This window comes from Symphalangus syndactylus, chromosome 8 (assembly GCF_028878055.3).
Source record: "Symphalangus syndactylus isolate Jambi chromosome 8, NHGRI_mSymSyn1-v2.1_pri, whole genome shotgun sequence".
NCBI classification, from domain to species: Eukaryota; Metazoa; Chordata; class Mammalia; order Primates; family Hylobatidae; genus Symphalangus; species Symphalangus syndactylus.
This window is the reverse complement of record NC_072430.2, coordinates 98,916,626-98,988,714: the sequence shown is the minus strand read 5'-3', so window position 1 is coordinate 98,988,714 and position 72,089 is coordinate 98,916,626.

The following is a 72,089-nucleotide window of genomic DNA, read 5'->3' as shown; positions in this document are numbered from 1 at the left end:
AAGCAATGATCTTTTCTTGACTTTCATAATACATATGACTAAAAAAATTCAGCAAGAAGGTTTTTTGATTTAAAATAGATATAGGGCTGCCTTCAGGTACAGCTTTGAATATAAACATTGATTCAGACTAGGTACACGGTGTGATTTGAGAACTGAAAGCCTCATTCAGCATTTGTCAAATATTATTGGAGAGCATATTGGAGATGCTAGAATATGAATGTAGCAAAAATATCAGCATAATTGAGGAACAGAGAAAATTAAAAATAAAAGTAAAATTTGAAATGTCAAATGATGAGATAATAAATCATGAAAAAAAAATCCAGAGAGGGGGCAGAGAGTGCAGAGGTGGTAGTTGAATTTCTCAGTGTTTTGGTAAAGGGAGACTTCAGAGAAAGCCTCTTGAAGATCTGAAGGAGGTGAGAACATGAGCCTTACGTACATCTGAAGAAAGAGCATTCACTCAAGGCAGAGTATTGGAGGCAGAACTGTTCCCTCATACGTTCATAGGACATCACTAAGGCCAGTATAGATGGCATGGAGTAATGGGAGGGAGGTGATAGAAACAAAGATTAAGTCAGAGTGGTTATATATGAACCTTCGTTTGCCACTATAAGCAACTGGGTTTCTGCTGCAATGTGAAGAGAAGCCACTGGAGGATTTTGCAGAAAGAAGTGGCATGATTTGACTTAAGTGTTTCTCTCGTTGACTCTATGAGAGTAAGAGTGGTATCATGGAGACCAACTGAAAAGTTACAATAATTCAGAATTATAACAGAGTGCTACCAGGGAAGGTAAAGTGAAATGGTTGACATATGTATGCATTTAGAAGATTAAGCTGTGCCAATGTTGAGGAGTATTGAGGGTAAGAGAAGTAAAGCACAACTCTAAACTTCTTGGCCTGGGCAACTGCAAGAGTAAAGTTCATATTCCTGAAATGGGGGTGGGGAGCTGATAGTGTGGGGAAGGTGAATGTAGTTTTGGAAGATGTTTAAAAATTTATTTTTGAGGTATTAAATGTGAAATATATATTAACCATTAAAGTGAAGGTGTTAGTCTTGAATTAAGAGGAAAGAACTGGGCCAGAGATACACATTTTGAAGTGGTCAGCATATAGAGTATATTCAAATTCATGAAACGACGAAACGACTAGAAGACTGAAATCCAGAAGAGATCCAAGGACTGAGATGGGAAAACTCCAAAATTTTGAGACTGGAGAGAGGCAAAGGGGACTGAGAATAAATTGCCATGGAGGTGAGAGGCAAAGTGGAGGCACATTATGTTCTGGATAGGTGAAGGAAGTGTTTTATCTTTCCTTAAATATCTCTTCCACTGGCTCTGAGATAAACTGCTGTGTCCATCAAGGTAAACTGAGATTCTTCTTTCAGAAACATTAGGAAAATGCACAAGACTGAGTAGAGAAGAATAGGTTTCACAAAGTTTCTATCAGATAATTTTTTTCTTTTTTTGTATGATAACCTTAAGCACTTTACCTGAAATACTAGGAACAGTAATGCCACAAATGACAGATTGATTGACTTTGGGGGCTACACCGTGAGAAGTAAACTGATATGATTGGGACTGTGGCACTTATGAATCTTTACTGTCATAAAATCTGTACTGCTGGGAGGATTAGATTAGCAAGGTTATATTCTTTACTCTCAAGTAACTTCCAAGAAAATACAATAAATAAATTAGAGAAACTTTTGAATTATACATATATAGCTTCTTGTCTTTTGGCTGAAACCAAGTGTACTGAACACCCTCATTAGCAATTAAATGTGAACACATAAAGGTGCTTTTCTTGGTATTGGAGAGATTCAGATAAGATACCTACTGGGTTCTAGTTCTGCAATATAGGTCTGTTTTAAATTAGAACAAAATACTAAATCAGAAGTTAAAAGAGTGTATTACATCAATAAAATTGATGTGGGTATGTACAGGAAGGCTAGATACTCACCTAAGAGGAGTTTCACTCAGACCATAGGAGGGATAGAGGAGAGAGACAATCAAGGAAGTCTTTCTGTAAGAGGTGACATATTACGTGTTAGTCTTATAGACAGAATCAAAGTTATTGGAAAAGGGAGAAAGCATATTTCTGACAAAAATAAATTTAAAAATTAAAACGAACAGCATATATAGCAAAGAGCAAAACATTCGTGGTCTTCCCTGAGGACCACTTTTGTGCATCTCCTTTCTCCTTGGTACCATTATGGATGTCTAATGTGTTCAGGCCTCTCATAACACAAAACACAAAACCCAGTTTTCAGGTAATTACTTTTTTTTTTTTTTTTTTTTTTTTTTTTTTTTTGAGACGGAGTCTCGCTCTGTCACCCAGGCTGGAGTGCAGTGGTGCGATCTCGGCTCACTGCGAGCTCCGCCTCCCGGGTTCACGCCATTCTCCTGCCTCAGCCTCTCCGAGTAGCTGGGACTACAGGCGCCCGTCACCACGCCCGGCTAATTTTTTTTTTTGTATTTTTAGTAGAGACGGGGTTTCACCGTGGTCTCGATCTCCTGACCTCGTGATCCGCCCGCCTCGGCCTCCCAAAGTGCTGGGATTACAAGCGTGAGCCACCGCGCCCGGCCTAGGTGATTACTTTTTATGTCTTGCCTGATAGACTAGGTTTCTTGACACCGAGGAACCAAGAACTAAATCTTAAACATCTATGTCCTTGATGCTTATATTTGCTGACACCATTAAACTTTTTGTAACATCTATAATTTGAATAACAGTAAGTCCCATTTGGTTAGGAAAGATGAAGTTTATGCTTGTTTTTCTGGTGTAATTCTTAATTGTGCTTATTTTCCATTTCAAAGGTGTTCTGGTTTAGATAATCAATTGTCATGATATCTACGGAAAAATAGATTATGATTTATATAAACACATTTGAAACAGCAGCGAATTTGACTGATGGATGCCAAGTGGAATTTTCAGGAAAATAAAAATGTAAAAAAGTGATCACTGTTTATCTAAAATTATTATGAAAAGCCTAGACTTTACAAAGGGCAAGGCAATGTAAGAGATGTCGGTTTATCTCTGATCATGAACAGCCAGAAGTTGAGCAAAGGAGATTGCAAAGAAAAAAAAAATCCCATCTTTTTCTCACTCATGAGTATTTGTTTGACTTGGAATTTTCTTGTACAGCCTTTGAACAGCATTACCTTCAAAATTTAAAACAAGCTGTTACTAAAGTTTATTCAAATAAAATTCTTACACACAGAGACAAGTTTTTTAAGCATAAAGCATATTTCATTATATTAATTTAACATGTATATATAATAAAGAATATTCAAAGATAATAAAATGGAAAAATATTTCTAACGTATGTTACAAAGTCTTATTAGTCATGCTCCATAAAGGGCTGTTTTGAATTACCTATTAAAATTTAGCAAACATGGTCAAAGAACATACAGTAAATTCAGGATAAAAGAAATATAAATATTTAATAAACATGAGAAAACTCAATGTTTTCAGCAACTCATGATTGAAAATTAAAGTATATGATACATCATTTTTTGGCACAGCACTTTGGAAAATTTTATCAAAATGCCAATTTGTGTTCTTGTTAACTCAATAATTTCGCTTGCATAAATTTATAGAGAAAACATAGATTTAAATACAGAGTGTATATACATTCATCATACTCCTATTGATAATAGGAGAGACTTCAATCAAAATACCTAACTAAAGTTAATTGCCTAATCTATATAATTGAATATTTAGCAGTAAAAATATATGTAAAAGGTTATCTTGTGAAATATTATTTAACAAAATGTGGACATGCTCGTGATATATTATACCCCAATTATCCACCTTACTGTCTTCCCATCAATATTTATTTTCCTTTAGATATGCTGGGAAAGTGGAGTTTCTATCTGTCAGTTGCTCTTCCCCCTAACTACTACTTAGTATTTTCCTCCTGATGCCCAAACATCTGATAGAGTCATTCAGGTTGTCACTAAAAAGGAACCATGGAAATTCTCTATAGAAACTTCTCTTACTACTTTGTATCCTGTGATAGGGAGATTGGTTTTATTCTTCCTATCACATTCAATTCTTCCAATTACACGATCTTGTGAAAAATGTTGGGTATAAAATTTCTTAAAATTCTTATAAACAAGTGAAGCCTAAGAAATACATCTAAATATGCTAGGAATGCAGATTTTTTATGCATGCTTTTTAAAGAAGCATGTATCTCTAAAAAATATTTTTGAAAATAAAAAGCAAACTCAATGAAATAATCATGTATTCAATCTTGGACTAGAATAGATACATTAAATGTGAATATATATATTAAACATATAATTATATGTAGTTTGATTGTTTTTGGCTATAAAGGTCACTATTTGGACAATTAATGAAATGTGAATGTCTTTAAGGTCAATAATACCATTGTATTAATAAAAATTTCCTAATATTGATAATAATACTCAGGTTATATAGAATATTCTTGCTTTTACAAAATCGACATTTCAGCATTTAGAGATAAAGGGATATCATGTCTACAACTTAATCTCACATTATAAAGAAGAAAGTCATAGATCGATGAATAGAACTGTCTGTCCATCTATCCAGCTATCTATCAGTTACTGAGAGAGACGGTAAAACCTAAGTACTGTTTTAAAACCTGGATTTTTTTTTACTGTTTGATAACTTTTCTAAAATTACTTCAAAAATTAAAAAAGTTTGAAAAATACAGCAAACATATTTTACAAAGAACAAGAAATACACAGGCATACACGTGAACACTTACACAGGATTTGAATCCAGGATAGATGTGCAGGATATGCAGATTGGTTCATCTTGCACAAGTATCCTGGAACTTAAAATAAAATAAAATGAAAATAAAACAAATGAACCCAAGTGTCAACAACAGAGAATGGATAAAAAATGTGGTGTCTATATGCTATGGAATACTATTCAGCTCTAAAAAGATTGAAATCCTGTCATTTATAGCAACATGGATGGAACCGAAGGTTACCATGTTAAGTAAAACAAACCAGAAAGAGAAAGTTAAACACCACTCGTTCTCATACATATGCAGAAACCTTAAAAAGTTGTTCTCATAGAAGTAAAAAGTAGAACAGAGGATACTAGACATTGGGAAAGTCAGTGGGGATGGACGGATAGAAAGATTTGTTAAAGGATACAAAAGTATATTGTCTTGAAATCAACTAGTGAGTCCTCCAAAATGTTTTTTTTGTAAAATTGCTTTGGGTATACCAAGTCATTTGCATTTCCCTACAAATTTTACAATAATCTGTCCATTTCTATAGGGATTTTGATTTTGATTGCATTAAATCTATAGATGGATTTAATTTGAGGGAGGTTGGAATATTAACAATATTGAGTCTTCTAATGTAACTCCCCAAACAAAAACCAAAAAAAGTGTTCTATATCGTATTGTCATAAATCTTTTATTATTATTTATATTGACTTTATTATATAGCTTCCCTTTTTAGAAAGTGGATTATAAAGCGAATATACTTGAATATCTTTTATATATGCATATATAATGTGTATATATGTGTGTATGCATATACACACTATACACACATATTCTCTTGTAACATTCTTCAAAATGTTTAAGCAGGTCACTTGGGCTCAGTGGACATTTTGAGGACCAAGCAGATTTAAGTATTTTAGAACAAATATCATATTAAGCCTAATGTGGTGAAAACATACATGCTTTATTAATATAAGAACACTTTCTGAAAGGTTGATGGGAAAAATAGAATTAAAATATAAAAAAAAATAAACTATTTTTTAACATAAGCTCCATCAAATTCAAGACACTTTCCTAAATGATGGTACCAGCCATTTAGTCCATTCCTCAAGAACTAAAGGTCTTGGGGATTTAGCAATGTCAATGCAGTCTTTTTTACACTATTAACTGAAGACAAATTGGTGCCCTTTTAAAGATTAGGAAACAAAAAGAAGCCAAAAGAAGCCAAATCAGGACTATAAGGTGGATGCCGTTGCCCCATCATTTCCCATCTAGAAACCCACAAAATTTCTTGTGTTTGATCAGAGGAATGAGCAGGACCATTTTCAAGGTGGAAGACTCTTTGGTGAAGCTTTCCAGGGCATTTTTCTGCTAAAGCTTTGGCTAAGTTCATGAAAACACTTTCATAATAAAAAAGATGTTATCATTCTTTGGCCCTCCAGAAAGGCAACATGCAAAATGCCTTAAGTATCACAAAAAACTGTGGCCATGAACTTTGCTCTTGACTGGTGTACTTTTCCTTTGATTGGACCACTTCTACTTCTTGGTAGCCATTGCTTTGATTGTGCTTTCTCTTCAGAATCATACTAGTAGAGCCATCTTTCATCTCCTGTTACAAGTCTTTGAAGAAATGCTTCAGAATCTTGATTCCACTTGTTTAAAATTTCATAGAAAGCTTTGATCTTGTCTGCAGGTGATCTGAGTGCAACAATTTTGACACCCATTGCGTGAGTGAAGAGGTTGCTTAGCTTTAGTTTTTAAGTAAGAATTCAGAATTGTGTAAGCTGAATGGATTGAGATGTTTATGGTATTGGCTATTGTTTCTACTACTAATCATGGGTCCTTCATTTAGGGCATGGGCAATAATTTTTTTCTCGTAAATTGTTGTGAATGGTCTGCTGCTGCGAACTTCATCCTCAACATTCTCTCGTTCCTTTTTAAAGTGACTTATTTATTTGTAAACTACTGATTTCTTTAGGGTGTTGGTCTCATAAACCTTTCATAAAGCAACAGTGATTTTTCTATTCTTCTCACCCTAGCTTCACCATAAATATGATGTTTGTTCTTCAATGTTGTCAGAATTTCTGTTGTTCTTTTCAAACGGATTGCTCATCATTTTTAGTGCCTTAAACTACATTGTGTTCAGACATGTTATAACAATTTAGAAGGAGTTTATTTTCATGGCCAAAATTTTAAAATCCATGCACTTTTTATGATAAGCATTTTTCATAAACTTTGAAGACCCTTTGTATATTATGATGCTTTAGAATTATGCAATCTAATAAAACTAGTATAATCCTTCTACTAATGGCATCACTTTCTCTCATGAAACACTTAAATTCTATGTTATTAGGAAATGCTATAACTTTGGGAGAATTAGGTCATGTAAGAGAGTTGCATCTTAATATACTATAATTTGCAACCAATTTAGAATGTGTCAGGAGTCATACACTTCTCTGAAACCATTCTGTCACATAGTATCCTTTTTTTTCTTTTTAAATAGTCACACAGTATATGGTCCCATGAATCTAATAAAAATGCTATCAAGAGTAGTCTTGAAGAAAGCTAATTCTTTCAATTTTACTAGATGAAATAATAAAGACAGTGATTTATAATGTAAAAATAATTTGCAACTTCAATATATTAATTTTCTTTTAATTTTATACTTAAAAATGTGTGTGGTTATTAAAATTAGAACATATTTTAATAGAATCTATACTAAATAATCTAGTCTAGTTTCACATATTAAATATAATGCATGAATCTTTACTCTTTAATCATTCCTTTAATATTTAACTTTTACAGATATTTATAGCAAAAATAAAATATCTCCTGCTTATTTTAATATTTTACATTTTAAGTTAAATCTCTTAAAATTAATTATAAGATAGAATCTTGTGTTTAGAGTATGAAATTTGCAAATTTATCCAAAGGAAATCTGTTTAGTAAAATTTCTGCTTCACCAGTTATGACTTACCTTGATAAAATAAACCTGTTTACTAGAAAATGTTGGTTTGAATCAAAAACATTTTTGGTTTTGCAAAATCACTTCTGGCAGTGTGCAAGTAATGATATATGTGGGTAAAAGACTCTGAGAGGCTTGGCTTTTCTAATTCTTTATTATTCATTAACTGGCCAGCAGAATGGGCTCTAGAAATGTGAAAATGTTATTACCTGGTACACAATGAATATTCAGTAAATATTTGTAGGATACATAAATGAAGACATAACTGAGTATAAGGAAAATCATCTCTAGAAGACCCAGTGCAATCATTATTATAAAGTCTTTTTTAAAGGAAAACAGATTGGGCATAATACAAGTATTACAAACAGAGTAATGTTATCTTATTTTTACATATTAATAGATACTTCAAAAAAAATCTGAAGCTGTACTACTGACTTCAAACACCTATTACCTATTCTTTTCACTTATTTTCCTAGAACATCTGCTCTCTCTTTACTCTGTCTAGTTTCATCACCTCTATGCATCATTTTAAGGCTTTGATCTTAAATGGAATTAGAAATTCTTGTAACTTTACTCTTCCTTAAAATACAGTATTGTACCTTTAAAAGTTACTTAACACTCTGGCTAAATTCTTAGAATACAAATAGCACTTTCTTATATTTTGAAAAAGAATATTCAAGGCCGTTTTAGACCTCCAAAAGTGACAAGAGCTTGTAGAAAGAAGAAAGTACTACATTTCAATAGTTGTGATTAAACCAAGCATGTTTGCCCTGATGCTTTTGTTCTGGATTATGGCATAAATAAATCTTAGAGAAAGAAAAAAGAAAAAAATCCCATTAAATAAAAATAAGTAATAATTATAAATTTTATGGAGAAGACAGGCAGGCCTCCTTAAGCTGAAGTGGGCTTTACCCAGTTTGAGCTTCCCGGCTGCTTTGTTTACCTACTCAAGCCTCAGCAATGGTGGATGCCACCTCCCCAGCCTGGCTGCCGCCTTGCAGCTCAATCTCAGACTGCTGTGCTAGCAATGAGGGAGGCTCTGTGGGGGTGGGACCCTCCGAGCCAGGTGCAGGATATAATCTCCTGGTGTGCCATTTGCTAAGACTGTTGGAAAAGCGCAGTATTAGGGTGGGAGTGTCCCGATTTTCCAGGTACCATCTATCACGGCTTCCCTTGTCTAGGAAAGACAATTCCCCGACCCCTTGCGCTTCCCAGGTGAGGCGATGCCTCGCTCTGCTTTGGCTCACGCTCCGTGGGCTCCACCCACTGTCTGACAAGCCCCAGTGAGATGAACCTGGTACATCAGTTGGAAATGCAGATATCGCCCGTCTTCTGCATCACTCGCACTGGGAGCTGTAGACTGGAGCTGTTCCTATTTGGCCATCTTGGACAGGAACCATTTTTAAAAATCATTTACAGACAAGCAAATGCTGAGAGATTTTGTCACCACCAGGCCTGCCTCACAAGAGCTCCTGAAGGAAGCACTAAACATGGAAAGGAACAAATGGTACCAGCCACTGCAAAAACATGCCAAATTGTGAAGACCATGAATGCTAGGAAGAAACTGCATCAACTAATGAGCAAAATAACCAGCTAACATCATAATGACAGGATCAAATTCACACATAACGATATTAACCTTAAAGGTAAATGAGCTAAATGTGCCAATTAAAAGACACAGACTGGCAAACTGGATAAAGAGTCAAGACTTATCAGTGTGCTGTATTCAGGAGGCCCATCTCACATGCAGAGACACACACAGGCTCAAAATAAAGGTATGGAGGAAGTTCTACCAAGGAAATGGAAAACAAAAAAAAAGCATGGGTTGCAATCCTAGTCTCTGATAAAACAGACTTTAAACCAACAAAGATCAAAAGAGACAAAGAAGGCTACTACGTAATGGTAAAGGGATCAATTCAACAAGAAGAGCTAACTATCCTAAATAGATATGCACCCAATACAGGAGCATCCAGATTCATAAAGCAAGTCCTTAGAGACCTACAAAGAGACTTAGATTTGCACACTATAATAATGGGAGACTTTAACACCCCACTGTCAACATTAGACAGATCAATGAAACAGAAAGTTAACAAGGATATCCAGAAATTGAACTCAGCTCTGCACCAAGCAGACCTAATAAACATCTACAGAATTCTCCACCCCAAATAAACAGAATATACATTCTTCTCAGCACCACATCGCATTTATTCCAAAGTTGACCACATAGTTTGAAGTAAAGCATTCCTCAGTAAATGTAAAAGAACAGAAATCACAACAAAACTGTCTCTCAGACCACAGTGCAATCAAACTAGAACTCAGGATTAAGAAACTCACTCAAAACCGCCCAACTACATGGCAACTGAACAACCTGCTCCTGAATAACTACTGGGTACATAACGAAATGAAGGCAGAAGTAAAGATGTTCTTTGAAACTGATGAGGACAAAGACACAACATAACAGAATCTCTGGGACACATTTAAAGCAGTGTGTAGAGGGAAATTTATAGCCCTAAATGCCCACAAGAGAAAGCAGAAAAGATCTAAAATTGACACCCTAACATCACAATTAAAAGAACTAGAGAAGCAAGAGCAAACACATTCGAAAGCTAGCAGAAGGCAAGAATTAACTAAGATCAGAGCAGAACTGAAGGAGATAGAGACAAAAAAAAACCCAAAAAACTCTTCAAAAAATCAATGATTCCAAAAGTTGGTTTTTCGAAAAGATCAATAAAATTGATAGACCGCTAGCAAGACTAATAAGAGAAGAGAGAAGAATCAAATAGACGCAATAAAAAATGATAAAGGGGATATCATCACCAATCCCACAGAAATACAAACTACCATCAGAGAATACTATAAACACCTCTATGCAAATAAACTAGAAAATCTAGAAGAAATGGGTAAATTCCTGGACACATACAGTCTTCCAAGACTAAACTAGGAAGAAGTTGAATCCCCGATAGACCAATAACAGGCTTTGAAATTGAGGCAATAATTAATAGCCTACCAACCAAAAAAAGTCCAGGACAAGATGGATTCAAAGCCGAATTCTACCAGAGGTGCAAATAGGAGCTGGTACCATTCCTTCTGAAACTATTGCAATCAATGGAAAAAGATGGAATGCTCCCTAACTCATTTTATAAGGCCAGCATCATCCTGAAACCAAAGCCTGGCAGAGACACAACAAAAAAAGAAAATTTCAGGCCAGTATCCCTGATGAACATTGACATGAAAATCCTCAGTAAAATACTGGCAAACCGAATCCAGCAGCACATCAAAAAGCTTATCCACCATGATCAAGTTGGCTTCATCCCTGGGATGCAAGGCTAGTTCAAATATGCAAATCAATAAAAGTAATCCATCATATAAACAGAACCAAAGACAAAAACCACATGATTATTTCAATAGATGCATAAAAGGCCTTTGATAAAATTCAACAGCCCTGTTGAATTGCCAAAACTCTCAATAAACCAGATATTGTTGGGAAGTATCTCAAAATAGTAAGAGCTATTTATGACAAACCCACAGCCAATATCATACTGAATGGGCAAAAACTGGAAGCATTCCCTTTGAAAACTGGCACAAGAGAAAGACGCCCTCTCTCACCACTCCCATTCAACATAGTGTTGGAACTTCTGACTAGGGCAATGAGACAGGAGAAAGAAATAAAGTTTATTCAATTAGGAAAAGAAGTCCTCAAATTGTTCCTGTTTGCAGATGACATGATTGTATATTTAGAAAACCCCATCATCTCAGCCCCTTATCCTTAAGCTGATAAGCAACTTCAGCAAATTATCAGGATACAAAGTCAATGTGCAAAAATCATAAGCAATCCTATATACTAATAACAGACCAACAGAAAGCCAAATCATGAGTGAACTCCCATCAAATTGCTTCAAAGGGAATAAAATACCTAGGAATCCAACTTACATGGGATGTGAAGGACCTCTTCAAGGAGAACTACAAACCACTGCTCAATGAAATAAAAGAGGACACAAACAAGTGGAAGAACATTCTATGCTCAGGGATAGGAAGAATCAATATCATGAAAATGGCCATACTGCCCAAGGTAATTTATAGAATCAATGCTGTCCCAATCAAGCTACCAATGACTTTCTTCACAGAACTGGAAAATAATTACTTTAAAGTTCATATGGAAACAAAAAAGAGCCCACATTGCCAAGACAATCCTAAGCCAAAAGAACAAAGCTGGAGGCATCATGCTCCCCAACTTCAATCTATACTACAAGCCTACAGTAACCAAAACAGCATGGTACTGGTACCAAAACAGAGATATAGACCAATGGAATAGAACAGAGCCCTCAGAAATAATACCACACATCTACAGCCATTTGATCTTCGAAAAATCTGACAAAAACAAGAAATGGGGAAAGGATTCCCTATTTAATAAATGGTGCTGGGAAAACAGGCTAGCCATATGTAGAAAGCTGAAACTGGATCCCTTCCTTACCCCTTATACAAAAATTAATTCAAGATGGATTAAAGACTTAAATGTAAAACCTAAAACCATAAAATCCCTAGAAGAAAACCTAGGCAATACCATTCAGGACGTAGGCATACGCAAGGATTTCATGACTAAAACACCAAAAGCAATGGCAACAAAAACCAAAATTGACAAATGGGATCTAATTAAACTAAAGACCTTCTGCACAGCAAAAGAAATTACCATCAGAATGAACAGGCAGCCTACAGAATGGGAGAAAATTTTTATAATCTACCCATCTGACAAAGGGCTAATATTCAGAATCTACAAAGAACTTAAACAGATTTACAAGAAAAAAAATCCAACAACCCCATCAAAAAGTGGGCAAAGGATATGAACAGACACTTTTCAAGAGAAGACATTTATGCAGCCAACAGACACAAGAAAAAATGCTCATCATCACTGTTCATTAGATAAATGCAAATCAAAACCACGATGAGATACCATCTCACACCAGTTAGAATGGCAATCATTAAAAAGTCAAGAAACGACAGGTGCTGGAGAGGATGTGGAGAAATAGGAACACTTTTACACTGTTGGTGGGAGTGTAAACTAGTTCAACCATTGTGGAAGACAGTGTGGCAATTCCTCAAGGATCTAGAACTAGAAATACCATTTGACCCAGCCATCCCATTACTGGGTATATGCCCAAAGGATTATAAATCATGCTGCTGTAAAGACACATGCACACGTATGTTTATTGCAACACTATTCACAATAGCAAAGACTCGGAACCAACCCAAATGTCCATCAATGATAGACTGGATTAAGAAAATGTGGTACATATACACCATAGAATATTATGCAGCCATAAAAAAGGATGAGTTCATGTCCTTGGTAGGGACATGGATGAGGCTGGAATCCATCATTCTGAGCAAAGTATCACAAGGACAGGAAACCAAACACCGCATGTTCTCACTCATAGGTGGGATTTGAACAATGAGAACACTTGGACACAGGAAGGGGAACATCACACACTGTGGCCTGTTGTGCAGTAGGGGGAGGGGGAAGGCATGGCATTAGGAGATATACCTAATGTAAATGAGTTAATGGGTGCAGCACACCAACATGGCACATGTAGACATAGGTAACCTGCATGTTGTGCACATGTACCCTAGAATTTAAAGTATAATAATAAAAAAAATTAAAAAAATTTATAGAGAAGACTAAATGTTTAAGAGAATAAAAAAGGTAGTCAAAAGGATTAATAGTTTGTATGTCAGATGAGAACTGTTTAAGGAGATGATATATGAGCAGATAACTGAATGATGAGGACTAAGCCATGAGAAAGCCCAAGGGAAAAAACTCCACATGAAAAGTCAGTAAGGATAATGACCCTCAAATATGGGGAAGGTTGATGTGTTTTAACAACTCTCCTGAGGCTGGGAGTCTTGATGCAGTTAGGGTTCCTTAAATTACATACACTTAATGCTGGGAAGATAGAAATGATCTGGAGACCATGCTTCTTGTCCTCTGCTAGAAGACAAGATTATAGAACCTTAGGTGTTCAGCAGCAGTGGGATTAGATGTACTTACCATCCTAGAGAACCAGCAGCTTTTTGAAGGGAAGAGGCCATTTTAAGGGAGACATGATGACTGTGGTAATAGCTTTCTGACCTCCATGTATCAGGTACAGCAGAAATGTTCTTAAATTTAAGAGATATAACATCTTTCTCGAGCTCTCCAATGATTTCATGAGCATCTAATTTCTTCTGTTAAAGCTCTTCCTGCTTGAATTGATCAAATCATTATTCTCACTAGCCTTTGAACTGAAGTTAATTATTTTAATCTATTTCAGCTCAGGTAGTGAGTAGAAAGAACTAAGAACTGACTCAGATATGGTAACTTATGATGAAGTGATCTTTAATAGTATTGAACATGGTAAGTCCTTACAGAAAACCAACTTTCACTATCTTACTATCTATTCTAATGTTAAGACAAAGTTCTCTTATGGTAATTCACTTTACACCCAGATTTCCTTAATGAAATCTTTGGATCACTTCAGTTTTGTTCAGAGTTGTAGAAATGATGATTTAAAATTATCAGTAGAGAAAAACATAAACCAGAAAAAAGGCTTGTATTTAATTCACACTATTTCTTCAAATAAAAGTAACATATTTTATTAGAAAACTCAAACTGCCAGGCCAGGCACGGTGGCTCACACCTGTAATCCCAGCACTCTGGGAGGCCGAGGTGGGCAGATCACCTGAGGTCGGGAGTTTGAGATCAGCCTGATCAAAATGGAGAAAGCTTGTCTCTACTAAAAAAAAAATACAAAAAAAAATTAGACAGGCATGGTGGCACATGCCTGTAATCCCAGCTACAAGAGAGGCTGAGGCAGGAGAATTGCTTGAATCCCAGAGGTGGAGGTTGCGGTGAGCCAACATCATGCCATTGCACCCTAGCCTGGGCAGCAAGAGTGAAAACCCATCTCAGAATTAAAAAAAAAAAATTCAAACTGCCAAACATAAAATGAAAAACGAGACTCTTCCTTATCTCTGACCATGTTCTTCTGTCCAAAAATAAATTCTATTAGCTGTTTTGTTTACGCACCCTTACAAAAACTGGGATCATACTATATACAGTATTTTCAACTTGCTTCAATCGCTTTGCATCTCTGAGAATAGTTCATGTCAGTACACACAGATCCAGCTCCTTATTTTTAAATGAATACCTAGACATTCATAGTTTATTTAGTTGATCAAGCCTCTATTGATTGGCATTTAATCGGTTTCCAATTGTTTCCTCAGGCAAACAAAGTTGCCATATATTTGTATATTTATTTTTGGATACATAAGACAATTGCTAGCCAAAAGTGACCAACCAGCCAAATAGCGCCAAGTATAAAAGTACAAGGCTGAAAGATAAAGATCCACCTTCTCCAAAATGAAAGCATCAAATTTGACTACCATAAACATTAAATCAGATTGTCTATTTCTAGACATTCACACAGGAGCTATTATGCAATTTTTTAATCTTAATTTTTTGGCCGGGTATGATGGTTCATGCCTGTAATCCCAGCACTCTGGGAGGCCGAGGCCAGTGGATCTCTTGAGGCCAGAAGTTTGAGACCAGGCTGACCAACATGGCGAAACCGCGTCTCTACTAAAAATACAAAAATTAGCTGGATGGCCCACACCTGTGACCCCAGCTACTCAAGAGGCCGAGGCATGAGAGTGCTTCGAACCCAGAAGGTGGGGATTGCAGAGAGCCGAGATCGCACCACTGCACTCCAACCTAAGTGACACAGCAAGACCCTGCCTCAAAAATAACAATAACATAATAATAAAAAAATCTTAATTTTTTAAAAAAGATGAGTCTATTAGGAATAAATCTGCATATTTTAGATTTTGTTTGCTCATTTGGGTTTCTTAATGTTAATTTATTCATATTCAGTGACAACGGTTTATTTTACATTACTTGCTTTTTCTTCTTATAGTTTTACATGCTTGTGAATTAAGATTCTGAACCATTTTCTTTTCATATATGTTGCAATCATTTTCCTCTTTTTTTTTCTGGTATGTTCTGACATTGAGTTACTTAGGCATTGATGCTTCCTCTCTTTATTGTTTTCTTGAGGGGGAAGTGTGCAATAAAGTACACAGTAAAGTATACACACACACACACAAACTTAAGTGCAGAGTTTGGTAAATTTTTACACTTGTGTGTCTCTATATAAACACCATCCAGGTTGCGATATATAATATTTCTAGCACTCCAAAATGTTTCCTCTTGCTCTCCCTCCCACTGCCATCACAAGTCAGTAATTACCCAAAGGTAACTACTCTATGACTTCCATAGCCATAGACTTTTGGCTTATTTTGAATTTTACATAAATGGAATAATAAGTATATGCTCCTCTCTGTCTGAATTCTTTCACCCAAATGTGGTTGTGAGATTTTTTTTCATGTTCAGTGTTTCAATCTAATTTTTTTTTACATTTTATATACTATTCCATCACGAATATAGTAAAATCTGCTTGCCTATTCTACTCTTGATGGTTATTGGTGTTGTGCCTAGTTTTGTATTATTGCGAGAACTGCTTTAAACATTCTTGCATATGCTTTTTGATGGACATAGGCACTCAATTCTCTTAAGTACATATCCAAGAATGAAATTGTTGTTTCATAGGATATACATTTTTAAACTCTGGGTAATGCCTATCAGTTTTTCAAAGTTGTCCATCAATTACAATTCTGTGAACAATCCAACAGCATTCTACTTGATCCACATCCTCACCAATATTTAATCTTGTCAGTCTTTGAGTGACTGGATATTGTAACCATTTGGGTGGATGTGTACTGGTGTATCATTTTGGTCTTAATTTGTATTTCTCTCACAACTAATGCTATTGAGACCTTTGTATTGGCATTGTCTTTTGTCATGTATCAACTCAAACATTTTGAGCCATTTTTGTATTGAATTTTAATTAATTTTTAGTTTTTTAAAATATTGCCATAATTCATTTGTCACACATGTTGCAAATATCTTATGGCTTTTTTCTCTCTTAATATTGTCCTTTGATAAAATAATTTAATGTACAATTTATCAATCTTTTTTATTATGATACTGAGTTTTGTGTCCAAAGCATTTTTCCCTATATGAAGATTACAAAGATAGTTTCTATATTTTCTTCTATTAGAAAATTACTTTAGGTTTAATATTTAGGTCTATAAAACATTTTGAATTAATATTTGTATATGGTAAAAATGGGGTTAAGGTGTTCTGTTTTGGTTTGTTTTTCCATATGGATATTTATTGACCAAGCACATTTATTGAAAAGACCATGTGAATTATAGTGAGCTTTTACCACACATCAAGTGCTTATGCATATATGTATCTCTTTCTGGATTCTAGTGATTCTGAAAGTGGTGAAAAATAGTATAAAGTTATTTGTCTTTTCACTGTTGGTATTTACACTGATTATACAATAGCAATTGTGGGTAAAATTGATGGGGACATAGTATGAATCAAGGAAGTGAAATTAGACAATAATAGTAGTCATTAGTCATTATTCATTTGTTGCTATGCACATGAGGGAAAAAATGGCAATTTCACTTTAGAATACCTTGATGAAGCAGTGAAAATGATTAAGTTCATTGAATCTTGATCTTGATTACACATCTTAGATAGTCTGTGTGAAGCAATGTGAAGTATGCATAAAGCACTTCTGCTGCATACTAAAGTATACTGATTATCTCAAGAAAAAACATTTGTCCTGTTATTTGAATTGAAAACTAAAATTTGCTTTTCTTCAATAAAAATTCACTTACTTGAAAGAATGACTGAGAAACAAACCATAACTACTTGGCAGATATTTTCTCAAAACTGAAAGAAATTCCTTTTGCTTCAAAAAAAAAAAAAACAAAAAACGGTTCAAGAAAAACAACTGCCCACATTAAAAATAAACACTTTAAGTAAAATATTAAAATTTTAAAAACTGTGTTTACCACTGTAAGATTGACAGCTGCCTGATATTTAAAGAGTTTTCCAATGAGATTGGTGGTGATTTTTAATGAATGTGATCTTTTAGATAGCATATAATGAAATATGTCAATATTTGGAATATCTGCATAGCAATAAACTTTTTTTTTCCCCAAATGAACAAGGCATGATTACGAGACCATGCATGGGTAAACGTTTCAAAGTACCAGATAGTCCCATGGACTTCAGTGTAACAACAGATAATGAGAGGTTCAGATTTTACTTTGCAACAAGCCTTTATAAAACTACTATTTGTTCAGTGTTTATGAGTAATTGAAGAATATGTACAAATATCTAAAAGTGCCATTTACTCTCTTTTCCAACTAGATATTTGTTTAAGGCTGGTTTTCTCCATATTCTTCAACCAAAACAACATATCACATGGATTGAATGCTAAGCACAAATAAGAATCCGTATGCTTCACAAATGCAATCTATGTTTTATTTGCCCAGTGAGGCTGCTGCTCTCCGCTTGGGCTCTAATTGCCATCACCATTTTGGAAAATGCTATCATGAAGATCTAAGGTGAATATGAAACTTGCCTATGTAATTACCTTCTCTCCAACATTATAGCCCTGCACTGGTTACTATTCAAGAACTGCAATGCGATTTCTAATTTTCTCCAGCTCTTTTCATTGTCTATGCCAATAGGGGAAATTTGATACCAGTTACAACATCAAGACAAGAATGGAATGTTACCTGCTATTTGTTTTTAAAATTAGTTTTAAAATGAGGTTTGTCAAAAGAGACATTTATTAGATTATATAGTCTATTAATTTATTATTTTCTAAGATATGTATTTTATGCTTCTTTAGGAAAACCTCTGCTATCTGATAATGAAATAAAACTCGTCATAAAACTCGTCATAAAACTCATGAACATTTTCCTCTTTCTCTCCTTCTCTCCTTGCCATAATTTAACATTTTTTAAGTAATGGCACAGACTGTGTAAAATTTGTGTTCTTTAAATATTTAGTAAAATTCTCTAGTAAAATCTTGGCCATAGTGCTTCATTTTTCTGGAGCTTTTAAATTACAAATTCAATTTTTAATGCTTACAGATCTATTCAGATTATCTAAACCTGGACGAATTTTGGTATTTTGTGGTTTGGGAGAATTAGGCCATTTTTTCAAAGTTTCTGAAATATGGCTATCAAGTCATTCATATTATTTATTATCCTTCTATTTTTTGAGGCATCTGTAGTGATATCCCCTATTTAATGTCTGATATTAGTGATATGTGTCTCTTAGCCTTTTTGTCAGTCTTGCTAGTGGTTTGCCTATTTCCTGGATCTTTTTGAACTACCAATCTTGTTTCATTGTTTTTATCTATTGTTTTCTATTTTTAGTTTAATTGGCTCGTTGATTTCTGCTTTTATTTTTATTATTTTTTTCTTATTGCTTAATTTTGCCCTTCTATTTTATCTTGCTCTCCTATTTTTAGTTTCTTGGAGTAGGAACTTGCTGTATTGAGATGTTTCCTTATTTTAACGTAAGCAGATAGTGCTATAACTTGTTTTCTCAGCTCTGCTTTAAGTGCATCCCACAAATTTGGATAGGTCGTGTTTTTATTTTCATTCAGTTCTATGTTTATCTTCATTTTCTTTTGATAAAAATTTCTTTTACACGTGGATTATTTATAAGCATGTAGTTTAAATTCTATATATTTAGCCTGGTGCAGTGGCTCACGCCTGTAATCCCAGCACTTTGGGAAGCTGAGATGGGAGGATCACGTGAGGTCAGGAGTTCGAGATCAGCCTGGCCAACATAGTGCAACCCTGTGTCTACTAAAAATACAAAAAATTAACTGAGTGTGGTGGCCCGTGCCTGTAATCCCAGCTACCCGGGATGCTGAGGCAGGAAAATTGCTCAAACCCAGGAGGTGGAGGTTACAGTGAGCCAAGGTCATGCCACTGCACTCCAGCCTGGGCGACAGACAGAAACTCTGTCTCAAAAAAAGAAATAAAATAAAATAAATAAGTAAATAAATAAATAAATTCTATATATTTAGAGATTTTCTTATTGACTTTCAATTCATGATTTCTCATTGGATTCTACTTTGGTCAGAGAACACACTCTGTGTGGTTTTATTCTTTAGATTGTTGAAGTTGGTTTTATAATCCAGGCTTCTGTCCTTTTTGGTGAATATTTCACGGGCACTTAAAAAAACATCCCACTTTGTTGGACCGATGTTCTATATATGTCAGTTAGATCCTGTTGTTTGTGTGCTCAGATCTGTATTTTTGCTTGTTTTCTGTCTGTTAGTTCTGTTAGTTACTGAGGGAAGTAAGGGATTGAATTTCTCCACCATTTTGGGTTTTCCACTTCTCTTTCACCTCTGTCAGTTTTTACTTCATATATTTTGAGGCTCCATTGTTTGGTATGGACACATTTGGGATTATTATAAATTCCTGTTGGATTGATTCTTATATCAATATATAATGTAATTCTTTGTCTCTAGCAATTTATTTTTGTTCTGAAATCTACTTTACCAGATGTTAATATAGTCACTCCTATGTTACTTTAATATTTGCACACTATATATTTTCTAGCTTTTAACTTTCTACTTGTCTAAGTCATTGAATTTGAAGTGAGTTTTTTTCCTTAAAAAAATTCTTTGCTTTTGACATATTTCTTTAGTCATTCTTAAGGGTAGGTTTGCCAGCAACAATTTTTTTTAAGTTTTCCATCATCTGAGAATGTCTTCCTTTCTCCTTAACAGCTAAAGATTTATTTTGCTGAATATGGAATTTGCAGTTCACTGTACTTTTCTTTCAGCATTTCAAAAATGTTTTGTCATTTTCCTTTTGCCTCTGTGCCTTCAGATAAGAAATCAGCTGCCATTCAAATTGGCGTTTCCCATAGGTAAGGTGTCGTTTGAAGCAGTATATTTCCCTGATACCTTTGCAGGACTCACAATAGGGGTGCCTCATTTACCCAGCCTGCAGCTTTCAATTTTTTGCAGGAGAGAGTGTGCTAGTGAACAAGGCACGAACTGGAGTGCATGAACGCTGGAACCAGCCAGTTGCTTTGGTGCTGGCAGGAGTGAACTCCATTCACTCTGACCAGCTGTGCTCCATCCCTTGGGGGAGGGTGCACACAGTTGAGCAGGTGCAGGAGCCAGGGTGAGCGCTTTTGAGCCCTGGCAGGAGTGAACTCCTTGCAGGCCCCACAGCAGCATGCGAGGGTGTGCCCACAACCCCTGAAGCCCCAGAAGAAGTGTTATAGTGCTCTTTCAGCTCTGCCATCCACAGATGGCTTAAGTGTTAACAGCTCAGTGAGCCCTCTGCCTTTCCATGTGAGGCAGCTGCCTTACGCCTGTGAGGGAAAAGGGCAAGTATGATAGCCTTTTGTATCTGCACTCGTGACATGCAAGCTCCTGTCCAGCATCCAGGAGAAATGAAGTCACATGAATGAATTGAAGGATGGTAAATGCGGGGGATTTTATTGCCAATAAAAGTGGCTGTCAGCGGGAAGGGGAGCTGAAAAGGAGATGGGGAAGGAAGGTAATCTTCCCCTGAAATCTGGCCATCTCCAGCCAGATTCTTTGAAGTTGTACCATCAAGCTGTCCCTCTGAAGTCAAGTCGCTTCTGTCTGAAATCCAGCCATAGTCTCCGACGTCCAGCTGCTCCTCCTCTGTCTGCCAGCTGAGCCTGGGGTCTTTTTTTTTTTTTTTTTTTTGAGACGGAGTCTCGCTCTTTCACCCAGGCTGGAGTGCAGTGGCGCGATCTCGGCTCACTGCAGGCTCCGCCCCCCGGGGTTCACGCCATTCTCCTGCCTCAGCCTCCCTTGTAGCTGGGACTACAGGCGCCTGCCACCTCGCCCGGTTAATTTTTTGTATTTTTAGTAGAGACGGGGTTTCACCGTGTTAGCCAGGATGGTCTCGATCTCCTGACCTTGTGATCCGCCCGCCTCGGCCTCCCAAAGTGCTGGGATTACAGGCGTGAGCCACTGCGCCCGGCCCTGGGGTCTTTATAAGCACAAGATGGGGAGCAAGGCAAGCCATGGGTGACTTTGGAAAAGGCAATATTCAAGCAGGAAAACAGGAGTATATGTTCTCACTTTGGGCTGTGGTCTCAGGCTTTGAGCTTGAGGATGAGTCCCTTGCCAGGGACCCACCTTTTTCTGCCTAGATTTCTGTGCATCCTATCCTCATCAGTTTCTCTCTTGCTGCTCCCAGGACTTTGTCTTCAGTTTTCTGAATTTCAATTTTAGAAGTGTCTTTGCTTGGATGTCTTTGGTTTCTTCATGTTTAAAATTGATTGAGGTTCTTGAATCTGTAGGTTTATATCTTTCACTACATTTGGAAAGTCTTTTAGCCATTATCTTTACAATACCCCTTCAGCACCATTTCTTAGTCTGCACCTTGAAACTCCAGTGATATAAACGTCTGGACTTTTGTTGTTTCTTATGGGTTTCTGAGGCTCTATTCATTTCTTTTTCAGTCAGTTTTCTTTCGTTATTTAGATTAATTATACTGATCTGTCCTCAAGTTTATTGTTTCTAATATCTTTTATAGAACCACTATTACTAAAACCATCAGCCAGATTTATTTTTATTTTGTTATTGTCTTTATGGTCATATAACTAAAATCTGTTTTTTTTTAATAACGGGTATTTCTTTGCTGAGATTTTTCATTGTCTCATTTGTTGAACGAGACCCTGTAATTGATATTGAAGCATTTTTATGCGAGCTGTTTTAAAACCTTTATTGGATAATTAAAATAGGTGATTCATCTTAATGTTGGCATCAGTTGATTCTCTTTTCCCATCTAAGTTGTTATTTTCCTCATTCTTTTATGATAAGTACATTTTATATATATATGTATATATATATAAATGTATATATAAATGTGTATATATACGTATATGTATATATATATAAATGTATATATAAATGTGTATATATACATATATATAAATGTATATATAAATGTGTATATATACGTATATATATAAATGTATATATAAATGTGTATATATATATATATATATATATATATAAAACACTATTCAGCCTTAAAAAGGGGAGAAATCTTGTCATTTACATCAACATGATGAACCTAGAGGATGTTATGCTAAGTGAGATAAGCTAGGCACAGAAAGTCAAATACCACATGATATCATTTATATGTGGAAACTAAAAATATTGACCTCATAGAAGTAGAGAGTAGAATGATGGTTACCAGAGGCTGGAGAGAGGGAGGGATAGGGAAAAGGGAAGTGTTAATCAAAGTGTACAAAGTTTTAGTTGCAGTAATATACTTTAGTATTTTATTGAAGAGAAAGGTGACTATAATAAGTAACAATCCATTATATATTTTGAAAAAAATCTATATCCTGGATATTTTATATTTTGTGTTATAAGACCCTGGGTTCTCTTTTAATCTTTTGACAGGCAATCCCCTATTTAGGTTTTGCATGCAAGTCCTGGTTTACATTTGTGGGCTATGGTTCCAATGAGAATTTAATTTTCAAGCCTTTGTTGTGTTATATTGGTCTACTTGTTTATCTGGTGCAACCAGGGAGTCACTCACTCCTGCTGGTGCTGCCTAAGGAGAAAAAAGGTGTTTCCCCAGGCCCAGCAGCCCTAGTGTGTCTCAGTGAAGGAGTGGAGTTGTAGGCCTACTTGGCTAAGGAGACTTCCTTGTGACATCTTTCATTCATTGTCCTTGCTGTTCAGACACTCTGATATCTCTTGGTGGGGGAGGAAAGTCTTAGGTAAGATAATTCTTGTTCTAGACTCTAATCATTAGCAGAGTTCTGGAGCGAAGTCTCATTTCTAGTAGTAGTAAGCTCACATGGTGCTTTCAGGAGGGTTCTTGTTGGATCTGGGGAAGGAAAAAGCCTAGGGAGGTGCCTTCTGTGGCTAGATTGGAGTCAGGAAATGCTGAGTCTTCATCACTTTCTTTATGTTGGTAGCTGGTTTAGTTGGACAGAATGGGAGACAGGTGTAAGTAAACATGTGCTTGTCTTGTTTCCACTGTACTGGGTTCCCAAACTAGTTCTCCTTTCTTCTTTCACTTTTTTTTTTTTTTTTTTTTTATGAGACAGAGTCTCACTTTGCTTCCCAGGCTAGAGTGCAGTGGTGCAATCTCGGCTCACTGCTACCTCCACCTCCTGGTTCAAGTGATTCTCCTGCCTCAGCCTCCCAAGTAGCTGGAACTACAGGCATGCGCTACCACGCCCAGCTAATTTTTGTATTTTTAATAGAGACAGGGTCTCACTATGTTGGTCAGGCTGGTCTCAAACTCCTGACCTCGTGATCTGATTTCTCCTTTAGTTGCCTCTTACATTATTTCCAGCTTATAATGTAAGTACAACTTAGCCTGAGGAATTGGGAGAAATAAATGTATTCCATCTCTTCTGGATCAGAGTCCTAAAAAAAGTCATTTTTTGGCAACTCCAATTCTATGGTTTTATTTTCTTATCCAAGTCTATACCACAGACTGCACAATATACCTTTATTTCCTTCTCTGTCTTGAAATAAACTGCTAATGTATTTATCATTATGACAACTGATTTATTATAATTCAAGAGTGGCCTAATTTAATGAAACTCAATAATTATTTTAAAGTTTAAAATACTTTAATTAGGATGGGGTTACTGACACCACAAAGTAATTCCTTTATACTTAAAGATTCATTGAAATTACAACAATGCTACTAGAAGAATTATAAATTCTATTTATGTATAACTTTTCAGGAGTACTACTATAATATATAGTTTTATATGTCTATATCACAGATACATCAACACAATCTGTACACAAATAGATGAAACATTATTTTTGTTATGAAGAAATTGTTCTTCTATGGAAAAAATCTAAAACATATTTCTATGGTAAGGATGCTAATCTTGGAAAGCCAAGGTGTAATTTTTCCCAAATGCTTTCATGTCCATCTGTGAAGCTACTAAACCTTCTAATATTATTTCAGCCAATCTTTAATGTAAGCATTCAATATTTGACTTAGAAATTCAATTTTCATAAGTTTTTCTCACCAATGCTGAGTGAGATATATATTTGAACAACAGAATAACACTGAGCTCATTAAACATTATGTGCTAGATGGTATTTACAGTTTTTTGACTTTTAGACTAGGAGTAAAATAGTATTCCATCTTTTTAATTTTACGAATTTTGAGCATTTCTTTTATAAGTTACAGATTTCCATTTCCATCCTGAAAACCACAGATATAAAACAAATAAAGAATGTCTGCTATCTTGGAGCGTAAGGTGCCTATTCCTCTCTAAAGTCTTCTACTACTCAGGGTGCTGTCTGCTAATACCCAGGGTCTCTGTTAGAAAGATCTTACAGTATTGTTTTCTCTCCTTCTCAGTCTCTTTTAATTTTTTTTTCTCAATTGCTTCTCCCCTCCAACATCTGTGACAACTCTGCTAAAGATTGGCGAGTACCAAAGACAAGAAGAACTGATAACTTCAGTTGTTTCTATTCTCCCTGCTGGATTCTCTGAGAGAAGAAAATACAAAGCCCTTGGCTACCTTCCTGGACAGGAGCAAATACAAGATTTTTCAAATTGTTACATCAATACATTATTTTACCACAGTGAATAAAATACAAGATAAAATCAAATGCTTAAATCAGACAGTACATCTTATAAAACAGGGGAGTATGGGTAAGGAGTGTGATTTGACATGCAGTAGGATCAGATTAGGTGCAGCAGAGAGATGCATTCTGAAATTACCCATATGATATAAGGCTAATGATAGCAAAATAGCATGGCCATGATGTTAAAAACCAATGATTTCATATGAAACGAATGAAATGAGTTAGTCTATCTAATTTTTTGTTTTCTAATTACGGGCTCGACATATAAAATATAGGTTGGAATTCACAACTTATGAAGACATGGCAATGAGGACTGACAAAGTTAAGTAAAGACAAATTATGATGGAATAATTCTATAGACAAATATAAAAGTGAAATGAAATGAGATGACCTTTACGCCTCTTACATTAGTGAATATGTCACTGTAAACTGTATGATATTATAAGTACCGTGATTGGATGTTGCCTGCTTCTTACAAATGCCATTAGTAACCTCTTTTAAAAAGAATATTTGATAGCAAACAAGTGACAAAGATCAAAGATAATGAAAAAAAAAGACCCATGTGACTTAGGAAATAGCAACAGCTACTGTTGTAAAAGCTGTAGTCATGGACAATATTTAATGGTTTAGATGTCAACACAAGAATAAACTTGATTTGTGTTACATGATATTATTTTGAATAAGAAACTATAAAAGTTATGTTATCTAAGTGAGGAAGTATATTCTTTTCTTCGCAACGTATCATGACAAAAATATTGTTGTTACATACAAGCTGAGCTGAGATCCCTGCCTGTAAGACTGTAACATTTAACACATTTTATGGTCTGTTTACACAAATTAAGCTATAAAGTATTTTCTGAGGGGAGAAGATACCAAAACCCAACTCAACAAACAAAAAGCAAAACAAAACCCCCCAGAAAAAATCTTTTTCCATCATGCTAAGTGCTATATTAAATGTGATGCTAAGTCTTCCTTTTCGTTTTGTCATTTTCTAGGTATGACTCACATCTTTATAAGCCATCTATAAAGTATTTATCAATTATCTGCTCTGTAATTATCATTGCTCCATACATATTTTGTCCACCAAAATTTGCTCATTATGGATTAATTTTAATTATACATCTTATATAATCATATTGCATATTAGGAGTGTATATTAAGACTGTCTAAAGGGGTTACCAGTGCAGGCTTTGGAGTCTTACTGCCTAACTATTTGCTACTGTGAGACCTTGAATAATAGATTTTATCACTGCAACTCTGCTTTTTCAACTCTAAAATGGTGATAGTAATAATATATAACTCATATAATTATGTATATTAAATGAAATATTTTTTACTATTATGACTTTTAGCTGACATAATAAATTGTACATATTTATGGGATACAGTATAGTATTTTGATACATGTATGCAATGTATAAGATCAAGTCAGGATAATCTGCATATTCATTGCCTCTAACTTTGATCATAACTTTGTGTTGGAAAAATCTACTCTTCTTGAGATTTGAAAATATATAATAAATTATTGTTAACTATAGTCATCTTGTAGTCTTATAGAATACTAGGACTTATCCCTTCTATCTTTCTGTACTTTTGTATCTGTTAATCAACCTCTGGCTATCCCTCCCACCCTTTCCCTTTCCTTGCCTCCAGTTACCACTACTCTACTGTCTACTTCTATGAGATTGACCTTTTTAGCTTCCACATATGAGTGAGATCATGTGGTATTTGTCTTTCTCTGCCTGGTTTACTTCACTTAACATGATAAAAGAAAATAATTTATTTCCAATGCTTAACGCAGAATCTGGAAAATTACTATGTGTAGTGTGAATATGGTGAGAAGGGGACAATTGTATAATACAACTTGAAGCCATGGTAGAAAATTATTGTCCTGTCCTGATCCTTCACATATCTTCAGCTGAGCTCCCCATAGTTCTTTAAGTTGAATCTAGAATATCATTCTTTGGAACTGAGATTACCTTTAGTAAAATGCATCACCACAGGTGACCAATTGAGCTCTTATTAGTATAAGCTTCTTAGATACTTTTAGGCTTCAAAATTAGCTAAAACTAATCCATATCTAAAGAATATTAACAATAGAAACCCAGCAAAAAGTAAATAAATATATGGTGCAAATATTATAAGAATTGTAAATTTACGTTTTGTCCTGCAAAGATATGCTCTCACTGTCATATCTTTGCTTAAATTAGAGCAACTCGGTTTGCATATTAGAATAATCTGAGCATTAAAAAATATACCAATGCCTAATCTTTTCTTTTACAGTTCTAATTTAATTCATCAGAAGTGAAGCTTGGGCTTCAGAATTATCTAATATATTTTCAAGTGAGACTAGTGAGTAAGAAATTTTAGAATAACTGAATTAGACTAAATTATCATTAGGCAACAGGTGGCACTAGATACTCTGTACAATAGAAAGTATAGCACACTTTTAATTATAATTCTCTGTTACAACTAATCTTAAAATATTTTTAGTTTTAATATACATTTATCCAAAATATAAAAGGGATTTTCATATAATTGTATCAATTTGTTTCTTCTAACGTTTTAAATTTTTAAATTATGTATATATTATTAACAAAATGTTATTTCAATTTCAAAAAGATTTTCTTCTTTATGTATGACCTTGAGTCCATTGTTCAGTGGCTTACTTAAAGGATTAAATTGATTTTATGTCAAATATTTTGTTAGGAATGTAGAAAAATTATCAATGAAGTTCCTGATACAAATATTTGCATCCTCTATTTGAGACACTGGAATTTTTAATTGCACTAGTTTACTAAGATTAAGGAAAGATAGAAAGAAAAAATCATGGAGAAGAGTACATACCAAGTCATATCCAGCAGTCCACAAATCAAATAAATTATTAATGGAGATTCTAATAAAAGTGAAAATAAAAATCAGAGGATGCTAGAAAGCTGGAGTGGAAGAAGAATTAGGAAGATTATAATAACATATTATACCTCCTGATGGGCGTCCTCCTAAATCCGGATTGATAACTAATCTCAAATCAGTAACCCGGGTTTAAGATAGCAGAGAAAATGTCATGAAAATGAATAAGAATTTCAAGCTAAAATATAGCTTATTGTTCTTGGTATTTCATTGTTTCAATAACCTAGACAATCTGCTCCTGAGTGCCACATTATGTCAAAGACTTCTTACACTTTGCAACATATTATTCTCTTTGCATTTTTTTTCCTGACTGGTCTGGAAATTAAATTGCCTAGTCTTAAGTATAGGACTTATAATACAGCCTCAGGCACTTATCAAAGCTATACAATTTTCATTTGCTGGTTGTAAAAATAGGAAAGTTCAGAGCTGCTAATTTATAAATTATGAACTACACGAACCTGAGTAAGATAACTAAATTCTCTGAGCTTTGGCCATTTAGAACTGACAAGATGCTGAATAGAAAGTCATGATCCTGAATTTTAAGGCAGTAGCAAATTGAAAAAAAAAAAAAAAAGATCAGTTTAACAAACCCCAGGACCAACTCAATCACAGATTATATTGACTGAACCCCCATACTAGCAGCCTGAGAATAAAATCAACTTGCCTATTTGTAGAGGTAAATATTGTTCATTTCCATCTCAACTGTTCTTTTTCACAAAATATCTGACATAGAATCAATGATTACTAGACACACTAAAAAGAAAAAAAAATCTATGCCCCATTGTCAAAGGAGGAAATAATGAATATAATTAATATTAGAGAGGGCTAAGATTAATTGTATTGGAATCACCAAACAAGGACTTTAAAGTAACTATAATGAATATCATTAAAGTATAAAGCAGAAAGGTTTCATGAAGATATGAGAAATTTTACAAGACACATGGAAACTATATAATAAAAACAAATAAAAATTCTAGAAATAAGATTTCAGAAATAATGGATTCATTGAAGTGGCCTAAGAGCCGACTAGACACACAAGAGGAAAGTATTAGTTAACCTGAATTCAGGTCAGTATGAGTTATCCATACTGAAATACAAACAGAAAGAAAAAATGAAAAATAGTAACTAAAAGTAATATATACAATTTGTGTACTAATATAATAAAAGGCCCCAAAGAAGAGAAAGAATGGCAAATAATGAAATTTGAAAAGCAAATTAAAACCGAACTAGATACAAGAGAGTATAACATAAGTGCAGAAATCAATAAAATAGGAAATGGACACAATAGAGAAAATAATGTGAAAAGTTAGTTATTTGAAAAGACTGCTAAGTTGATTGACTTTAGGAAGGTTACTCAGGAAAGTGGAAAAAGCACAAATAATCAACATGAGTATTCCAAATCAGAAAGTGAGTAGAGGCCCAATAGATATTAAAAGGATTATAGGGAAATACTGCACATAAATTTATATCAACACATTTAATAATTTATATAAAATATACAGAAATCTTGAAAGAAATTAATACTACTGACACAAGAAGAAATAGGAAAAGTCAAAGAGACTCTTATTTATTAAAGGAATATAATTTATAATAAAAACATTCCTACAAAGAGATCTCCAGGCCCTGATGGCTTCATCAATGAATTATACCAATTTGAGTAAAGAAATCATATCAGTGCTTCACAGACTCTTTCAGAAAACAGAGTGAACTTTTCCCATCTTATTTTATGTGGTCAATATTAATTTTATATAAAAAATTTAAAAGTACTATAACAAAAGAGAATTACACATTAAAATTTTGCATACATAGTTGCAAAAATTCTCAACAAAATACTGATAAATCCAATAATACATTAAAAAAAGTAAAATCACTATGACTAAGTCAGGTGTATCACAGGAATGAATGCAAGTTTGTTTCAAGAGTTGAAATCCAGCAATGTAAACACTCAATTTACAGAAAAAGGTGAAAAGTTATCTGAGTATTTTAATAAATGGAGCATTTTTGTGTGTGTGTGTTTTTTTGAGAGCTGTTATCAAATTAAGAATTAAAATGTCCTCAAGCTACTAAAGGCCATTTTCAAAGACGCATAGCTAACACATATGTATAGCTTAGTGATGAAACACTAAAACATCTTCTTCTAAGGTAAAAAAACAGGGCAAGTACATACTTTTTTTTTATTATTATACTTTAAGTTTTAGGGTAAATGTGCACAACTTGTAGGTTAGTTACATATGTATACATGTGCCATGTTGGTGTGCTGCACCCATTAACTCGTAATTTAACATTAGGTATGTCTCCTAATGCTATCCCTACCCCCACCCCACAACAGGCCTCAGTGTGTGATGTTCCCCTTCCTGTGTCCATGTGTTCTCATTGTTCAATTCCCACCTATGAGTGAGAACATGCGGTGTTTGGTTTTTTGTACTTGCGATAGTTTGCTGAGAATGATGGTTTCCAGCTTCATCCATGTCCCTACAAAGGACATGAACTCATCATTTTTTATGGCTGCATAGTATTCCATGGTGTATATGTGCCACATTTTCTTAATCCAGTCTATCATTGTTGGACATTTGGGTTGGTTCCAAGTCTTTGCTATTGTGAATAGTGCTGCAATAAACATACGTGTACATGTGTCTTTATAGCAGCATGATTTATAATCCTTTGGGTGTATACCCAGTAATGGGATGGCTGGGTCAAATGGTATTTCTAGTTCTAGATCCCTAAGGAATCACCACACTGACTTCTACAATGATTGAACTAGTTTACAGTCCCACCAACAGTGTAAAAGTGTTCCTATTTCTCCACATCCTCTCCAGCACCTGTTGTTTCCTGACTTTTTAATGATTGCCATTCTAACTGGTGTGAGATGGTATCTCATTGTGATTTTGATTTGCATTTCTCTGATGGCCAGTGATGATGAACGTTTTTGCATGTGTCTTTTGGCTGCATAAATGTCTTCTTTCAAAGCAGTGTGTAGAGGGAAATTTATAGCACTAAATGCCCACAAGAGAAAGCAGGAAAGATCTAAAATTGACACCCTAACATTGCAATCAAAAGAACTAGAGAAGCAAGAGCAAACACATTCAAAAGCTAGCAGAAGGCAAGAAATAACTAAGATCAGAGCAGAACTGAAAGAAATAGAGACACAAAAGCACATACGTTTTCACCAATTCCATTCAACATTGTACCAATGATCCTAGGAAATGCAATAAGTCCAGAAATAAGTCAAAAATTTAGAAAGGAAAAACTGTAATTTTTACACACATCATTGATATGGTTTGGCTGTGTCCCACCCAAATCTCGTCTTGAATTGTACTCCCATAATCCCATGTTTTCGGAGGGACCTGGTGGGAGATAATTTGAATCATGGAGGCAGTTTCCCCCATACTGTTGTCATGGTAGTGAATAAGTCTCACAAGGTCTAACGGTTTTATCAGGGGTTTCTGCTTTTGTTTGTTCCTCATTTTCTCTAGCCACCGCCAGGTAAAAAGTGCCTTTCACCTCCTGCAGTGATTCTGAGGTTTCCCCAGCCATGTGGAACCATAAGTCCAATTAAACCTCTTTTTCTTCCCTGTGTCAGGTATGTCTTTATCAGCAGAATAAAAATGGACTAATACAATCATTATTTACCTACTAAACCCTACGATATTAGAAAATCAGCACTAATAATTGAATTTATGAAGATGCAGGATTCAATATTAATATAAAAAGTCGATTGTGTTTCTATATATTAGCAATGAACAATTAGAAAATGACACTTTTAAACATCTCAAAATGCAATATCAAAGATGATATCTAATAGCTAGGAATAAAACTAATGAAGTATCCACAAGACCTGTACATTAAACTATAAAGGCTTTTCGAGAAAAATTAAAGAGACCTATTTAGAGAAATATGTTTATGTATCTGAAGATTCAAGATATTCTCCCAAAATAGACTTATAAAACTTTTTTCGAGAATTCTTAAATATAATCTGATTATGGAATTTACTTGGGAAGGTCTAGAATGTAGAACACCAATCTTGAAAAAGAAGAATAAAGTTGGAGCTGCTAAACTATATATAATTTCAGGAGTTACTACATAAAGCTACAGTAACCCAGAGAGTGTTTATAGATTACTCAGCCTTGAATATTTAAACCTATGACAGGACACCACAGAGTATGCTTGTGTCAAGCTTTTAATAAAGGTAAAGGATGTAATACAGTAAGAAAAAGAAAATGTAGACAAACATTATGTTTGAGACACTTTCAAATGTAGATCTCCTGGATTCTTGCAAAAAGATTTGCTTTGTTTCAGAATTGAACCATCAAGATTTATGTGATGAATCTTTGCTTTGATAGAGCTTAAGGAAGATATTTCCAGGGAGGCCTTTTATATCCCTCTGGTCATATAACCAAGCTGGACTGTCTGACCAGTTATGCAATCGACTGTATGTCACAAAGGGAGTTTAAGGCTTCAAATAGTACATTATTGATGATTAATTAGTTGGTTAGCATAGAACTATACCTAGTTAAACAGTCAAAGCTAGATGATACTCAGGCTTCTCCATATATAAGCAAGGAGCTGTATAACTCCATGCTATGAAGCCTGGTATTAGCATAGAAATAGAAAAACCAATGGAATATACTAGAGAGTCAAGAAATAAACCCTCACAGATATTGTCAACTAACTTTCAACAGAGAAACAAACACAATGACGTAAAGAAAGTCTTTTTTTTGAAATACTCTAGATTCATAGGAAATTGCAAAGATAGTACAGAGATGTTCTCTATAAATTTAGCACAGTTTCTCCATTGACTACATCTTATATATTTATAGTACAATATAAAAACCACAAAAGTGACATTGTTATAAAGTGTGTATGTTATTTCTATGTCCCTTTGTCCCAAGTACTTTTATGAAATCAACATTACAGATACAGTATTATTCCATTACCATGAAGATCTCTGTAGTGTTACTCCTTCATAATTACTCTGTCCCCCTCCACCATCCCTGGCAAACACTAATCTGCTCTTTATTTCTAGTAATTTTGCCATTTGGAGAATGTTATATAATAGAAATTATAAAGCATATGATCTTTTGACAATGACTTTTTTTCACTCAACATAATCACCTTGAGATCCATTCAGGTCGTTAGGTGTATCCAGAGTTCATTTCTTTTTATTGCTGAGTAGTATTTCATAGCCTGGATGAACCACAGCTGTTTTTCAACCACTCATCTCTTGTAGGACATTTTGGTTGTTTCAGGTTTTTGCTATTACGTATAAAGTTGCTTTAAATAAATATGTGCAAGTTTTGTAGTTTTGTTTCTCTGAAATATCTACATATGTGATTACTGGGTCATATCCCAAGTATATGTCTAGTTTTTTAAGAACTGCCAAACCATTTTCCAGAGTGACTGCCATCCTATATTTCACCAGCAATGTATGAGAGATTGTCTCTTCACATGCTTACCAAAATTTGGCATTGTCGCTATTTTTTATTTTAGTCTTCCTAATAAATATGTAGTGATAACATATGGTGGTATTAATTTACATTTGTGTGGTGGCTAGCAATGTTGAGCGTATTTTTATGAGCTTATTTTTTGCCTCTATAACATTCTTTAGTGAAATGTCTCTTCATGTCTTTTACCCATTTGCTAATTTGATTGTTTTTAAGTAATTTTTAAATGCTCCAGATATGAGTTCTTTGTCACATGTAATTTGCGAATGTTTTCTCCCTTTTAACAAATGAGGCTAGAACAACTAGACTCCCATATAAAAACAAAGTACCACTTGATCTTTTTGTCATTCAGAACACAAAAAAAACCACTTTGAGATCAACTGTAGACCTAAATGTAAACATAAAACTATGAAGCTTCTATAAGAAAATACTTTTCTCCCTTAGGATAAGAGAGAGAATCTTGAATAAGTACAGTAGAATCAAAAACAATAAAAAATATTGGGCTCTATCCAAAGCAAAAATTTCTGTTCATCAAAAGACATAGTTAAGAAAATGAATATACAAACCACAAACAGGGAGAAATTATTTGTAACACATTTGTGTGACAAAGGACTTCTATCTAGAATATATTAGGACTTCCTACAAAATAGCAATTAAAAGATGCAGATGCCACTTCTTAAAAATGGGCAAAAACGTAATCAGGTGCCTTATAAAAAGAACATACATAAATGGTCAAGAATAACATATAAAAGTCTCTAGGGTAATTCAAGTTAAAATTATTATGGGCTGTCATTTCACACTGACTGGAATAGCTAATATAAACCAGATCAAAAGCAGTAATGTTGGTAAGGATGTATAGCAACTGGCACTTATGTATGTTTCTGGTAGAAGTTTAAATTAAAATGGTTCAGTCACCTTGAAAAACTCTTTCATATTTTTCAAATAAAATAAAACATATGCCTATGGTATGGCCAAGTAATTCTACTCCTAGGTATTTAGCCACTGGAATTAAAAATGTATGTAAACAAAGGAATTTTCACAAGAATGTATATAGCAATAATATTTATTATAACCCCTAAAGTTGTGGGTAAAGATTATTAACAGGAGAATGCAGGAACAAGTTTCTGTATATCATACAATGAAATATTAATTAGAAATACAAAACAATAAATTATTGAAACAAAACATGGTTCAATATCAAATATATTAAACAAAAGAGTTAAGATACAAATGTATATGTACTTTATGATTCCATTTATATATCAAGTCCAACAAGAGAAAACTAGATCAATAGTGATAGAAATCAGAAAACTGTCATGGGTAGCTGAATATCTGGAATCTGTTAATTTTGTTGTATGTTAATTATATCTTAATGAAAAACTGTTAAGTGAGAAATAGGCAAAGAAACTAAACACGCAACTGAAATAGAAGAACAGACAACTCAAAATAGAAGAAATGAAAATAGCCACTAAGCAAATGAAAATGTGTTCAACCTCACTAGCAATTAAGGTTTCTAAATTAAAGCAAGAATAGTTTAATTATAATATAATATAATAAAGTTAATTTATAATATAAATATAATGAAAATAATAAAGATTTTTTCTATCAGATTAGTAACAATAAAAGATGAATGATTAATTTCTATTTTTAGCAAGTTTGTGTGAGAAGAAGAAACCGTTTATCTCTAGTGAGAATGTCAATTGGTACAAATTCTTCAGAGAATTGTGTTCCTAAAACATTATAATGTCTCTACCATCTGAACTAACATTTCTATTTTTAAAAATATACTCATCAAAAGATATATAATTCACAGCTTCTTCATCTGTAAAAATGAGAATAATAGAACTTGCTCTACTTTATTTTAAGGTGTTTTTATATATAATAAAATAATATACACTACTTTGGATAAAACGGTTGCCTATTACAGAGTAGAGTAAGCAGGGGAGGGCTGTGGATATATGTAGAAAAAAATGTTGCACAGATCTAAAAGGGCCATATATAGATGAATATGATTAACTCAACCTATGCACTCGAGTCTAAAAAACAAACAAACCCAGTGAATCAAAGATGTGTAAAGCAATGGATATGAAAGATCTGTGAAATATCAAGAGCTTTATATGGTACAGCCACTTTAAATACGTGTTTACTATCATTGCCAATCTTATCCTTCCTCCTCCCTCTGCACTTTTTGTCCATTACCTACAGCTTCCCACTAGATTCACAGTGATCTTTCAAGAGTTAAGGTAATGCTGAGAAAAATAAAGGATATACTAAGTGAATATCATGAAGATTAATACAATGCATACATTTTTAAATGACTCCAGATTGCTAAAAATTAACAGACTAGAAATTCAAGTCTTTCAACCCTGGCTGCATAGTATAATCACCTGAAGAGGTATACTTACGAACGTATTGTAAACTGTTCTCTGTTCCATGCTAGACTAACTAAACAGAGTATTTGAGTGCTAGAGCCTAGGCATTGATAGGGTTTAAAAGTTCCCTAGGTGATTCAAAGGTGCTTCTGTGGGGAAGCTGGGTTAGAGAAGTTCTAGGATTAGGGATTTTACTCTGCTGTAGAGGATATGAAGACTGCTTATTTGAGTTCCTCTTAGAAATACAACATGATTTGCAAATATTGTCATGGTCAGAGGTCGATTATTACACCTTCTCCATTCTTTTGCAGGCAGGATCATAGTTTTAGGCTAGAAGTTTCCTCCTTTGACTTATTTTTATCACAGTTGGTTTGTTAATTAGATACAGAGTCTGGCTTCTTTACTGTGAAATATAATTCTTTTATCAGCAAAACCACATTCTGCCCAAGGTGATTTTTCCAATGGCTGTAATCCCCTTTTCAAACTCATGAAATAAAGAGCCTTCCAAATTAAGGAATGAGTAGCCATTTGGGTTAAAAGAGACTTTCAATTTAGATTTCAGATATTCTAACCACTGTAAAAGTTTGATAAAAAATGAACCAGGGCTTTTAATTAATTGTGTACAGAAAGCTGACAGAATTCTATTGGGAGACATTCCTAATAATCCATGCGCATAATGTGATGGAAATTGTTTATAAATATAAATGCATTGAAAAGTTTATAACCCTGGAACAAAAGGCGATGAAAAATCAGACCATGGTTGGCAACTTCACAATTAAATTCTCAGCTAGTAAATGACTTACTTGAAAATTCTCTTTTATCTTTGTTTTCCAATATATTCCTGAAAGCACAGAAAAAAAGAAAAAGCCAGTGCTTGAGTAGAAAACTCTTGGAGAGACTATGTTACACACATATAACTTTAATAACTCTTGGTTGAAGGTTGCTGAATCTGCATGAAAACATCATCTCCTTTTTTTCTCTCTCCATATATTATATATGTATCGACAGACACACAACATATATTCATGTATATATTTTGTGTGTCTATATATACAAAACAAAACCCAGTATAGATTGATATGGATGTAGTAATCCTTCCAAATATAAAATTTAAAAGAAAAACTAAAATTGTGGATTTTAAGGGAAAACTCTTACTTCTGAAAAAGAAATTAATATTGTTTTGTGGATATGTGTACATTTTTATACTTCACAATTCATATTGAACATTTTATGGAACTAGGGATCAAACTATAATGATAAGTTAAGACACTTGCTGTAATACCTGGATGTATGGAATTAAACTACTCATAAAAATATTTCATACTCATAAGCAGATTCACATGCTTAGCCACATATCAGCAAATAAGTGCATTAAAATTATTTAAGTCTTTAGAATTACTTCTATCTTGTTTTATTTTCCCCAAAATGATGTTAAGAAAAAAGTTCAGGCATTATTCCCTGATTTTATATCAGTGAAAACATCAGTGTCTCTCTACTGCCAGTTTGTATCTGAATGCTTTTGTCCGTCGGTACCTCTGTCTGTCTTCCACACTTGATTATTGCTTTCATGAGGGCAGGAACTAATTCTCCTACTACTCCAGCACATCATCCATCATAGCACCTGGCAAATATTATGCAGTTTATACATTTATTTTTAGATACACTGAATTAAACCTCATTTTATCTATAAATATTCCCAAACTTGATAAAAATCATTTTATTTCTCTGCTAAAAATCCTGTTTTGATGACTCTAATCCAAAGGATTTTTTTCCAAACCAATGTAGTCACTCTAGATATAGAATGTGATCACTTCTTACATATGCAAATTGATCTGAGATACTCATACATTTTTCACCACTGGTTTCTCATGCTCTCATGACAAGTGAGATTATTAAGGCAAAAACCTGTTCAGTAAGAAAAAAAAAACTAAACTAATGTGCATCACAGATATCTAATCCCAGCTGATATTTCCATTATGATTACATTGAGGGATGAATGCAGTCATAATTACATATGCGCTGAAAGCTATGCTGTACCCAGGATAAGTGGGTTTGCCCAAACCTAGTTACATTAATGTCTTAACAGCTGAAGTAACCTAAATAATAGTTTCATAGAGCAAGTTCACATTTCCTTGCTCCTAAGAGTTCTTAGGAACAACTTTGCAGAACCACAAAAGCATTTAGATATAGAATAGGACAGAAATAGAAATTGGAAAAAAAAATCGGAAAGCATTTCAATTACTTCTAACAAATATAATTTTATTCCAGCAGAATATCATAGGTAATATATGGTAATTAATAGTATCTTATGAATCATTAATAATACATTGACTATACGTTGCACAAAATGTTTTTAAAGTTTGAAGGTCATTTTGATAACATTAATAGATATAAATTTAATCTATTGTCTTTACAATACTGTGCATTTTCCACATCATTCTACGTAATTAAAAATATTTTATAGTTTTTTACATGCTTTATAAAATAGTCACCCTACATGTATATAAGTAATTAATTTTTGTTTGGAAATGTTGTCCAGATCCAACATATATCTAATATTCAAAGTGGTGCCATTTTAAGTTTTGTTTAATTTGATGCTATAATACTGCATTTTATGGCCAGTGGGAACTAAACCCCAATTTCCCATCAACAATTTTGTTCAATACTGTCTAATTTGTTTCCTCCCATCACTAGCTACACAGAATGTGGCTTTTTTCAGCCCCACATTTATACATAAAAGATAAAAGTGTAGTTAAAAGACTGGTACAAGATGGGTCAATATTTCTTATTTAGCAATAACTTTGAAGTATTTCACAACAGAACTTTAAAATCTCTTTTAAAAAGATATATCTTTGACAGGATGCCATTAAATCTTTAAAATGTGATATACTGTTAAGATTTTCTAAAGAGAGACAATATTTTTCATTTTAGTTTCAGAGCTAAGGTTATTCATTTTCTCCCACATAAGATGGTTGCTTCCAAGTAGACAACATATCTTCAGTTACAATTTGGTGTAGTATTTAAGTCAGTCGACTCTATGGTGAGACTGTGTTTGTAGCTTCATCTGTACAATTACTAGCTATATGTCCTTGGGTAATTATTATATAGCACTAGTGCAATAGCACTAGTATCAGGTCCTATCTTTCTAGCTTTTGGGATGAATAAATGAAAACAATACATGTAAAGTACTATTTCTTGCATGCGGGGAGCGCTAAATATGTTATATATTATCATTCTTCTCATTTTATTTATTATTTTTTGAGACAGGGTCTCAATCTGTCGCCCAGGCTGGAGTGCAGTGACACAATCTTGGCTCACTGCAGCCTTGACCTCCTGGGCTCATCTTATCCTCCCACATCAGCCTTCTGAGTGGCTGGGACTACAGGCATGCACCATCACACCCAGCTAATTTTTGTATTTTGTTATAGAGACAGGGTTTTGCCATGTTGCCCAGGCCGGTCTTGAACTCCTGAGCTCAAGAAATCCACCTTCTTCTACCTCCCAAAATGCTGGGATTACAGGCATGAGCCACTGTGCTCAGCTTTTATTTTATTGAATTGAAGATGTCATTGTTTGTAAGATAGAATCATGATTGTATCGACCACTTAAAAAAAGATGCTGCCAATTAAACAATGACAACATATTTTACAACTTGGAATTTATACTTTATACTTACTGAAGGAACTCTTCTGCACCTAATAAGATGCAGATTTTTAATCATGTATGTGTTTTGCATCTTTTGCATATGTAAAAAGGAAGAAATAAGTTAAATAAATAGGACAAGTCATTTCAAAACTTCTTAACATACAGGGTTTGACTCGTGAATGTTTTGGGTTAGTATCATCAATGTCTACTTGTTTTCAGCCATATTTCTCTTGCAGCCATCAAGGACATTACCAATGCCACTTTTCTTCAGAGTGGTCCATATCCCTGGGATTTCTTCCATACCACTTACATTCATTGTGCAAATGTTAGTGCTGGCATTTCCTTAATTTCTCCAGGTGGTGTCAACACAGCATTTTCAGACATCAAACAGGATTTATATTCTCTTTTTAAATGGTACTTGAAGAGTTGCAATCATGCAGTTATTCTGTTCAAAATAACAACCAGGTTAACCATGACAAAGCATTGACAACTATCATTCCTGATGCTTCTCCAGTAGCAATCTTAAAACATCATTGATTATTAGAGGCACTATTAGATCTCAGAGACATTAAAATGTGAAAAAATGAGGCTGTCTAGAATGAAGGAATTCCCTACTACAACTCTCATCTCTTTTTACCCCTTCTTTTGTTTCATCCCTGGAGATTAGAGGAGGAATGATTTATCCGATGAGTCAATTTGGGAAAAACAAACTGGTTATGACCCGTTCAACTACTTTCTTTTCTCCTAAAAGCACAGATGCTCTGCTGTCCCTCTCAGGGCCAGGCTCACCATTTGGGTGAGACCATACCAGGACCAGCTATGCCACTGCCTGGATTGGTAAATCTGCCAACTGCACATTTGCTACATTTCACAGTTTGTATTTCAACTTAGCCCTTATCAGTTATATTTTATTTATTTACTGATTGATTTGTCTTTCTTTCAATTTTTATTTATCCTCCTGCTCTCACTCACTGGAAGAACACAAAGTAACATGGCTGACAAAGGGCCTTATACGGTGTTGTCTCTCTTATTTCCTCTACTCCTTGCTGTTTGCTTGAGTCATGTCTTATGAATGTTGGTCTTGTGATTTCTTTGAAGGGATTTTTTTTAGGCTAGTTGTCTATTTTGTGAGGGTAGGTTTAATTAAAATTAGAAAATGTCTCAGACACATAAATTACAAAACATTGAAAGAAAATCAAAGAAATCTCCACTGTTCCTCTAAGTTATGGAATTCTAATTGCTCATCAGGTAATGTTTCAAAATTTCTGACAAATATCAATCTTCAGAACTTGGAAATGAGAAGTTAGAATTCCCAGATTTTTAGGAAATACTCATAAGTTATATTAGCATGTTTAAATTATAATAAGTGAGCATAACAATAAACAAGTTATTTTTTTCTGAAAGTATAAGTTGCAGAAATTTTCCATAAAACAAATAAATATAGTGTAATCATAAATGAATATAATATGAACTGATATATAGTGACATGATTACATATTTCATTAACGCGTGAATATCTCTACTGGATTTAGATACTTAATTTTTCAAAAATGGGATATTAAGACAAAATAAATACCCAATAAAATTATTTGAAAGTGAAAGACAACACGGCATATACTTAATATTTAAAAATTAATATTTAAAAAATAAATTTTAAAGTATACAAAGCATTAATTACCCTGTGTTTTGTGCCAAATATTATAGGTATTGAGAAATTTCTTCCTTTTTTTGTTGACATTGGTTGAACTGTCATTAGGGCTCACAAAAGTCTCCATAAGTTGGGTGTTAGTGTCTTGCTTTGTATCAGTTTCTTTCTATAAAGATGAAAATATTTTTCTGTTCTCCTCGAGGTGTCTTTGCAATTGTTGCATTGCTTTTAGTAACTCAGACCCAGATCAGGTTATGATTTTATATTAGAATATTCTACGTCAACATTCACATCTTGTTCTCTTTGTATTTATTCTGTTAAAGTATTTACAAAGAACTATAGCCTATACTGAATATTTAAACACTGGAAATCGTCACCAATTTCTGAGAGCTACAGAATCTACTTCCTTGCTCCTCAGCTAGAATTCATCTTGATACTCTAAAATTCTTGTCCATATGTATTAATATTACCTTATAAATATCATTTTCTATGGTTCTGGTGGGCCGAAATGAATTTTGCTCTTGATCCCAGAACCCACACAATGACTTTAAAGAAACTGTAGCTTAACAATTTGAGTCAACCTACTCATTTTAGTATTGATTTTATATTCCAGGATGACATAAACAATTGGAATCTTCCCTGTGACCCAGATGCATTCTAGAAAGTAGCAATTTGTGTAAAATGAGAGGTTTTCATAAAGGAAGGGATATTGTTTGACTTATTCAGAGAAAAATAGAGTAAATGACAAGTCTTCAGCTTTGGACAGGCACCACATTTCCCGGAAAGAGTAGCCTCTCCCTACTTGTTTATTTGGCTCTTTATTTCTCAGCAAAAGATATACTTCTACTTAAGGGCAATTCCAGCATTAAACTGTTAGTTTCCAACCTGTTTTCATTTGGGGTTTGTAAGATGAATGATGAGCAGATAGACATTATGAGAAATACCTGGATGCTTTCACACTAAAACTAAAATAGTTGATTCTACTAAAAATTTGTTTTAAAATTAACATTTTTGCAGTTGACACAAAGGTAAGGTCGTTATAAATTAGTATAAGCAACTAATGAATTCATTACTTAAGCAGCTTAATTTAAAAGTTCAATGATCTGTAGAACCCTCTTGTTAAAAATAGATCTTAAAAAAATTGCTTACTATTTGTTTTTATTGAATTAAACATATTTTATTGAGGAATATACAATAACTGTTCTAATGGATTCAATTTCTAAGACCCTCAGCTTCTCTGTTGCTTTGGTCTTAGGCTTTTAGGCATGGAGACTGTAAGACAGACTACCAGTAGCCTACTTAAATTCCTGAAGTAGCCAGATTGGACAAACAGAAACCCATACACTTTTTGCAGACTTTTGATATGTAACAGCAATCAAAGAATTACCATATCAAAAATGAAGGTCATGTCTGAGTATCACAATTAAAAATACAATAGCAGATGGCTTTAAAAAAAACTTACTGATTTATGGTTAATACAAATTCAGCATATACTACTAAAGCAGATCGCAGCAACAGCTATCATTTCTGTAAATGTAATTCATACTTATTGTCAAGTCCGGTAGATTTTGTAACCCAATGTCTGAGGATATTCTGTGGTATTTCACAAGTGCAAAAACTTCAGAATTTATAAGATGATTTTAGGTTAGGAACAAGGGTAGTGCTTTATAGATCTGTATCCACAACAGGAATCTGTAGGAAGATCAAGCACTCTTTTTTTTTTTGATCTTTACAAATTATAATCATTTTTATTTTATTTTATTTATTTTTGTTATTATTATTATACTTTAAGTTTTAGGGTACATGTGCACAATGTGCAGGTTTGTTACATATTGTGCTGCACCCAGTAACTCGTCATTTGGCATTAGGTATATCTCCTAATGCCATCCCTCCCTGCTCCCCCCACCCAACAACAGTCCCTAGTGTGTGATGTTCCCCTTCCTGTGTCCATGTGTTCTCATTGTTCAATTCCCACTATGAGTGAGAAAATGCGGTGTTTGGTTTTTTGTCCTTGCAATAGTTTGCTGAGAATGATGGTTTCCAGTTTCATCATTTTTTATGGCTGCATAGTATTCCATGGTGTATATGTGCCATATTTTCTTAATCCAGTCTATCGTTTTTGGACATTTGGGTTGGTTCCAAGTCTTTGCTATTGTGAATAGCGCCGCAATAAACATACGTGTGCATGTGTCTTTATACCAGCATGATTTATAATCCTTTGGGTGTATACCCAGTAATGGGATGGCTGGGTCAAATGGTATTTCTAGTTCTAGATCCCTGAGGAATCACCACACTGACTTCCACAATGGTTGAACTAGTTTACAGTCCCACCAACAGTGTAAAAGTGTTCCTATTTCTCCACATCCTCTCCAGCACCTGTTGTTTCCTGATTTTTTAATGATGGCCATTCTAACTGGTGTGAGATGGTATCTCATTGTGGTTTTGATTTGCATTTCTCTGACGGCCAGTGATGATGAGCATTTTTTCATGTGTCTTTTGGCTGCATAAATGTCGTCTTTGGAGAAGTGTCTGTTCATATCCTTTGCCCACTTTTTGATGGGGTTGTTTGTTTTTTTCTTGTAAATTTGTTTGAGTTCATTGTAGATTCTGGATATTAGCCCTTTGTCAGATGAGTACGTTGCCAAAATTTTCTCCCATTTTGTAGGTTGCCTGTTCACTCTGATGATAGTTTCTTTTGCTGTGCAGAAGCTCTTTAATTAGATCCCATTTGTCAATTTTGGCTTTTGTTGCCATTGCTTTTGATGTTTTAGATATGGAGTCCTTGCCCAGGCCTATGTCCTGAATGGTATTGCCTATGTTTTCTTCTAGGGTTTTTATGGTTTTAGGTCTAACACGTAAGTCTTTAATCCATGTTGAATTAATTTTTGTATAAGGTGTAAGGAAGGGATCCAGTTTCAGCTTTCTACATATGGCTAGCCAGTTTTCCCAGCACCATTTATTAAATAGGGAATCCTTTCCCCATTGCTGATCAAGCACTCTTTCTAAAGAAACACATAACTCCCACACCTCAGAGCAACTCTCAAATCATATACAAGTTCAATTAATATTGCTCTATCTTTGATAGTGTTTTTCATCTTTACACATGTAATAATAACTTATTCTATGAAACAATCAAGGCAGTAAATATACTGTAGTTTATCTTGCTTGATGAAAGTGGCACTCAGGACACTTTTATTCATTTTGAAAACTAACTGAAGCCTATGATCATTTTGTACTACCTAACAAGCCATTATCCCAACTTCGACAGGAAGCATCATGACAATGCAGACTTAAAACATTCCATATCATTAGTTACTAAAATTACAGAAAGCAGTTGATGTTCAACTGGATAGTGATAAAATTGGAAATATTTGAAACCTATAAACTTGAAATACATTTCCTGCTAAAGCTTGATGGGGAGGGAGAGGCAAATAGAGAACAGATTTATTCTAATATTTAGGATATGCTTTACATATTTAATGAATCAGGAGTTTCCCTTTATATTTCTCTTTGGAGGATTTTTCTTTGCCAAGTTACAACATTTTCAATAAGGAATGGACTCTATAATTTCATTCATGATGCTTTATTTATTGTGTCTTCAGCCAACAAGAAAGTGGTTTTATTTGGTGTACTCTCTGTCTTATTCAGGAGTAATTTCAACTACATTTAGAAATGTTTTAACATGCTGAATGAAATAGACATCTAGGACCACCTCCAATGGTCAGCCATCTCATCTTCTTGTTACCTGAGTATGTGTCACTTGTCATCTTCAGGGAGCACTGACATGTTGCCTTTAAACCAATTTACTTATATCTAAATTTGTAAAAAGAGTCTGTATATTTATGTTCATCATATCTCTATAGATGTAGTATATTTACATATATATATAGCCCATAACTCCAAAAGGACAAGAATCATGAATATATTATTGTTACCATTATGTCAGACATGATTCTTGTTAATAACACAGTTTACCTTCTTTTTAAAAAATGATAAATAAAAAAGTCTATAAATTTACCATAATTTAGGAATAAAATCAGTTTAGTCAGAATATCCTATTCATCAGGTTTTCTGGCCAGACAAGATTTTATTATTTCTAAAGCCAAGGAATTTGAGAGTGCCGTATCTGATAATTATTTTTTCATCCTAAACTTGATCACACCTCTGTGACTCGCCTGTGATCAATTTTCAGTCTCTCCTCAGGGTTAAGCCCATGTCTGTTCAGGGAGGCGTGACCAGTTTCAGGTAGAAAAAGTGACAACCAAATGTGTAACATTCTAATTAGATTTTGCTGTCCTCTCAGCTAGGACCTCTGGTAATAATATAGTCATGAGAAGGAGAAAATTGAGTATTAAAGGCTAATGAAGGAATCTTAATAGAAATTTATAAACACTTTAAAACTAAGTCCAAATTCAAGCTGTTGGGCTCTGTCTCATTTTATAGGTACAACATTTTCTTAAACACCTGCTGCTGTACAATCTGAGAGAATCATGTTCTCAGATAAAAGGTCTCTGTTGATCAATTTAGGATTATAAAATTCCTAGAGTTTTCTTTAGGAAAAAAGGGTTATCCCACATGTTTATTTGAGTACTTCCAAGCTGTGCCCCATTAGATTTTCATTTGTTGTTATTGCTGTTGTTCAAGTTTTAAAAAAGTGAACCAGTTACACCACAGTAGGTTAATTTAAAGAAGTTCTTGTTACCTTTTCAGAAGCTTGTTGCCATTTGCCTGTCATTCTGTCCAAGTGTGAGTCACCTGGAGTGTAGGTAATGGCCATACCCACTCTTCAGAGAAGTTAGCTCAGAATGGATAATGGGCATCCTGCAGGCTCTTTAAAACAAGGCAGAGAAGAACACAGAACACAACTGACAGCCATGTGCTTTGAAAATCCCCCCAAAATGCCATATTTGGTAGATAGGCCTTAAGCACCAGCTCCAAATATTGACTTAATTTTTCAATTATTATTTACTTTGCCCTTGATAATGCTCTTTTACTTTTATCTAACTCTATTCACATGCATTTGCTCACAATAATTGTCATAATGGACTGCCGTGTTACCAACATTTTAAGAACATTGAAGTAAAATGATAATAAAAATTCTTTAATAATATTTCAACTTGAGATTATGTTTGGTAACCTATAAGTACATATTTAATTACATAAAAGTTTTTAAACTGTGGCTTACCTATATTAGCCACTAGACAATATTTTAATTTTATGAATTCTTCTAGAATATTCTAATAAATTTAAATATGACATCCATGGCCAGGCGCAGTGGCTCATGCATGTAATCCCAGCATTTTTGGGAGGTTGTAGGGGGCGGATCACCTGAGGTCAGGAGTTCGAGACCAGCCTGGCCAACATGGTGAAATTCTGTCTCTAATAAAAATACAAAAATTAGCTGAGCATGGTGGTAGGTACCTGTATTCCCAGCTACTCGGGATGCTGAGGCAGGAGAATCGCTTGAGCCTGGGAGGTGGAGGTTTCAGTGAGCCGAGACTGGGCCACTGCACTCCAGCCTGGGCAGCAAAGTAAGACTCCATATCAAAACAAAGAAAGAAACAAACAAAAAAATCCATTACATTTTATCTTTGTGCATTTGAAAGACATCATCTCAATTTCAGCATTGAAAGTTGACATTTGCTCAAAGAATATTATATGGTTGCTCTGAAATACTTTGAATTTTAAAGTTTGTAACAAATATGCAATGCTTCCCTTATTTAAGAACAAAGATCATAGTCCTCTCCTAGATTCAGCTTGTGCGACAAAAAATACATTCTCATATCTTACTGAAAATATTGACTGTCTTGTGTTTTATTTTATATTTTATGGTAGTTGATGGATTTTTTGATTTAGGAGAAACACCCTCTCTAAACAGCTACTTTTCTCACTTTTAAGCATTATCAACATCTAAGTAGGCTTTTAAATTGTAGTTAAGTAATTTATTTCACAGTCCCACAACATTTAAGTAATTTTTTTCACAATCTCACAAAATCAATTTCACAAAAAAGAGAAACCCACTATTTCTTCTCAAAATTTTTCCTCACGATTATAGAAGTATAGGGCAGAGACCTTCCCTTAAGATTGCTTTGTAGAAATATGTTCTCATACAGAAGGTAACTTGTAAATTGTATGTCTTGGTTATGAGAGATAAAAATGAAACTGGATACTTCTGAATTTAATTCCATTTGGTTGCAGAATTTCTCAAGTATTATTCAGGTCACATGCACATCTGTCCATTATCACAAAGATATAATCAATTTGTAGGGTCCACAATTTATTTACTTATAAAAAAGAATTTACCATAAGCCTATTAGTTGAGTTTTTCATGTGTCTGATTTGGAAAGAATTAGAGAAATGACTGGAATTTGAATCCCTGGACATCAGCTTTCCTTAGAAATTGCGTGCTCATAGCCAACTCCTTGACTTTCTGGAAGGAGATAATCATCCATTCACAGAGGAAAAGTACGACGAACACTGACTATTAAATAAAGTTTGTATCCCTAAACCCTAACTTTATATACAACCTATGCTCTTATAAGCTTGCATATATATATATATATATATACACACACACACACACACACACAAACACACACATATACATACACAAGGTAAGCCTAGGCACCCATTTTTTTTCTTGGATTTTTGAAGGATTAATTATAATTTTTGAAAAGAGCTTCTATTACAAGAAATGGGGAAAGGATTCCCTATTTAATAAATGGTGCTGGGAAAACTGGCTAGCCATATGTAGAAAGCTGAAACTGGATCCCTTCCTTACACCTTATACAAAAATTAATTCAAGATGGATTAAAGACTTAAATGTTAGACCTAAAACCATTAAAATCCTACAGGAAAACCTAGGCAATTCCATTCAGGACATAGGCGTGAGCAAGGACTTCATGTCTAAAACACCAAAAGCAATGGCAACAAAAGCCAAAATTGACAAATGGGATCTAATTAAACTAAAGAGCTTCTGCACAGCAAAAGAAACTACCATCAGAGTGAGCAGGCAACCTACAGAATGGGAGAAAATTTTCGCAACCTACTCATCTGACAAAGGGCTAATATCCAGAATCTACAATGAACTCAAACAAATTTACAAGAAAAAAACAACCCCATCAAAAAGTGGGCAAAGGACATGAACAGACACTTCTCAAAAGAAGACATTCATGCAGCCAAAAAACACATGGAGAAATGCTCATCATCACTGGCCATCAGAGAAATGCAAATCAAAACCACAATGAGATACCATCTCACACCAGTTAGAATGGCCATCATTAAAAAATCAGGAAACAACAGGTGCTGGAGAGGATGTGGAGAAATAGGAACACTTTTACACTGTTGGTGAGACTGTAAACTAGTTCAACCATTGTGGAAGTCAGTGTGGCGATTCCTCAGGGATCTAGAACTAGAAATACCATTTGACCCAGCCATCCCATTACTGGGTATATACCCAAAGGACTATAAATCATGCTGCTATAAAGACACACGCACACGTATGTTTGTTGTGGCACTATTCACAATAGCAAAGACTTGGAACCAACCTAAATGTCCAACAACGATAGACTGGATTAAGAAAATGTGGCACATATACACCATGGAATACTATGCAGCCATAAAAAATGATGAGTTCATGTCCTTTGTAGGGACATGGATGAAACTGGAAACCATCATTCTCAGTAAACTATCGCAAGGACAAAAAACCAAGCACCGCATGTTCTCACTCATAGGTGGGAATTGAACAATGAGAACTCATGGACACAGGAAGGGGAACATCACACTCTGGAGACAGTTGGGGGAGGGGGGAGGGACAGCATTAGGAGATATACCTAATGCTAAATGACGAGTTAATGGGTGCAGGAAATCTACGTGGCACATGGATACATATGTAACAAACCTGCACATTGTGCACATGTACCCTAAAACCTAAAGTATAATAATAAAAATAAAAATTAAAAAAAAAAGAAAAGAGCTTCTATTTACCTGTGGACTTTAGCCTAATAGCATATCTGTTGTTTCTGCTTTTATAGGGTAAAATTATTGAAGACATGTAGGACCATAAATGAAAATGTATCATTAAAGGGACTGACAAAAGTAGAAACACTTACTTAAGGAGTTAAACAGAATTTCAAGAAGTGACTTTTGTAATTGTACTTCTCTAGTTGGTTTTCTGTGTTTAGCCATAATACCTGTGTTTCATTTATTATCTTATGTCATCTATGTTTATAGTAAGACTGATCTTTATATTATCTGTCTTTATCACTTCTTACCTATGAGGACATGAACTGCGTTGGTCCTTTGTAAATATTAGTGAAAGACCTGAAGCCATTTCTTAATACATTAAATCAGACTGTTCTATTTCCTTTCTTTCCTGCATGTGTTTAAATATATTCTTCTATGTTTTTCTTCGTATAGAATATGTGCATTAAATTAGTAAGGATGTAATTGCTTAAGCTTTCTGAAAATGTTATTCTTGTTGCATTTAGAAAGCAATGTAAAGTCAAGTCATTAAATAAATTCTATATATGTTCTGTTTCCTGGTCACATCTGCTTTTAAAAAAAACCTCTTAACTGTTTGATGAGAGATTTACATTCTAAACTGAATTCAATTCTGGAACTACTACAGAGCACTTTGTGAGGAATATTGCCATATAATATCCACATTTGTTGACACAATATAGACAGCAAAAAAGGAAAAAAAAAAAAACCACCAAAAAATAAAAAACAATTATTGTTAATCCTATAGTTTTGGTATGAAGTCTTTAGGTGGCACTGTGGCTCCAGCAGTAAATCATTTAACATCAAAGAGCCTTCTATTAGGACTATGATTAAGCAACTCTGCCACTGATTTTGTATTTAATTTTTATAATTATGCCTTGTATTTCTAGGGCTTATCCTAACTTATAGAATGTTTTTCTCATATATTACTTCATATTATTCGTAAAACCAGGAGTAAAGCAAAATACCCATTTTATTCCTCTTTGACAGATGACAAAAAGAAAAGATTCAGGGGAATGAAGCCATTTTTACAGGCCCTATTATGTCCTGTAGTATATTTTGAAAAAGAATTTTTAACATTTCTTCCCGGTCTATCTCCACCTCACTGTCATAAGTTTTCTCAGGTCTTCCCATCTGTAACATGACTGACACTAACTTCGGTGACAGTGAACACCTGAAGGTATTAGACATGGTGCAATCTCTTGGATGATGTTTCTGTTGAACAAAGGGTAGTAAAGGTGTCAATATGCTATGGTTCTTTTAATTTCTTTATGTCTTTGTTCTGTTAAGCATCTCTCTTCTTATCTACATAGGACATAAAACTTGAATAAGCATTACAGTAATTAATGAACATGGGGCATAAAATTTAGAACTATATGCTAGAAAAGATTTTTTATATAGACGAAAGGAAAAATACCTAAGGAGATAAGTCCTTTCTATAGTAATCTTCTAAAAATATATCCTCATGTATGTCCTCGGTTTCTAAATTTAATACCCTATTAAGAGTTTTTGCCTATCTATAAAAATTGTCTTCTTCCTTAAACTTTGAATGTACAATCTCCAGCCAACTTTTCAGAAAACCTAACTACTGATGTAGTTTGTATGGGTCCCAAATTCATCCCCAGCAATCTATTTTTTCACATTTGACATATCCAAGCAATAAAATATATCTAGAGTTCCAGCAAGAAATTCTGGGTGGCCCACAGAGCAGTTCATTAGACATTCCCAGGGCTAGACATTCCCAGGTCTATGATCTTTCTTCTGCAAAACATTCCCAAGTCTATGTTCTTTGTTACTTCATTGGAATAGTTGCAGTCATATAAATATGACTCTCTGTTTCTCAGTTAATAAATAAGACACACACCTACATTTTTCTGCCCTAACATACACATTTATTTCTTCTAGGACAATAACAGACATTAATTCTGAGACACGGTTCCATCCAAGCTTTCTAAGAATGAGGGGACTATTCTCCTAATTGCCCCATGGTTTGCCAGGCTTCAGGTCTTCTATGGAATTAGTGTTGCACATTATTAAGTAGGGAATCATCTAGTTTCAAACTTTGCTCCTTTGCAGAGAATAAGATTTGATTTCATGCTTATCCATATGTTCTTAATAACTGCTTCCTTGACTTGTAAGATAAGACTGAGTTTTCCTGTTTACTCAGATTCTTCTAAAAGTCTCTTCTCAGTTTGGAGAAAGGAAGAAAGTACATTGTTCCATTTATAGTCTGAACTAATGGATTGATTGCAAATATCCATTTTGGAAAAGAGAGGCAATGCTATTCTTTTTATGCTGCTTTATAGCTCCTCACTTGATTCTTACCTTTTCTCTGTACCTATGCTATGTGATATAAAGATTTGCTCTAAAATGTTGAGTGCTTATCAATAAATGTTAGAGGAAGGGCAGAGCCTTTAATCATGAAGAATTCAGAGTTGGGGCAAAAGTAGAGCTAGAGAGATGGAAATTTGTGCCTGGTTAACTGGTACCAAGTAACATATTAATTTCATAAAACCCATCAGATGTCAAAAGATATGATTGAGTGATCTCTAATTTCTTTATGCCTTGTGCTTAATTTTCTTAATGTTCTTAATCTCATGTTTAAGTCAAAGTTACATTTATGCGCTCTAATAACCAGAATTTTATCTTTCTTTTTCCTCCTGTGTCACAAGATAATTTTTGGCATCTTACATTGAGAGAGTCTTACCTGTCTAGTGTTAAAGGAAAATATTTACTTGTATTCAAATTATTTTTTGGATGTATGTAACTCAAACAAAGCTTGTACTAACAAGATAAAAATATCTTTAGCTTTCAACAGTCTTATTCTTGAAGTTCTTATGAGCGTATATGTATATTTGTTGGAAAGTGAGCAATTAATAGATATGGGCTTAAAGGATCATTAAAACAATCTAACAAAAAGGAATGTAAGCAAAGAAATGAGAACCCACTAAATAACTGTTTTATGATAGAGGGATATCCATTTTATACATAAAAAACCTTCTTTTCAATAAGGAAGTCAACTGCTTCCACGGTTTTCATCACATTTTCTACATGCTTACATCTCTAAAAAAAATTCCCAATGTAAGAAATTGTAGTGAAAACATTTTCCGTTGTAAATACAGAAGAAACAGGGCTCGTAACTTATCTTTCAGATAATATAAATATTCGTGGATGTGAGAATTATAGATACATAGGAGATCTTTAATATATTGAAATATATTGACATGATTAAAATATGTTGCTTCTCTGTATTGTCAGGAAACATATGTTATTTTGACAAGGCAAGACATATTTGCAATATTACACATAAACCCGAATTTCAGTTTTCAAAGTTTCACTTTGATGAAAATTATTTTTCTTAAAAAGTATGGACATTATATTTTGAATTTGGGGCAAATAACAAAAGAACGTGAAAATTTCATCAAGACCACTAGATTAATGCCAAATAACTTACCGAAAAAATAAAGAATACATGTAAACATGTATATAATGTTAAAGAATCTATAAATGTATAAAAATAAAATGTATATACATTATTGTGTAAAAATTATTTCTTCTTTATTGGTGTTTATTTTAAATGAATGAAGTCAACGTCTGTCTATACTCTTAGTGTCAAGGACAATGAGAATTGGAGTCATAGAGAAGTGAATTTCAGTCAAGGCTCTTATATTTTACAGTTAAGTATTTTTAAGCAAATGATATGGTTTGGTTCTGTTTCTCCACCCAAATCTCACCTTGAATTGTGATCCTCATAATCCCTATGTGTCAAGGGCAGGACCAGGTAGAGGTAATTGAATCATTGGGTGGTTTCCTCCACACTGGGCTCATGATATTGAGTGAGTCTCAGGAGATCTGATGGTTTCATAAGACTTTGGCATTTTCCCTGCTTGCACACATTCTCTCTCCTGTTGCCCTGTGAAGAGGTTCTTTCTGCCATGATTGTAAGTTTCCTGAGGCCTCCCCAGCCATACATAACTGTGAGTCAATTAAACCTCTCTTCTTTATAAATTACCCAGTCTTGGGTATTTCTTCATAGCAGCATGAGAATGGACTAATAAAGCAAGCCTCTTAACCTCTGAAAATCCTAATTTAAATTACTTTTATGAAGTGTTTTTTACCTAGCTCATGAGGTTGCTGTAAGGATAAAGTGACGTAACATGCCTAACCAGTTGACTGGTACAGTAAGAATGCAATAAATGTTAAATGTTACTCTGAGCTATTATGGTACCTTATATTTCAGATCTCAAGTCAATTCTTGACATATTGTAAATAAATTATAGTTGGGAAGATGCATTTGCTAAATTTAGTGTATATATATATATATATATATATGCACACAAAAGTTACTTTGTGGTAATTTTTAGATTGGTTTTATACCATTTTATCATAAGTACACATTTTATTATGGACAATTGTGCTTTTGTAAATACTCTAAATTTCCCTTGAGATCTGTAACATTCTGATTTATGTATATTCAAATTATAAAACGTAGTATTTTCATTGGCTATATTCCAGATATTAAATATGATTAATTAGTTAAAAAGTCCCATTTACCAAAAATTTTACTTATAATAAGCAATAATACCATTTTCTCTGTCTTTAGCTTGAGTTTAGCTTTTGCTACTTTATTATAGCAATGGTTCTGAATAATTATTTGGTAAAAATTCCACTTCTATGACTCTAAGATGAACTCCATAAGTCATTCTTTCTCTGTATTCTGTTTTAAAAAGGTATTCTAAGATGCTTTTGCTAAGTTTAACAAATTTTGATTTCATGCAAGTTCAACATTATGTTTACATATTAAACTTTATTATTCTTCCAATTTTACCAATGTATACACCAAAAATCTCAATGAAATTCAAGAGTTTAGCTAAATTTATGACATGTTTTTACATGATAAAAATGAGTCATTATTTTGATATGTTTCTGGACCAATATCAGAATTCTGTGATGTAAGACATATAGTGAAGGTTCCCATCATGATTAATATTTGATACTGGTATAAGGCATTAACACAGCTCATGCTTATGTAGCAGTTACATACAGCACTCAAAAACTGAGATCACATTATCAAAACACAATGAAAGAAGTAATATTCAGCCTCTAGTGTTGTCAGCCTACCTTCAATATTATTCCTAAAGTCCTATCTTCATGCCCCATCTCAGGCAACTTCATCCCTTTCTTTTAGGGAGTTGGGGTTAGGGACAGGGGAGAGGTCGATCAAAGAGTACAAAGTTTTGGTTAGACACAAGGAGAAAGTTTTAGTGATATATTGAACACCATGGTAACTATAGTAAATAATAATGTATTGTATATTTCAAGTGTTCTCATTGCAAAAAAATAAGTAGGTGAGGTGATGGATATGTTAATTATTTGGTTTAATTATCACACAATGTGTATAGAGATACATGTATACATACATCAAAATTTCACAATGTATCCCATAAATACGTACAATAAAACTAAGTAAATAACCATGCTTTTTTCATTGTTGTATTTACAGACCTAGTGCAGTGCTTGGCAAAAATGAGGCCCTAAGTAATGATTTGGTGAATATATATTAATAAATTAATTAATTATGGCTGGGCATAGTGGCTCATGCCTGTAATTCCAGCACTTTGAGAGGCTGAGGCAGATGGATCACCGGAGGTCAGGAGTTTGAGACCAGCCTGGCCAACATGACAAAAGCCCATTTCTACTAAAAATATAAAAATTAGCTAGGCATGGTGGTGCGTGCCTGTAATCCCAGCTACTCAGGAGGCTGAGGCAGGAGAATCACCTGAACCCAGGAGATGGAGGTTGCAGTGAGCTGAGATCATGACACTGCACTACATCCTGGGTGATAGAGCCAAGGCCCTGTCTAAAACAAAATAAAACAAAACAAAAAAAGACAAAGAGTGAAAACATAAATTAGAAAAATATAATACAGAGATATTTCATCAGCAAGTGCTTGTGGTTATTACACTAGAAAAAATACACAGCTTAAAAAGTTAGATGTTATAGTTGAGAGACATATATATTAGAAATTCTGAGAATCACTTTTACCACCATTTTCTGCAAAGGTTAATGTACCTAAAAGACTCATAACAATAAAGAATCTCATGAGAAGATTTGACAATGTAATTCCCTTAAGAAGCTCGGTGATTGTGGAGTGTTCTACTTAAAGTTGAAGGGACACTTTTGCTAGAATATACCTTGTCAATCTGTCCATTTAAATCCTGTACAGCAAGAACAATTTTAAGTACCTTCTACCATGTTAGCCTTAATGTGAATGCTCTCACCCATACAAAAGCCCCTTTGCAACACTTACAGGTACATATGGTCTCCTCTCCCTGTAACTCAGGGGTGGCACTCCAGCCTGATTTCAGAAATCAGGGCTACTAACTCCTCTAGGATCATTTGAGTAACTGGGAAGACTAATCAGAGGAATTTCCTTTCTCCTACTATGACTTTCAGGAAAAAAGCCTAATCAGTTTAACTTGGTCAAGAATATTCTGGCATGTATTTCTGGACTCGTTTCTCTATTTTGGCTTCAGCAGCTTCAAGAACAGTCCTTAATGCCAACCTGTAGAGTGATTGGAATTTAGAGTTCTCTCCCAACCCCTATTTGTTTTCTTGTCCTGTCCGTCTTCCAAGGGTCTCATGGGTTCTTCTTTTAGACTGTCAACAAAAACAAGTTGATTATCTACTCCCGATGACCTGCACCAAGCATTACCCGTCTTCCTTGGAAAATAGCCAGCCATGATGCCTTTTAGAATTCCCCCCATGAGTCCTCTTTCTTGAGGAAATTAAACTCCGTTAGCAATTGATCCTCTTGCAACAAGCCAAACAACCGACCAAACAAAACACCTTATTATGGTATTGCTCTACTTTACTTCCATTTAAAACATATTCATTCAAATAATACTTTGAAAAAGTTGATATCCTGTCTAGATTTTAACTTTATGGAAGACAGAAACCAAACTCTGCTTATTTACTTTCTATGTAGGCCTTACTTAAATATTTGTTGAAAGAGAGAATAAATAAGTCACTTAGCTTTTATTTGTTTGTTTGTTTTTAATAAAAATACAAAGCCTTGGTAGACTGATGTGCAAAAGGTACATAGAACTGGAGAAATAAGATTAAGTAACACATAAATTCTATTGCCTTAAAAGTTACATGGTTCTCCTTTAACTGTGATTCTGCAGGAATAAGTAAACACGCTGTGCTCTGAGGGATGTAATTAAATTAAAGGCTGTTATGCTGTATAATATATAATGAGAGAATTTCACAGAAGACATTCTCAATTTCTATTTCAAGCAAAATCTTTGCCAACTAGTTTTAATCTCCTGTACTGTACATAACGTCTCTTGAACTATAGAATTTTCGGTACTACTGAAAGAAGACAAAATTATTTTAATCATGATCATATTTTCTTCCACTGTATCTCAGAGAAGACAAGCTTTTTATGCCTGAAGATATTTAAATCCTCAAAATGTTCTTTGTGATGCCAGTTTCTTAATTTCTAAAGTGCTCTTTACAAACTGAAAGACACTCCGTTACTTAACAATAACATAGATGCTAACCATAACAAGAAGTAGTTGAGGCTTGAGAAAGAATTCTGGGTAATGGTATAAAAATTAGCACATTAAAACATTTATTTTTACTTGCATACTGATCAAGCCTTGTCATGTAAATCAGTGCTACTCTTCATTACTACATTAAGGGTACTAAGATAATGACAAATTGAAAAAAAATACTGATAGTATTAGATTTGAATGCTTTTTTATACATAACCAAGATCATTGCCAACGAGAAGTAATAAAAATCCCACCATTTGTGCTAGTAGAGTGAAAAACTTGATTTATAAACAATTAAGGTCCCATTTAAAATAAATATATCAGCAAGTTGCATAATTACAAGCCTATTATTTTTTATGGCCATAGATGAGCAGAAAAAAAAGAAAAGATAAATTCTGTATTTTATCTGATCCCTAGCGGCATCTGCTGTTTCTGTTGATGCCTAAAGAATGTCTTTCAGATATCTATTTACTCCTGGACATTTCTCTGATTATGATAAAAATAAGTATTTGGCTTCCCTCATCACCACCACATATGATGCTTGAATGAATTGCACTTAAAATCTTTTGGTTTTACTTAAACATTTACTTTTAGTGAATTATCTTCCTCTTAAAAATAATTTTGCCTTTTAAGAAAACAGATGTAACTACTATTGTTGGTCACAGGTATTTATAATTCTTCCTCAAAACTTTTACATATTAAAATTTTACCCATAATCCATATATCTTTTATTATTATTATTATTATACTTTAAGTTTTAGGGTACATGTGTACAACGTGCAGGTTTGTCACGTATGTAAACATGTGCCATGTTGGTGTGCTGCACCCATTAACTCGTCATTTAGCATTAGGTATATCTCCTAATGCTATCCGTCCCCCCTGCCCCCACCCCACAACTGTCCCCGGTGTGTGATGTTCCCCTTCCTGTGTCCATGTGTTCTCATTGTTCAATTCCCACCCATGAGTGAGAACGTGCGGTGTTTGGTTTTTTGTCCTTGCGATAGTTTGCTGAGAACGATGGTTTCCAGCTTCATCCATGTCCCTACAAAGGACACGAACTCATCATTTTTTATGGCTGCATAGTATTCCGTGGTGTATATGTGCCACATTTTCTTAATCCAGTCTATCATTGTTAGACATTTGGGTTGGTTCCAAGTCTTTGCTATTGTGAATAGTGCTGCAATAAACATACCTGTGCATATGTCTTTATAGCAGCATGATTTATAATCCTTTGGGTATATACCCAGTAATGGAATGGCTGGGTCAAATGGTATTTCTAGTTCTAGATCCCTGAGGAATCGCCACACCGACTTCCACAATGGTTGAACTAGTTTACAGTCCCATCAACAGTGTAAAAGTGTTCCTATTTCTCCACATCCTCTCCAGCACCTGTTGTTTCCTGACATTTTAATGATTGCCATTCTAACTGGTGTGAGGTGGTATCTCATTGTGGTTTTGATTTGCATTTCTCTGATGGCCAGTGATGATCATTTTTTCATGTGTTTTCTGGCTGCATAAATGTCTTCTTTTGAGAATTGTCTGTTCATGTCCTTTGCCCACTTGTTGATGGGGTTTTTTTTTTGTTGTTGTTGTAAATTTGTTTGAGTTCACTATAGATTCTGGATATTTGTCCTTTGTCAGATGAGTAGATTGAAAAAATTTTCTCCCATTCTGTAGGTTGCCTGTTCACTCTGATGATTTCTTTTGCTGTGCAGAAGCTCTTTAGTTTAATTAGATCCCATTTGTCAATTTTGGCTTTCGTTGCCATTGCCTTTGGTGTTTTAGACATGAAGTCCTTGCCCATGCCTATGTCCTGAATGGTACTGCCTAGCTGGGCTTTCTTCTAGAGTTTTTATGATTTTAGGTCTAACATGTAAGTCTTTAATCCATCTTGAATTAATTTTTGTATAAGGTGTAAGGAAGGGACCCAGTTTCAGCTTTCTACATATGGCTAGCCAGTTTTCCCAGCACCATTTATTAAATAGGGAATCCTTTCCCCATTGCTTGTTTTTGTCAGGTTTGTCAAAGATTTGATAGTTGTAGATATGTGGCATTATTTCTGAGGACTCTGTTCTGTTCCGTTTGTCTATACCTCTGTTTTGGTACCAGTACCATGCTGTTTTGGTTACTGTAGCCTTGTAGTATAGTTTGAAGTCAGGTAGTGTGATGCCTCCATCTTTGTTCTTTTGGCTTAGGATTGACTTGGCGATGCAGGCTCTTTTTTGGTTCCATATGAACTTTAAAGTAGTTTTTTCCAATTCTGTGAAGAAAGTCATTGGTAGCTTGATGGAGATGGCATTGAATCTATAAATTACCCTGGGCAGTATGGCCATTTTCACAATATTGATTCTTCCCACCCATGAGCATGGAATGTTCTTCCATTTGTTTGTATCCTCTTTTATTTAATTGAGCAGTGGTTTGTAGTTCTCCTTGAAGAGGTCCTTCACATCCCTTGTAAGTTGGATTCCTAGGTATTGTATTCTCTTTGAAGCAATTGTGAATGGGAGTTCACTCACGATTTGGCTCTCTGTTTGTCTGTTATTGGTGTATAAGAATGCTCGTGATTTTTGTATATTGATTTTATATCCTGAGACTTTGCTGAAGTTGCTAATCAGCTTAAGGAGATTTTGGGCTGAGACGATGGAGTTTTCTAGATATACAATCATGTCATCTGCAAACAGGGACAATTTGACTTCCTCTTTTCCTAATTGAATACCCTTTATTTCCTTCCTCTGCCTGATTGCCCTAGCCAGAACTTCCAACACTGTGTTGAATAGGAGTGGTGAGAGAGGGCATCCCTGTCTTATGCCAGTTTTCAAAGGGAATGCTTCCAGTTTTTGTCCATTCAGTATGATATTGGCTGTGTGTTTGTCATAGATAGCTCTTATTATTTTGAGATACATCCCATCAATACCTAATTTATTGAGAGTTTTTAGCATGAAGGGTTGTTGAGTTTTGTCAAAGGCCATTTCTGCATCTATTGAGATAATCATGTGGCTTTTGTCTTTGGTTCTGTTTATATGCTGGATTATGTTTATTGATTTGCATATGTTGAACCAGCCTTGCATCCCAGGGATGAAACCCACTTGATCATGGTGGATAAGCTTTTTTATGTGTTGCTGGATTTGGTTTGCCAGTATTTTATTGAGGATTTTTGCATCAATGTTCATCAAGGATATTGGTCTAAAATTCTCTTTTTTGGTTGTGTCTCTGCCAGGCTTTGGTATCCGGATGATGCTGGCCTCAAAAAATGAGTTAGGGAGGATTCCCTCTTTTTCTATTGATTGGAATAGTTTCAGAAGGAATAGTACCAGCTCCTCCTTGTACGTCTGGTAGAATTCAGCTGTGAATCCATCTGGTCCTGGACTTTTTTTGGTTGGTAAGCTATTAATTATTGCCTCAATTTCAGAGCCTGTTATTGATCTATTCAGGGATACAACTTCTTCCTGGTTTAGTCTTGGGAGGGTGTATGTGTCCAGGAATTTATCCATTTCTTCTAGATTTTCTAGTTTATTTGCATAGAGGTGTTTATAGTATTCTCTGATGGTAGTTTGTATTTCTGTGGGATCGGTGGTGATATCCCCTTTGTCATTTTTTATTGCGTCTATTTGATTCTTCTCTCTTTTCTTCTTTATTAGTCTTGCTAGCAGTCTATCAGTTTTGTTGATGTTTTCAAAAAACCAGCTCCTGGATTCATTGATTTTTCGAAGAGTTTTTTGTGTCTCTATTTCCTTCAGTTCTGCTCTGATCTTAGTTATTTCTTGCCTTCTGCTAGCTTTTGAATGTGTTTGCTCTTGCTTCTCTAGTTCTTTTAATTGTGATATTAGGGTGTCAATTTTAGATCTTTCCTGCTTTCTCTTGTGGGCATTTAGTGCTATAAATTTCCATCTACACACAGCTTTGAATGTGTCCCAGACGTTCTGGTATGTTGTGTGTTTGTTCTCCTTGGTTTCAAAGAACATCTTTGTTTCTTCCTTCATTTTGTTATGTACCCAGTAGTCATTCAGTTTCCATGTAGTTGATTACACTGTGGTCTGAGAGACAGTTTGTTATAATTTCTGTTCTTTTAAATTTGCCTAAGAGTGCTTTACTTCCAACTATGTGGTCAATTTTGGAATAGCTGTGGTGTGGTGCTGAAAAGAATGTATATTCTGTAGATTTGGGGTGGAGAGTTCTGTAGATGTCTATTAGGTCCACTTGGTGCAGAGCTGAGTTCAATTCCTGGATATCCTTGTTAACCTTCTGTCTCATTGATCTGTCTAATGTTGACAGTGGGGTGTTAAACTGTCCCATTATTATTGTGTGGGAGACTTCTAATATTATTTATTTTTTTATTCTTGAAAGTTGTTGGAGGATAACGATTATGGAGCCTAACTTTCATCTACTTAGGGTGCATTTCAAGATCAAAAACTAAATACCACTCCCAACCCAATGCAGACTTTAATATCACTAAAAAAAAAAAAAAAAAAAAACCCTATTGAAAGACTCAATTTTAGCCAGAGTTTTAGTATTCCTCTCTTTCTCTTTCTCACTTCTATGCATCCATATTTCTCAACCTTTACTATCTCTCTACACATTTATGGTCTTGCCTGCCTTGAAAGCACTACCTTAGATTTCATATCCTTAGTGAAGCTTTCCCTGATCAATCCTGTTCATCTTCAAGCAATCCACTCATGTTAGCATCTCACTAGCACTCAGGTATATAATTGAGTAAGACTACTGAAAGATTATCTCCAAGTTAATTGAACATATTAATTGGACTTTCTCTTTAGAGTTTGTGAGAAGTCACCTTCATTATTTTGTAAAATCCTCTATGATTATGAATTTTCATACGTTGTTCATAATTGGTTAGAGAATATAGTGGTTAACTGATCAAAATCTCAGATCTCCCACCTATAGACCCATGACTCATATTTTCTCTATCTGTAACAGAACAATGATTAGTCTCATTGATGTTATAATCATATTACATTAAAAGCATCAAGGTTGTGTTGGAGGATTCCATATTGAATACATTATACATATTTCAAATACTGTGGCTCAGTAGTTTGTATATCCCAAAAGATATGTGTATTGACATGCATAAGAAATTCTAAGGCAAATATTTTATAACATGCATAGATAAAACTTAGGCATTTATTCTTAATCATTAATTAGTTAATTCAAGTTATTCAAGGGTACATAACTTAAAATTCATTCCAACTCATTTACAGTTGGCAAAAATTAAGGTCTAGCCAATGTTAGCTGACAAAAAGCCACATAGAGGAAGTAATATTCAGGTAACTTCCTCATCCAAAACCGCTCAACTACATGGAAACTGAACAACTGAAGGAAATAGAGACCCAAAAAACCCTTCAAAAAAATCAATGAATCCAGGAGCTGGGTTTTTGAAAACATCAACAAAATTGATAGACTGCTAGCAAGACTAATAAAGAAGAAAAGAGAGAAGAATCAAATAGACGCAATAAAAAATGATAAAGGGGATATCACCACCGATCCCACAGAAATACAAACTACCATCAGAGAATACTATAAACACCTCTATGCAAATAAACTAGAAAATCTAGAAGAAATGGATAAATTCCTGGACACATACACCCTCCCAAGACTAAACCAGGAAGAAGTTGTATCCCTGAATAGATCAATAACAGGCTCTGAAATTGAGACAATAATTAATAGACTACCAACCAAAAAAAGTCCAGGGCCAGAAGAATTCACAGCCGAATTCTACCAGAGGTACAAGGAGGAGCTGGTACCATTCCTTCTGAAACTATTCCCATCAGTAGAAAAAGAGGGAATCCTCCCTAACTAATTTTATGAGGCCAGCATCATCCTGATACCAAAGCCTGGCAGAGACACACAAAAAAAGAGAATTTTAGACCGATATCCCTGGTAAACTTCGATGCAAAAATCCTCAATAAAGTACTGGCAAACCGAATCCAGCAACACATCAAAAAGCTTATACACCATGATCAAGTGGGCTTCATCCCTGGGATGCAAGGCTGGTTCGACATATGCAAATCAATAAACATAATCCAGCATATAAACAGAACCAAAGACAAAAACCACATGTTTATCTCAATAGATGCAGAAAAGGCCTTTGAAAAAATTCAACAGCCCTTCATGCTAAAAACTCTCAAAAATTTAGGTATTGATGGGACTTATCTCAAAATAGTAAGAGCTATTTATGACAAACCCACAGCCAGTATCATACTGAATGGACAAAAACTGGAAGCATTCCCTTTGAAAACTGGCACAAGACAGGGATGACTTCTCTCACCACTCCTATTCAACATAGTGTTGGAAGTTCTGGCCAGAGCAATCAGGCAGGAGAAAGAAATAAAGGGTATTCAATTAGGAAAAGAGGAAGTCAAATTGTCCCTGTTTGCAGATAACATGATTGTATATTTAGAAAACCCCATTGTCTCAGCCCAAAATCTCCTTAAGCTGATTAGCAACTTCAGTGAAGTCTCAGGGTACGAAATCAATGTGCAAAAATCAGAGGCATTCCTATACACCAATAACAGACAAACAGCCAAATCATGAGTGAACTCCCATTCACAATTGCTTCAAAGAGAATAAAATACCTGGGAATCCAACTTACAAGGGATGTGAAGGACCTCTTCAAGGAGAACTACAAACCATTGCTTAACAAAATAAAAGACGACACAAGCAAATGGAAGAACATTCCATGCTCATGGATAGGAAGAATCAATATCGTGAAAATGGCCATACTGCCCAAGGTAGTTTTTAGATTCAATGCCATCCCCATCAAGCTACCAATGACTTTCTTCACAGACTTGGAAAAAACTACTTTAAAGTTTATATGGAACCAAAAAAGAGCCCTCATCACCAAGTCAATCCTCAGCCAAAAGAACAAAGCTGGAGACATCACAATACCTGACTTCAAACTATACTACAAGGCCACAGTAACCAAAACAGCATGGTGCTGATACCAAAACAGAGATATAGACCAATGGAACAGAATAGAGCCCTCAGAAATAATACCACATATCTACAACTATCTGATCTTTGACAAACCTGACAAAAACAAGAATGGGGAAAGGATTCCCTATTTAATAAATGGTGCTGGGAAAACTGGCTAGCCATATGTAGGAAGCTGAAACTGGATCCCTTCCTTACACCTTATACAAAAATTAATTCAAGATGGATTAAAGACTTACATGTTAGACCTAAAACCATAAAAACTCTAGAAGAAAACCTAGGCAGTACCATTCAGGACATAGGCATGGGCAAGGACTTCATGTCTAAAACACCAAAAGCAATGGCAACAAAAGCCGAAATTGAGAAATGGGATCTAATTAAAGAGCTTCTGTACAGCAAAAGAAACTACCATGAGAGTGAACAGGCAACCTACAGAATGGGAGAAAATTTTTGCAATCTACTCATCTGACCAAGGGCTGATATCCAGAATCTACGAAGAACTCAAACAAATTTACAAGAAAAAAACAACCCCATCAACAAGTGGGCAAAGGATATGAACAGACACTTCTCAAAAGAAGAGATTTATGCAACCGAGCGACACATGAAAAAGAGAGTCATCATCACTGGCCGTCAGAGAAATGCAAATCAAAACCACAATGAGATACCATCTCACACTAGTTAGAATGGCGATCATTAAAAAGTCAGGAAACAACAGGTGCTGGAGAGGTTGTGGAGAAATAGGATCAGTTTTACACTGTTGGTGGGACTGTAAACTAGTTCAACCATTGTGGAAGACAGTGTGGTGATTCCTCAATGACCTAGAACTAGAAATACCATTTGACCCAGCCATTCCATTACTGGGTATATACCCAAAGGATTATAAATCATGCTGCTCTAAAGACACTTGCACACGTATGTTTATTGCGACACTATTCACAATAGCAAATACTTGGAACCAACCCAAATGTCCAACAATGATAGACTGGATTAAGAAAATGTGGCACATATACACCATGGAATACTATGCAGCCATAAAAATGGATGAGTCCATGTCCTTTGTAGGGACATGGATGAAGCTGGAAACCATCATTCTCAGCAAACTATTGCAAGGACGAAAAACCAAACACCACATGTTCTCACTCATAGATGGGAATTGAACAATGAGAACACATGGACACAGGAAGGGGAACATCACACACCAGGGCCTGTTGTGGGGTTGGGGGAGGATTGCGTTAGGAGATATACCTAATGTAAATGATGAGTTAATTGGTGCTGTACACCAATATGGCACATGTAGACATATGTAACAAACCTGCACGTTGTGCACATGTACCCTAGAACTTAAAGTATAATAATGAAAAAATGCAATTTCCATAAAACATCATGTTAAAAAAATAAAATGTGAAAGTTTTCCTCTCAATAAACATGTTGTGTGAATGCAATATTCTTTTAAAATTTAAACTGCTAAAACTCTGTGTATGCAATAATTTTTTAAAAGCCAATAAGCTTGGATATGATACTGTTTAAAAGATAAAGACTAGTCAGATATGTTAGAAATTTCCTATGTGTAAAGTGTAGAAACAAAGTATTTTAAAAACAGCAAAATCTGATTGTACCTGGTATTATTTTTAATGAAAAAAGAGAAATACAGAAGAGTTATTCATCTGCAGATGATTTTATATTTTTAGATATGTCAACAGAGGTGTCAATATTTCTGAAAAATAATTATTAATATGTTTTCAAAATATTAACAATGCTATTTGAAAGGAAACTTATTACTTATCTAAATTATGTTGCCTAACTGGAAAATATTGACCCTAATACCCAGGTGGTTATTTACTGCTTTCTTTAGGAAATTTACTGTTTTCACTAGGAAATTCCTTCTTGACATTTGTTGAAAAATTTGTATGATTCTGTAAATCTCAAGTAAAAAATCAGTTGAGAAATCAGAAAAAAAAAATATTGTATTTGTGTGAAAAGTAAATCTGAACCACCAACATTAGCGATATTACTGGTTCAAAGGAACCTAATTCAAATTGAAAGTAAGAGGAGGGAGTGCTGACATGCAAAGCCACAGGTTAAGGTCAGCATTTCCATTTCCAAAACAGGAAGTAGAGATTCATTCATGACATATTCTAATTAGTATTTCTCACTGGTAGCTGTTACTATGTTATCATTATGTGTTTTGCCCACTGTCAACTGCTAGTAGTGAGTAAATCTTAGAACACAAATAAATACTAATTAGTTTACGTAAATAGTACATTTTACACACCTGATATAAAGGCTACCCCAATAAATAGGATTTGGAAGCAAAATAAGTCTTTAAGTTAATAATCCAGCACATGATCCTGGATAGTGCTATTAAACCTTATTAGGAAGTCTAATGCTACATTATCCACATATAAGCCAATAATGTTGTCTGGCGTTTCTAAGTGTTTGAATATTTGCTCTAAGTTCCAATTTTTAAAAATTTTAATAAAATACAATATAAATTATGATTTCAGAAATTCTAGACAATTCCCAGAATTTATATTTCTCATTTTGAAATCAGATAAATTCATATTGGTTAGAAATTTGTTAATACTACTGTTGAATATAAGTGGTTGTTAGTTTCCAGCACTCATTGTCCCATTATGTCACCTTGTGTTCAGAGCTTTAATCAGGAGCTTTAGTTTGGCGCCAGGTATATTTTTTCAACATTTGCTCTTGAAACTCAAACGTATTCACACCCCAGTCACTGTGATGTTAGGAAACAATTTTATAAACAGTGAAAATGAATAGTAGATAGTCAAAATATCAACTTAATTTAATATGATAATTATTAGTTAAGCATTTTCCTTCTGTAAAACCCTGATGGAGATTCACAGTTAGTCAGAGAAAGTTTCCTTCCCTGAAAAGTTTGTAGTATAATGAGGGAGGCAAACACATGAATAACCATAATGCATCTGTAATACGTATGTAAATAATCTGCTAAGGCTCATGCTCTCTGCTACATATTGTCGAATTGAGAAACAATTTTGAATCTCTAGAATTGGCTCAAGCTCCTTTTTAGTCTCCCATTTCTTTAAGGTTTTCTGTTATGCACATTTTATTCCTTATATTTTGTAAATACAGAAATTAGCAATGGCAATATGTCTATCCTGTACTGAATAACTACCTTAGGCCAGCCATTGTAAGGAGTGACTTATATTTATTATTACTACTCATAATAAAACCTGGAAAATAGATATCCTTATTCTTATTATTATTTATAAAGGAAGAAACAGAGACTCAGAGAAACTCAATTGCTTAATGAGTTACTTAAAGTCTCAAAGCTCTTGGATGAGGACACAGAATTTTAAACTATGCCTATATGCTTCTGAGGCTTATGCAGATCATGACGTGACACCCAGCATGAGGCAGTGTGTTGTGGGGGGAAATAAGTTTATAGGCATGAAATTCTGTGTTCACGTCCAAAGTTTGACTATTCCTAACTAAATGACTGACTGAATTATTCTGTCTTACTTTTCTAATCTGTAAAATGGGGATACATGGAAGAAGAAAATTGATTAATGTTCTTGGAATCCAACAAAAGCAAAGATTTGCAAGAGAACTGACAGTGTCTAGGCAATTTTAAATTGCCTTGCGTGAATAGAGGATAATACATATGATAAACATTCCTTCCACTAAGTACAACTAGAATCCCTGGACATTATGTATAAAACAGACCTAAGAAAATGTAATTAAGGCAAACTGGCTGGTAATGTCAGGACCCAAGAAATGACATGATGGCAAGTACCTTGAGTATTTTCTTTTACAAACATTTATCTCTAATTTGGAGCCAAAGAAACTGGCAATCCAGAAACATTAATGAGAACAGATTAAAAGAACCCAACATAACCCTGTTTTCTGAGAAATGAAGTCTGTCCAAAAGATCCATTAGGTTGATTCTTTTTCAGGAAAGGCTTAGCCTAACAAGACAAATCTTTTAGACAATAACTGCTGGACTCCAAATGAACACTCCAGGAGAAAATGTGGCCACACCTCCATCCATGTTGGCAAAGACAAACTGGAAAATCTAGATTTTTACCCTCTAATGGTTGTAATAAGTTTCTCCAACATCCCCTCTGGGTGACCAATGAGAGAGCATGAACCAATAAGGCCAATGGGGGACACTAAAGCTTTTGCCCAGAAGCCATTAATGAGTCTCTGTCCCTTGTATATCCTGTCAGCAGAGGCTATATGAAGAACCTGAAACTCCACCCCATCCTCTTCCCTCCACACTAAGCTGGTATCTGAAGAGGCCTAGTGAAGAGTGGGGACTTTCATCATCACCAGTGATATTGAGATGACTCCATAGAATGGTGAGTGGAGACCCCAAAGGGAGTCTGGCAGTAATGAGGATCTCCACTCCCAAAGTGTCAAAGACTGTGTGAAGAACCTGAATTTCTACTTCATGTGGCTATAAGAAAGCAGTGCCACCCCTCTTCCTACCAGAGCAGCAGATAAAGCCAGCTGAAACAGAAGGCGTAAATATTATCCAGAGAGTCATATTATAATATGGAAATATGAACATTTCAGTTGGGCTTTATTTATCATATCCAGAACCAGGAAGAGTTCAAACTGAATGAAAAGAGACAATCAATAGATACTAACACAATATAACAGATGTTAGAATTAGCTAAAAAAATTTTTAAAGCAGACATGATAACATAGCTCAAGCACTAATGAACATGCTTGAAACAAATGAAAGAATAAAAAATCTGAGCAAAGAAATAGAAGACATAAGAAAGAACCAACTGGAAATTTTAGAATTGAAAAATACAATAATGAAAATTAAAAGCTCAGTAGATGAGCTCCATAGCTGAATGGAGGGAGCATTGAAAAGAGTCAAGATACTAAAAGATAGATCATTACAAATTATAGGCTGAGCATTCCAAATCTGAAAATGCAAAACCAGAAATGCCTCAAAATTTGAAAGAAAAAAATAGGAATGTGAAATACTTCTGGTCCTAAGCCTTTCAAATTAAAGATACTCAACCCATATCCACTTTGAGTAATGAAGAAAATAGACCATAAAAGCATAAAGACAGAAAAGAGCCTCAGGCACCCATGGAATAGTAACAAAGATTGAACATTCATTTCAGAGAAGCTTAGAAGGTAAAGGAAGAGGGTAGTACTGAAAAAGTACTTCAAGGAATAATCAAAGGAATTGGAATAGGTAAAACAATGGGAAAGGCAGAATGAAGTGGGAGGAATGCATCTTCTGATTCCAAGAGTCATTATGTAGCTACAGTGATCAAGACTATGTTATATTGGAAAAGTGATAGACATTTAATCAATAAAACAAGATAGAAAACACAGAATTATACTCATACAAATATGAGTATATTTCTATGCCCAACTTATTTTTGACAAAGGTCAAAAGTAATTCAATGGAGAGAAGATAGACTTTTTAACAAATAATGCTGTAGCAATTGGACATCAATAGAAAAAAAATAAGCTTCAATGTAAGTCTGATACCTTATGCAAAAATTAAATCACAATATATCACAGACTTAGATGTAAAATGAAGAAATATAAAACATTTAGAAAAAAATATAGGAGAAAATCTTCAGGATCTAGGGCTAGGCAAAGAGTTCTTTTTTTTTTTTTTTTTTTAAAAAGCAAGATTTTCTTAGAAAAAATGATAACTTGGATCTAATTAAAATTTGAAACTATGGCTGTATGAAATACCCTGTTAAGAGATTGGAAAAACAAGCTACATACAGGGAGAAAATAATATGGAACAAAGGACTAGTATCTAGAATATATAAAGAACTCTCAGAGTTAAAAAGTTAAAAATCCAGTCAAAACATGAACAAAAGACATGAAGAGAGATTTCACATATGAAGATATATAAATGGCAAATAAGCACATGAAATGATGTTCAACATCATTTAGCTATCAGGGTAATAAAAAATAAAAGCACAATGAGATATTGCTATATACCTATAAGATGTTTAAAGTAGAAAATATTGACAATGTCAGATAAGACTGTGGAGAAAAAAAAAACACTCATACACTGTTGGTGGGAATATAAAATGGTACAACAACCCTGTGAATTATTATGGCAATTTCTTAACCTAAACATGCAACTATCATGTTATTCCCCCATTGTACTCCTAGACATTTATCTCAGATAAATGAAGACTCATGTTTACCTAAAACCTGTACATAAATGTTTATAGAAGCATTATTTTTGATAGTCCAATACTAGAAATAACCCAGACATCCTTCAATGGGTGAATAGTAAATCAACTGCAGTACATCCATGCCAGGTAATACTACTCAGCAATAATGGAACAATTTATACATGTTGTGGCATATATGAATTTCACAGGAATCTTGCCAGGTGTTAAAAGCAAATCCCAAAAGGTTACATACTGTATGATTCCATTTATGTAACATTCTTGAAATGACAAAATTATAGAAATGAAGAAGGGAATAGTAGTTGCCATGGTTAAGAAAGTAGTGAGGATGGAAGGGGTTGTGTGAAAAGGCAAGATGAGTGATCCTTTATGGAACATTTTTTTCTTGACTGTATCAATATGAATATCCTGGCTGTGATATTGTACTGTAGTTTTGCAAGTCACTACCATTGTGAAAAAATGGACAAAGGGTACAAAGGATCTCTGTGTACTTTTTCTTATAACTGCATGTGAATCTAAAATTAGGTAAAATAATAAGTTTGATTAAAAAACATATGGGAGAGAATTATGGTGGGTAAAACTGGAAATGCACCTGGAGCCAGACTATGAATCATTTTGCATCCCATGCCTGAAGAATTCTAGACTTTGGCTTTTCTTCTAGGTCAGGAGGAGTCATCCAAAGATTTTAAATATAGAGCATTTATAATTTGAAAATGTAATACTTTTCTTTGTAGTAATGTAATATAGTAATCTTAGGAAATTATTATTTCAGTTTAGTTGGAAAGGATACAATTTAAAAAGAGAAAGACATTTTTTTTCTGGAGTTGAAGAGTCAACAATTTTAGACTGACTAGAAGTGGAATTGATGGGAAAGAATGTTGAGAATGTAAAATCAAACTTGACTTTATAATTTCTAGCCTGAGTGATTGGGTGAATAGTTATGTTATTAACTGAAATAGGCAAAGCAGGCAGAGAAGCAGGCTTGCGAAGGCAGGATGATTGATGGAGGTAATAAAGATTTGTTGATACATTTTAATTTGAGGTTGTCTAAATTTAACATGCTTGTGGGACATCCAAGTGAGATATATAGAAGAGCTTGGAAATGTGAGTCTGGAATCCTGTTCGCTATTTAATCTGTAAATGTCCTGGGTAGATGGTGACATATAGGTATGAATTGAAACCATGGAGTAGTAGAGAGAATCCCATGATTAGCAAGTGGGAGAGAATTTCAAAAAGGAACATTCAGCAACATTAGATATCACGGAATAGTAGAGAGAGCATTAGAAACCATGCAGTAGTAGAGAGAATCCCATGATTAACAAGTGGGAGAGAATTTCAAAAAGGAACATTCAGCAACATTAGATATAATGGACTAGTAGAGAGAACACTAGAAACCATGCAGTAGTAGAGAGAATCCCATGTTTAGCAAGTTGGAGAGAATTTCAAAAAGGAACATTTAGCAACATTAGATATCAGGAATATTTGAAGAATAGTAGAAGGAAAGAGTATTAGTCTATTTTCATACTGCTATGAAGAAATACCTGAGAATGGGTAATTTATAAAGAAAAAGAGGTTTAATGGATTCACAGTTCCACATGGCTTGGGAGGCTTTACAATCATGGCAGAAGGCAAAGAAGAAGCAAAGGCATGTCTTACATGGCAGCAGGCAAGAGAGCATGTGCAGGGGACTGCCCTTTATAGTCACCAGATCTCGTGAGACTTATTCTCTATCATGAGAACACCATGGGAAAACCCCGCCCCATGATTCAATGACTTCCCACCAGGTCCCTCCCATGACACATAGGAATTATGGGAGCTATAATTCAAGATGAGGTTTGGGTGGGGACACAGCCAAACCTTATCATTCCACCCCTGGCCCCTCCAAAATCCCATGTCTTCACATTTCAAAACCAATCATGCCTTTCTAGCAGTTCCTCCAAAATCTTAACTCATTTCAGCATTAACTCAAAAGTCCATAGTCCTGAGTCTCATCTGAGACGAGGAAAATCCCTTCCACCTATAAGCCTGTAAAATCAAAAGCAAGTTAGTTACTTCCTAGATACAAAGGGGATACAGGTATTGGGTAAGTACACCCATTTCCAATGGGAGAAATTGGCCAAAACAATGGGGCTATCGGTCCATTGTAAGTCTGATA